At 38.3% G+C, this 62,626-nt stretch overlaps 4 protein-coding genes across 4 annotated transcripts; 2 read left to right on the top strand and 2 right to left on the bottom strand.

Annotated features, from left to right (window-relative positions):
- Positions 1-15,093: 15,093 nt before the first annotated feature.
- Positions 15,094-16,165, bottom strand: LOC122482642 (olfactory receptor 688-like). Its single transcript, XM_043578959.1, has one exon. It carries the CDS (start codon positions 16,163-16,165, stop codon positions 15,200-15,202), a length of 966 nt encoding a protein of 321 aa, XP_043434894.1. The 3' UTR covers positions 15,094-15,199.
- Positions 16,166-29,877: 13,712 nt separating this feature from the next.
- LOC122482641 (olfactory receptor 56B4-like) lies at positions 29,878-30,842 on the bottom strand. The gene is given in 2 exon segments (XM_043578958.1): positions 29,878-30,122; positions 30,125-30,842. Coding segments are annotated over 2 exon segments (963 nt in total).
- Positions 30,843-52,486: 21,644 nt separating this feature from the next.
- LOC122482640 (olfactory receptor 52K1-like) lies at positions 52,487-53,497 on the top strand. The gene has a single exon (XM_043578956.1). It carries the CDS (start codon positions 52,535-52,537, stop codon positions 53,495-53,497), a length of 963 nt encoding a protein of 320 aa, XP_043434891.1. The 5' UTR covers positions 52,487-52,534.
- A 6,781-nt stretch (positions 53,498-60,278) lies between these two features.
- On the top strand, positions 60,279-61,468 carry LOC122482639 (olfactory receptor 52L1). Its single transcript, XM_043578955.1, has one exon. The coding sequence runs from the start codon at positions 60,417-60,419 to the stop codon at positions 61,410-61,412; it is 996 nt and encodes a 331-aa protein (XP_043434890.1). The 5' UTR covers positions 60,279-60,416; the 3' UTR covers positions 61,413-61,468.
- Positions 61,469-62,626: the final 1,158 nt, after the last annotated feature.

Below are 62,626 nucleotides of genomic sequence, written 5' to 3'. Positions count from 1 at the left end.
GAGCTGCTCCAAGGTTTCCTGGCACTGCACTGCCTAAGAGACTCCAGCAGCTCTATGAGGCTGGCCCCAGTCTTCTCTTCTTTGCTGCTACCATTGCCCTTGAAATGGGTGTCTTGGATTTAATTTAAAGGTCTAAGATTAACTCATTCTTTTTCATTGTGCTATTATAACATGTCTCTTGTTTCTGGAAAATGTTCAGAAAAGAGCAACTGAGATGGCCATAATAAGTCCAGAAAGGAAGATTACAGAAGAAGCAAAGAAAGTCAGAGGGGAATTAGTTCATGGCTTCATGTCAGTTGTATTTTTTTACATGGAGCAAGAAGATGTGGACAAAGGAGATGTAAACATGAATATTCTGATTTTTCAGGAGGTAAACATTAAGGACAAAATAGATACAGCCCTTCTTGGAGGTCTTTCAAGGAAGAACAAGAATTCAAAACAAGAATTATCATAATGGTATTCTTTTGGAAATGGTTTAGATATTTTCACAAAAACACATTTGAAAGGTATTTTTCAAGTTTGAGCAAATTGAGGTTCACAGAAAAAAAATGATTTATTTGAGGTCAGAGTTTTAAATAATAAACGAGCTGGAGCTAAAATCTTAGTATTTGGTATTTAGCTGTTATGCATGTTTTGTTAAACTATTGTTGATAGCTTAATAAAAACGGTTCTTTCATGGTATAACCTTCTTTTCCTTTTTAATTGCAAAAGTTAAATTGAAAACATATTAAAACCTATACTTTTCAATTTATTCATTTTTAATACTGAGATATGTAAGATGATTAAGTTAGCAATAATTTCCTACCACTTCCAGATTTTAGTAGGACTTTTCCAAGAACATTATTTATTATTTATTTATTTAATTTTAAATACTCAATATTTTTATTAAATAGGATTATTTGTCCCATGTAGTCATTTAGATTTTAACTGACAAAACTGATGGATACCATAGAAATGTTAAATGAGAAAAATAATGAAGTTTTGCCAAAGTTCCCCCTTTTGTAACTTTTTAAAAAAATTTAAATCCAAGTTACTTAACATATAGTGTAATAATGATTTCAGGAATATAATTTAGTGACCAAGAGCATTATTTTAAACATATGTAATACCATATATATCCTTAAATGAATTTTAACATGTACTAGATTTAATTACCAGAATTGCCATAGATAGTTACATTTAAATATTTAGATATTTGTACTTAAGTGAAATCATTGTTCACCATATATCTTTTTGTAACAGTACCTCCCCATTTGTGGGGTCTTTATTTCAGTTCAAATCTCGCATGGCTATAGAACATTTTCAAGTTATTTTATCAGCAAGGGAAAATAGGCAATATACCTTGAATGAATTAGAAAATCATCTTTAATTCAGAATTTTGATTGCTATTCTCATTGCTTTTTTTCTTTTTTTTCCTTTTTATTTATTGGTTCATTACAAAAGATGTAAGTCATTTATCTTGAATAGATATAGTCTATAGTGGGAGGAATATATTTGTATTGTTTTATTTTTCTCCAAATAGTAAAACAATGGTTTTATTTTTTTTATTAATTTTTTTTTACATTTATTTATTTTTGAGAGACAGAGAGAGCACAAGTGGGTAGGGGCAGAGAGAGAAGGAGACAGAATCCAAAGCAAGCTCCAGGCTCTGAGCTGTCAGCACAGAGCCTGACACAGGGCTCGAATTCACAAACTGTGAGATCATGACCTGAGCCAAAGTCGACGCTTAACTGACTGAGCCACCCAGGCACCCTGTAAAATAATGTTTTTAATTTCTTTTCCCATTAACTACTGATACCTCCTTTTATGTACAGCAAGTTCTTATGTACACTGGGTCTCCTTATTCTGTTCTATTTTTTCTACCTGTGCATTGTGATGAGATTACCATAGTGAACAGAACTTCTCTGGATTTATAAGAGATTTGACATACAATAGCTCTCTTTTCCACTAATATTTTACATTTAAAAATTTTAAACTCTTATATTTAGACTGCCAGCAACACCTAAATTCTTTTGTTGATTTCCAAAGTATCCAAATTTAATTGGATTCCTACAAGATATGAAAATTAATTTATAAAAATTAACACAGTCCATATCTTGGCTATTGTAAATAAAGCTGAAATAAACATGGGGATATGTCTATGTTTTGAATTAGTATTTTCATTTTCTTGGATAAATACCCAAAGTGGACTTGGTGGTTCATATGGTAGTTCTATTTTTTCAAGTTTATTTATTTATTTTGAGAGAGACAGAGAGAGAGAGAGAGAGCAGGGGAGGAGCAGAGAGAGAGGTAGAGAGAGAGAATCCCAAGCAGGCTCCACACTGCCCTCTCAAAGCTCAAACACACAAACCATGAGATCATGACCTGAGCCAAAATCAAGAGTCAGACACTTAACCGACTGAGCCACCCAGGTGCCCCAGTAGTTCTATTTTTAGTTAAAAAACGTTTTCCTTTTTCTTCAGCAGTTTGATTTGTCGCTTACTTTACTTAAATTTTCCTTTACATGTGTCACTAAAGGACATTAATTTATATGTCTCAACATTTCACATTTTTAAAAAACAACTCTATTTGATGTTTTTTTAATGGAATATTTTTCTAGAGTTTATTTTCTACTTAACTGTTGCTAGTACAGAGGAAACTTGCTGATTTCTGTTATTTTGCTTTGGGTTAGCTTCATTATTTTAGTGTCCACTATAAATAGTTTTCAGTTCACTCTTTTTGATTTTTCAGTAAAACATCATTAGTATTATAAAAATGATAACTTGGGCTTTCTTTTCCAAATATACCTCTCATTTATGGTTTTCTGTTTTGTTTTAATCAGAACGACTTTAAACAATAGTAGCAGCCAATCTCATTTTCCCCCATTGATTGATTTAATACAATCTTTTATATTTTATATCAAGAATGGTGTTCATTTTTGTGTTTTACAAATAAAACCAATGAAAAATGTATCTTAGGGTGTCTCAGTTGGTTAAGTGTCTGGCTCTTAGTTTTGGCTCAGGTTATTATCTCATGGTTTGTGAGACTGAGCCCTGCATTGGGCTCTGTGCTGACAGAGAGGGGCTTGCTTGGGATTCTCTCTCTTCCTCTCTCTCTGCCCCTCCCCTGCTCACACACCTGCATTCTTTCTCTCAAAATAAATAAATAAACTTAAAAAAGAATATATTTTATATACTGCCAAAGTTCCAAATCATGAAAGAATTGAGACTCATGATTCATAAAACCCTCTTATTTTGGGACTCTGTGTGTCATAAGGTATTATTCAAGACTCACTTAGCTTGGTCATTTACTTACCAAATTTTTACTGAGAGCCTCCTGCATGCCTGACACTGTGACAGCCAGAGTTTGTTTGTTTGTTTGTTTGCACATTCCCCTGGCTGGAGAGCCCCACTGTCTGCAACATGGCCATGTCAGAGCTCAACCCCAACTCTTTGCCCTCATTCCCAGATATAGCTCTTAACCCTTTGCCCAGGTGGAGAGACCAATGGAAGGTAATGAAAGGCAAATTGAGAAATTCAACAGTGAGCCAGATTCATAGACTGGGACAGAACCCTGGGGAGGTGGACTGCCTCCATTGATCCCCTCCCAGAGTCCTTGACAGTGGCTGGTTTACTTACTACTGCAGGAGGGGCCATGAAGATGTCCCCAGGCTGGTTCTTCCTTCTGGGCTCCTTCCCCTCTCCTGGCTGTCGCTGCCTGTGCTGGGCCTTTTGTTACTGAGAGCAGATCTGTCCCTCTCTTACCACTCCTGGGTTTGGGATATAAATCATAGCCATGAAATCACCTGGTCTCAGTCTGACTCCCCTGGGCCCACCCCATGGCACTCCTCAGTGTCACCCAACTGCCTCTGGGGCAGGTCATCTCACTCCAGCAGGAGGAGCCTGCAGTGACTTTGGAGGCCTCTCTTGGCCACTCTGGGAACAAACCTAGTCCTAGGACATGGGGCCCACAGGTGGACAGCTCTGCCATGTTGGATTGTTGGAATAAAGGGTGTCCTTGTCTCAGCTTGGTTTCCTCTCCACTCAGTCTACCAAGTAGTCAGTTCTGTTGTAACAGGACACAGAAGTTCTTAAGTATCACCATGCTATGCCAAACCTCACACAAAGAAACCACAGGATTTATGGAAAATGGAGTTAGGAGCATAGTACTCAAAAACATTGTCAGTGACACATAAAAAGATAGAAAACCAGGTAAACCATAGCAGAGTTTGACACATGTTAAGAGGTTGAGAGAAATACAAATGCTACAATGAACACAACACTTTACGTTGAGAAGGCCATGAAGTTTGCTTGTGGGTATGGACAGAAGAAGGGCTGCATTTTGTGAGTTATGGTGAAGTGATAAGAGGAGCTTTGTCTGAAATCAGATAGAAAGTTGTGAAGTGTGGGAAGGTAGTTGATGGGTGTTAGCAGTGTGTGTGTGTGTGTGTGTGTGTGTGTGTTGTGTATCCTGTAATGCTCACTCTCAGCTTGATACAGTTTCTGTGTTTGGATTGCACAAAGCCAAGTGTGAAACTCAGTTATCCTCAAATTGTTTCATAATGTATTGCTGGTGTTGGCACATGTTTGTACATTTAAACCAAGTGACATAGCAGAACTGACTGTATCTCCCTTTTCCTGTGTCAACAGTCTTCTACTTTCCTGAATCTTCCATCTCAATATTTGAAGATTTTAAGGACCAAGAACTTAAAATAACAATCTGCACTGCACACACTTGTGCATGTATCTTTCCATGGCACTTCCCAGTTGCACCCCTGTATCTTCAGGATCTGCCTTTCACTGACTCAGCCTCTGTAAGAGTCATCTTTGTATATTGCCCTCACTTCCTCACCTTTTTAATCTATAACTATAAAAATCTGTCCTATGGCTACATTGAAACTACTTTTGCTAATGACTTCCATATTGCCTAATTGAATGCGCACTGTAGTAGATAGAGAACTAATAGGAAACAGATGGCCCACTCAAATTAAAAATTTTTTTTGAATTAAAAAAAATTTTAATTGAGGTATAATTGACAAGGAACATTACATTAGCTTCAGGTGTACAGCATAATGATTCAACATTTGTATATATTGGGAAATGATAACCAAAATAAATCCAGTTACCATCATCCATCACTATACATAATTACATTTTTTTTCATGTGATGAGTACTTTCAAGAGTTACTCTCTTAGCAACTTTCAAATATACAGTACAATATTATTAATTATAGTCACCATGCTGTACATCACATTCCCATGGGTTACTAATTTTATAACTGGAAGTTTTTAACTTTTGACTCCCTTTTCCATTTTGCCATCCCACCCCTGCCTCTGCAACCATGAATCTGTTCCCTGTATCAGTGAGCTTTTTTTTTAAATTCTACATATGAGTGAGACCATACAGTATTTATCTTTCTCTGTCTGACTTAATTCCACTCAGCATAATGCCCTCAAAGTCCATCATGTTGTAAATTGCAAGATTTTATTTTTTTATGGCTGAATAGTATTTCTGTGTGTGTGTGTGTGTGTGTGTGTGTGTGTGTGTGTATGTATCTCACATATTTATCCATTCATCCACTAATGGACATTTAAGTTGTTTTCATATCTTGGCTATTGCAAACAATGCTGAAATGAACATGGTGGTATGTATGTTTTTGAATTTGTGTTTTCATTTTTTTTGTAAATACCAAGAAATTAAATTGATGAAATATATAGTAGTTCTATTTTTTTTTTTGAGGAACCTCCATACTGTTTTCCATAGTGGCTGTACCAATTTACATTCCTACCAACAGTGCACGAGTGTTCCCTTTTCTTTACATTCTTGCCAACAGTAATTATTTCTCAAATTAGAATAAATAGAAAATTTCCAGTTAATTTAATTAAAATAATTTAAGAAGGCTTTACTTACAAAAGGACTGTTATAAGGATGCCATTAGTAATATCCTAAGTGATAGTGTAGTTACCTAGGGCTAGTGACAGCACTTATCACCACCTCTATTGTGAAGGCATGGGTCCCTGGAATCCTGAAGTAGAGAGTTGACACAGAGAAGTTTACCTTGAGAGTAGCTTTTTTGGTTGATGATGTTGCATTTATCTTATCTCTTTAGGTGTGAGTTTTGCTTATTGATTTTAATGTCACTTTTTCATGTTGATTTTGCTCAAATATCAGGTTGTATCTGGTGTTAAATAAAATTGTACTGGGCAAGAAGAGCAAGCAGAGGGGCGCCTGGGTGGCGCAGTCGGTTAGGCGTCCGACTTCAGCCAGGTCACGATCGCGCGGTCCGTGAGTTCGAGCCCCGCATCAGGCTCTGGGCTGACCGCTTGGAGCCTGGAGCCTGTTTCCGATTCTGTGTCTCCCTCTCTCTCTGCCCCTCCCCCGTTCATGCACTGTCTCTCTCTGTCCCAAAAATAAATAAACGTTAAAACAAAAACAAAAACAACAAAAAAAAAGAAGAGCAAGCAGAAGTTGATTTTTTTTTTCTTCTGCTATTGCCAGCAGTGGGGAAGAGAACACAGATCAAGTCTGGATACCCAGTTCCACTAACACAAAAAGCAGGGTTGAGCTTGGGTAAAGTGTCAGGTTGAATAGATTTAAGCCCTGGGGTGAGAGTGGAAAAGTATTGGAGGATTTCAGGGGGAAGTTAATCAATGGGATATGTCAAGCACATTGAATTATTCCTGAGGACTGCCAATGTTTTTGTCTGTGATTAGGCCATCTGTGATTGCTAATTGGCACTCTTAGAAGTTAGGCTGGTGCCCTCTACAGGGACAGGGAGATGGGGTGCTGTCTCTTTCAATGTTTACATTTCAGGAGATAGTTCCCAGGTCATTGAGAAAGAGATTTCCAAGGTTGCAAAACTGGCAAGAGGTTAGGAGAAGACTTACATCCACTTCAAAGGGTCAAAGAGTTTACAATAACAAAATATTTTTAAGTTTTATTTATTTTGAGAGAAAGAGCATGAGCAAGGGAAAGGCAGGGAGAGAGAGGGAGAGAGAGAATTCCAAGCAGGCTCTGCACTATCATTGCAGGGGCTTGGACCCACAAACTACAAGATCATGACCTGGGCTGAAACCAAGAGTCCGATGCTTAACTGAGTCACCCAGGTGCCCCTATAATGACTAGTTTTCTGAAGCAAATACCTGACGTAAAGGGAGACCAGGGGCTTATAGTCATGAATAAACCTGTGTACAGTTTAGACCAAGCCATTTCCATCTTTGGTTGGTTGTTTTTTCTAGTAGACAATCTTGGGATGTTGCTGTATTTGTTTGGTGGAACCTGTTTTAAGAGAGATATGAGGTATACTAATAGCTTGATTTATGCTTCAGCTTATTTCCTATGCTTCATGGGGCATAGTTGCTTATAGCCATGTGGGTCATTGTCATGTTTTATGACCCAATCTCTAATGTTCTGGAACACTCACCACTGTTTCTTGACTTTTGGCCTATTTCTTGGTTCAGGAGTGCATGTGCAGCAGGAGAGACCTGCCTGGTCTTACTCTTACTGGTGTAAGAGTGCCTGCCTGGTAGCACTCTTACTGTGCTACCCATTCATCACTAGGTTGGTTTGCTCTTGGGTCTCAGACATTTCTCTGTCTGAATCTATTACCATGCACCTTTTAGGCTTTCATTTTTCCATAATTCCTCCACAGTTGCTTTTCATCTTTGGAGTTTTCCCGTATTTTTTGTGTTTCATCAGTGGCTCTCCATTTGTTTTGTGTTATTAGTTGATGTTATTAATTTATTTATTATAACATATGTTCTTAGTGATTGCTAGGTTTTGGAGTGGGAGTAGGAAGCTTTAGTAAGTGTTGAGATTGTCATATTGATCCAGAAATCCTTGGAACTTATTTACTCTTTGGAATTTTTGAGACTTTCTTCATTACCCAATATTTTATTAATTTTTGAAAATATTGCATGAAAAGAATATGATGTGTATTATGTTATTACTGGGAATTAGTTTATTCAGCACTCATTCAAACCCACCTTTGCATAACTTTCCACTATCATAGAGGCTGGGAATCTAAAAGTTTTGTCTTTTGAGTCTTTCTTGCAACTTGAGATGAGCAGCAGACTCATTTTTGACCAATCATATGTGAGTAAAATCTGTTGAGCTTTCTTTTTAAATTTCTTCTTCTCTGGAATATGGAATTATATATGGAGTACAGTAGCATAGTTTAGAATGGCACTGCAGAAAGTACAAAGACACTGTACTGATGGCACTGTAGAGCTGCCTTAATCTCTCTGAACTGCCAGATTGCATGTGTGTGTGTGTGTGTGTGTGTGCGTGTGCATGCATATATCATGAGATAAATAAACACCCAATTTGGCTAACCACTATATTCTGTTGTGTCTTATATACAGCTAAACACAATCCTAATTGACAGCTTTTTTTTACTAACACTAAGGAAGCATATGTTTTCCCTTTTTGATGTTTTGTGCCTTTGTGCTGGCCAGTCCATTGTCATAACTCCTGGTTTCTGTTTACTTTTTACTCGCTCTCTGGAGTAGGGGAGTGTTTTAATCTGAGAAGTTAATGTGAAAAAGAAAAAAAAAAGGTCTACCAAGAAATTGTTAACATTTAGTTAATTGACAGAGCATACTGAGGAAGAGGGTATAAAAATCTATTACTTGGGCACCCAAAGTACATGTTTTGGTGGTTAATTTTTTTTCCCTTTTCCTACTGATAGCCAATACAGGCTTTTGGAAGGAAGTCACTATACATTTACGAAGTGAGGAATTACGGGGGCGCCTGCGTGGCTCAGTCGATTGGGCAGCTGACTTTGGCTCAGACTCCACACCTCCTCACTGCTCAAAGGCTCGTAAGTTTGAGCCCCACGTCAGGCTCTGTGCTGATAGCTCAGAGCCTGGAGCCTACTTTGGATTCTGTGTCTCCCTCTCTCTCTGCCCCTCCCCTGCTCTAACTCTGTCTCTGTCTCTCAAAGATAAATAAACATTAAAAAAAAAAAGAAGTGAGGAATCATGCTTCACCTACTTGAGGGTGGTATAGTTACATAAATTATTTGGAAATTTTCTGCATGAGAGGTTTGTTTATTCTCCCCTATGTACTTATTTATTGTATCACTTATTTATATCAGCATGGACTCATGGATACTTATTTTATATTTTAGTTATAATCTAATATGAGAACTTCTGACACATGAAGAGCTTTGAATCATCACTCCTGTCCTTACACCAAAAAAGCTGAAGAAAAGGAAATTCAATGACTTTTCATAGAACCATCAAAGAAGTGACATTGCAGGGCAACTGCCACCCTGAAATTTGGAGAGACAGGTGAATACAGAGAATCTGGCTAGTTGGAGAGGGTACTGGAGGCATAGACTGGTAGGTACTTCCAGGGTAATTTTTACAAATCCTGGAGTACAAGTGTAGTTTAGCATGAGATAGAAGTATTTGGAGGCTGCATTCTTTGGGAGGCTCTATACCTTATATCCAGCAATCCCAGCAGATTCTCACAATAAAGATGCAAGAGGGGTCCCCTGGAAAGTTAACATTGTGAAATAATCCCAGAGCATTTTCCTCATCTCCAGAGGAAGAAACATTATTGGAGCAAAATACAGGCTAGCAGATCCCACCCCCCATCCCTCCAGGTAGAATATGTGTGATATTCCTCAGACACTCCTGGCTATCCAAGAACAAAGGAAAGGGGTTTAAGTGCTTGCCATGGTAATGTGGGAAACTAAGGCAAATAAAAATTAAATTCCCTTAATACCTACAGCCCATTGACAAGTCAGTCCTTGAAACCGGCAGAGTGACCTCCCTCTAGGAGCTCAGTGGCCTTGATGATGACACTTTGCTTGGGGCAAAAGAGAACCTTAGCTTAATTTTATCCCAATCTCTAGGATCCTTTAAGTCTACTTCTTTTTATCTCAACTGCCCCAAGATATATGCTGGCAATCATACTCCAAGTTTATGCCCTGCCCCCCCATATGCATCTGAAGGGTCTCATGACTGAGGTTTTATTTAATGATAATAAATAGCTAGCAACAGCTAGCCCCTCAAGGTCCTGGAAACCTTGCTTCCAAAATTCCTTAGAGACTTACTCTATCCCTGACCCCCTGTCAACCTGAGGGTATATAATGAGTTACCTGACACGACCCCAGTGTAGCTCTTCCTGCCCATGGGTCCTGTCCCCATGCTTTAATAAAATCACTTTCTTGCACCAAATAACATCTTCAATAATTCTCTCTTGGCTGTCAGTCCCAGACCACCCCCACCATCACCCAAAACTTCATCAGAGCCATTTCCCACCTAGAGGAAGGGTATTCCTCTGACTCCAGGAAGTGAGTTAACCCTGTCAACCTCAGTTTTCTTTTTTTCAACGTTTATTTTATTTTTGGGATAGAGAGAGACAGAGCATGAACGGGGGAGAGGCAGAGAGAGAGGGAGACACAGAATCGGAAACAGGCTCCAGGCTCCGAGCCGTCAGCCCAGAGCCCGATGCGGGGCTCGAACTCACGGACCGCGAGATCGTGACCTGGCTGAAGTCGGACGCTTAACCGACTGCGCCACCCAGGTGCCCCTCAACCTCAGTTTTCTGATGGATCCAGGAAAAGTGGTTGGTTTTCCAGCTTTAATGTTGCTGCAACTCTGCAAGTTGGAGCTAAAAGGAAGTTTTCTGAGTCTCACAATTTTTTTTAATTTGTTAGTTTTCTAGTCTCTCTATACCCATTTTAAAAAAAAATTTTTTTTTCAACATTTATTTATTTTTGGGACAGAGAGATACAGAGCATGAACGGGGGAGGGGCAGAGAGAGAGGAAGACACAGAATCGGAAACAGGCTCCAGGCTCCGAGCCATCAGCCCAGAGCCTGACGCGGGGCTCGAACTCACGGACCGCGAGATCATGACCTGGCTGAAGTCGGACGCTTAACCGACTGTGCCACCCAGGCGCCCCTCTCTATACCCATTTAAAGATGTTTGTCCATCATTTCTACTTGTTCTCACTGGGAGGCTTTGTCTGAGTTATCCTGTCAGCCATTAGTGGAAGTGGAAATCCAATCCCTTGGATGGCCAGAATAGAAGAAATTCTAGTATCTTTCTTTTGAGACTTATTTTTTCTCCCTGAAATGTCAAAAGGATCTCAAGTTCTTAATCCAAACACTGTGTTGAAAGAGTAACAGGCAATTTGACCCGTCCATTAGTGCACTACTATTTATCAACAGTTAATGCTTCTGTTCTTGGTGTGTGGGATTGTTGTGGGGTTGTTGAGTGCAAGGGTCAAGAGAGAATTCTTGAGACTTTGTAAGGTGCAATTTAGTAAGTTTATTTGAGTAGCAGGGGACAGGACCTGTGGGCAGAAAGAGCTGCACTTTTTGCTATGTGAACCTGGTGGTTATATGGTTAGTGCTTAAGGGAGAGGGGATGTACAGGGAGTATTAGATCATAAATGTCTTCCTCAAATTTCTACTTGTAAAAACTACTTCCACAAGATTTCTTAGGTGCTTATTGATGTGGAAAATATTGGGGTTTGGGACCGATGGCCAAGAAACAACACTTGAGTGTAAAAAAGTGGGCAGAAAGAGCTGCAGTGGGGTTGTGACTGGTAACTGATTATATACTTTCAAGTTGGGAGGGGGTTAGGGATAGCCTAAGTCGCTAAGGAATTTTGGAAGTAAGGTTTGGCAGACCTTGTGGGGGGCTAGCTAGTGTTATGCAAATGTCATTTATTATTGTTTAGTAGAAACTCAGTCATGAGACCCTTCAGATATATATCAGTGGGCCATATGCTTGGAGTATGATTGCCAATATATATCTTGGGGGGACAGAGATAAAGGAAGCTTCTAAAGGAATTTTTATATGTTACAGTAGACTTGTAGGATCCTAGGGGACGGGCTCGTTTGCCCGTAGCAAAGTGTCAACATGGAGGCAACTGAGCTCCTAGAAGAATGTCTGCTTGTTTCAAGGACTTGTCAATGAGCTGTAGGCAGTAAGGAAATTTAACTTTTCATTTGCCTTTGTTTCCCACTTCACTTATCATTCAGTTTGATATTAACTGTCTGTAAGATATGTTGGCACTCATGAGACCCTTTAAGGATGTAGCAACTAGCACATATTTAATCCTTATCAGAACTATGCAGGCTAGGGGCGCCTGGGTGGCGCAGTTGGTTAAGCGTCCGACTTCAGCCAGGTCACGATCTCGCGGTCCGTGAGTTCGAGCCCCGCGTCGGGCTCTGGGCTGACCGCTCGGAGCCTGGAGCCTGTTTCCGATTCTGTGTCTCCCTCTCTCTCTGCCCCTCCCCCATTCATGCTCTGTCTCTCTCTGTCCCAAAAATAAATAAACGTTGAAAAAAAAAAAAAAGAACTATGCAGGCTATAGGTCAGCCTTTTGGGCTACAGGTGAACATTTTTATGCTTCTATCCCTCATCAAGTTCACTGTTAAATCAGGTAAAAGCTCATGGTCCAATTCTGCCTTGTCTATAGATATAATAAAGACCTTCCTATCCAACTCAAAAGAAAGATGAGTCAGTTCTTTGAGTTTATTAAAACTAAGTTTCTCAGTCTTGGGCTTTGTGATTTTGTGATTTGTAAGGAATATATGTTTGGTTATTCAGATGACCAAAACATATTTTTCCTTTGTATTTGGTCTTATCCATGGTTCCTGTATCACAGCTTCTAAAATCCTTGGAGTTTCCTGTGATAAGAGAGATAAAGATGTCTTCTGTTATGTTAATCAGGTGACTTTTGGAAAGCCCTTAAGTAATCTAAAGATGGGAGCTGTTTGCCTGGAGAACCAACCATGTGATTAGAGAGTTGGAACTTTCAGTCTCACCCCTATTTCCCAAACTCTGGGGAGGGGGGAGGAACTGTGTGATCCCCATAAAAAAGGACTGGGTTCAGATCTCTACCCAGCTGGTGAACACATGGAGACACCTGGAGTGGGCATGGAAGCTCTATGCCCTTAACACATACCTTGCCCTCTGCATCTTGTCTGTCTAGTTATTTCTTACTTATATCTTTTTATAATAAAGTGGTGGTCTACTAAGTAAAATATTTCTCTGAGTTCTGTGAACTGCTGTAGCAAATTAATGGAACTTAGGGAAGAGGTCCTGGAAGCCTCTGATGTAGAGCCAGTCTGTCAGAAGTACAGGTAACATCTTGGACTTGTGACTGGTGTCTGAAACTCAAATAGGGGTCTTTAGAAACTCCAGTCTGTATTGTTGGTCAGGAATTGCAACTGGGCATCTGAAGCAGGGTGGGGAGGGTACTTTGATGCTATTCCCCAGTAGATAGTGTTAGAATTGAGTTGAATTCTCACACACACTATAGTGTGTTGCTAGGTGGTGTGTGTGTGTGTGTGTGTGTGTGTGAGAGAGAGAGAGAGAGAGAGAGAGAGAGAAACCCCTCCCCTCCAGCTCTATGTTGGAATTGGGTCTGGGAACTCTAGAAGAGACTTATAAGTTTATTGGCACAAGTTAGGTTTTTCTTTCCAAAGTCTGTCACGATGGCCATATGATTAGGTCAGGGGACTTTCTCAAACTTATTCACATGTTAGTTTGGAGCCAAAATTTCACCCTTGTTGGTCTATATTCTGGCATTAAAATAAATAAAAAATAATTTTACCAACTTTCTTCTCTCTCTGTCCACAAACTCATATCATTTCTCTTATGGGGACAGTTCTACTTTAGAGAACTTTGCTGACCTGTATATGCCAATGAACTGCAGCACCTCGCTGGGATTTTCTTAGTTCGTTAGGGAAGTTCAAGTAATGTTGAATGTTGAAAAAGAAACTCTTAGTTTTTAATGCAGATTTACTCAAGAGTTGTTAAAGAATTAGTTGTTAAAGAGTTGTTAAAGACTGGCACCACCCACGTGCCCCAGTCGGTTGAGCATCTGACCCTTGATTTTGGCTCAGGTCATGATCTCATGGTTCATGGGTTTGAGCCCTGTGTCCACCTGTGTTGAGAGCACAGAACCTGCTAGGGATTCTCTGTCTCTCTCTGCCCCTCCCCCACTCACACACTCACTCTTTCTCTCCTCTCTCTCTCTCAAAATAAATAAACTTAAACAAACAAACAAAAAAGAGTTGTCAAAGAGTTTGTAAAGTGACAAAATAATTCCTGTCAAATACTTGACTTAGATAACTAACAGAGTCCTTTAGAGTGACACTTTCTAGAGTGACTCTTTCTAGAACATTTAAAATATGCTGTATTTTCCATTAGACAGGAAAATTGCTGCCAATTTTATATATTTTTCAAATGTTTATTTCTGAGAGAGAGAGAGAGAGAGAGAGAGAGCAGGGGAGGGGTAGAGAGAAAGGGAAACAGAATCTGAAGCAGCCTCCAGTCTCTGAGCTGTCAGCACAGAGCCCAACGTGGGGCTCAAACCCACAAACCGCGAGATCATGACCTGAGCTGAAGTTGGATGCTTAACCGACTGAGCCACCCAGGCACCCCTGCTGCCAACTTTTTTTTTTTAATGTTTATTCATCTTTGAGAGAGAGACAGCACAAGCAGGGGAGGGAATAGAGAGAGGGAGACACAGAATCTGAAGCAGGCGCCAGACTCTGAGCTGTCAGCACAGAGCCAGACATGGGCTTGAGTTCACAGACCACAAGATCATGACCTGAGCTGAAGTCAGACACTTAACCGACTGAGCCACCCAAGTGTCCCAACTTGACCTACATTCTTATAACTGATAGGGATCCTATAGAGTGACTATAGAGGATTTAAAATGTGCTGTGTTTACTATTGGACAGGAAAATTGCTGCCACCTTTTAAACAGAATATTCTTTTATTAAAAGACAAGAGACTTATAATTTCACTTGGAGATCATTCCTTTTTATTGTCATCTTAATTTATGTTTTTAAAAGTTAGTAGCAAGGTTGAATAGAGAGAAAAGGGTAAGGGTTAAGAACAGAGACTCTGGAGCCTGAATGCTTGGGTTCTAACCTCACTCTGCAACGTCCTTCCCATTTGACCTTGGCCAAGTGTCTCAACTTTCTTGCCTCACCTGCAGAATGTGTAAAGGACAGTTGTACGTGTTTCATAGGGTTGTTGTGCAATTATATGAGTTAATATTTGAGAAATTCTTAGAACAGTGCCTGGCACATAGTATACACTTTACAAAACAGGTGAGTTAATTTGAATCGATATTGCTAGCAACTGGGAGACATGGAATTTTAACCCAGGGCTGTTGTGCTCCAAAGCCTGTGCTCTTTCTGCAATACCAGTTGTAAAATTCTGCCATCAAAAGTTGGCTCACTTCCTGGACACATTCTCACCCAAACCAAGCACCCTCTGGAAGCCCACTCTCAGCTCCTGGGTCCGGAGGGCATACACCATGGGGTTAAAGGCTGGGGGCATAACATTATGCAGCACGTTGAAGAGAACAGGGATGAAGGGGACCTTTCTTCCTGCCAGGTGGGTGACAGACAGCACAATAACGGCTGTATAGAAGAAGACAATGAGGATGAGATGGGAGCTGCAGGTACTCAGGGCCTTCGATGTTGCTTCAGCGGAGTTCAGCCTCAGCACGGAGCGAACAATCAAAGCATAGGAAGCAAAGACCAGACCCATGTCACCCCCAAGTGTAACCCATGCCAAGGCCAACTGGTATACTCTGTTAATAGTGACGTCATCACAGGCCAGACTAGTGACCCCCAAATTAGAGCACAGACAGTGGTCAATTTCATTTCTGGAGCAGTAGTGTCGCTGGGCAGCCAGTACAGGCAGTGGGATGGTCAACAGGCCATTCCTGAGCACCATGGACAGGGTGGCTTTGATCACAGAAGCTTCATTGACTATGGAGGAGTACTGAAGGGGGTAGCAAATGGCTACATATCTATCCACAGCCATGCAGAGGAAGATGCCTGACTCCATTCCCATGAAAGTATGGATAGCATAGATCTGAGCAAAGCACTCAGGGAGGCTGATGGCCTTGGCATCAAACCAGAGAATGGCCAGGATCTTGGGCATGATGGTGGTAGCCAGGCCAATGTCCACGATAGCCAAGATGCCAAGGAGCTGATACATGGGCTGGTGCAGGGAAGGCTCATGTTGGATGGTGATCAAGATGAGGATGTTGGCAATGAGAGCTAAGATGTAGAGCAGAGCCAGGGGCAGGGAGAGCCAGTGCTGCCACTCATGAATGCCTGGGAGCCCCACCAGGATGAACTCAGACACTTGAAGCCTTGAGCTATTGGTTATACTCAGGGTGGTATCCATATCATGGGATGTCTTCTTCTCAGCATCTGCCTATGGATTAAGAGAAAATAAGAATAGGCAGTAGTTAGTAATATTTTGAATAATATTCAAAAATAAATATTATATATATATATAGTGACACCCAAATTGTATAGATAGACATATAGATAGATAGATATAGATAGATAGAACAGCGGAAGAGCCAAAATAGATTCTAAGAAAATGATTTTAGCAGAATAAAAGTGAAGATTTACTGGCTTTGTTTTCTGGAAATTCTGGATAGATTTTTTCATGCGTCAGGGAATACAGACACAAACCAGAAGACTAGTACATTATAAAGATCCCAAAGTTAGAGGGCAGAGGTGTTTTCTCCATTGTTGGGGATTTTCAGGAGGAGACCAGGCAGCCACAGGGAGAATGCTGACCATGTTTTTATTTTAAACAGTGCCTGTAGTTGACAAAGAAGTTTTGACAAAAATCGTGTCATTTGATCTTCCCCAGACAGGGGTTGTTATTTACATATAGGGATATAGAGGTTGAATGATTTCACTAGGTAAGAGTCCTATATATTGAAAACACTAATAAGTGAGAAAATTTCAGCAAAATTTTAATCTCTGGCATGAAATCATAGCTAAAAGGTCAGTACTATGTAGGAATATCACTTGTTTCCTCCTCTGATTATGAAAGTGATGTTAAAGACATATATAAAGCTATATTTTAAAATCATCAATTTTATTAATAGAAGATCTAAGGAGACAAAATTACCACCATACTTCCCACCACTTCCAGATTTTTGTATGGTATAGGTTTAAAGCAGCAGGCATTTATGACACAGTTTAGACTGTTTGATTTGGGTAAGTTCACAGCTCATTTTTGATACTCAGTCCACCTCATTCTCTCATTCTCAATTTTGTCCACTCTTGAATCGTGTGGACTATCTCTCAGAGTTTGTATGAAAATGTGTACAGGCATTATGGTTTCAGAAGCCTTCAATACCTGACAATACCTGAAAATTCTTTTTCTTTTTTTTACCTTTATTTATGAATAATACCTTGCCTTGTTAAATATTTAGGTGTCAATATTTCCCTTCCAAATCTGTATCTGTGCTGTGTTTGATGGCATTAAGTATAAGATCAAGGTTCCATCCCTAACCACCTGTGTGAAGAATGAATGGCTGTGCCATTTATAATTATAATAAACATATAGTACCATGAAATTGATAAAGACAAATAAGAAAAAATAAAGCCATAAAACTTTTAGAAAACAAAAAAAAAGTTGAGAAAAATAATCATAAATCAAAATCCCAACAAACAAAGGTAATGGTTTTTAACATTTTAGAATATTTAATTTTCAGCATTTTTCTTTATTGAAAGAAAATCTTTTAAAAAAGTTTTTAATTTATTTTAGAGAGAAAAAGAGAGCATGAGTAGGGGAAAGGAGCAGAGGGAGAGAGAGAATATTAAGCAGACTCCATGCTGAGCATGGAGCCCAATGTGGGGCTGGATCCCACGATCCCAGGAGTCAGACACTCAACAGACTGAGCCACCCAGGTTCCCCTCAACTCTTGATTTCAGCTAGGTCATGACCCTAGGGTCATGGAATCCAGCCCTGCTGCAGGCTCCGTGCTGAGTGTAGAGCCTGCATAAGATTCTCCCTCTTTTAATAAGAATTTATGGGTGGTCTCCATAGGAATCTGTGAATTTTTTAAATTTATGTGGAAAAAACTTTTACATTATTCTGAGGAGATGTTTGGCTTTTATCAAATTCTCAAAACATTCAATTATTCAATCAAAACACAGTTACAGAAAACCATTCTTTACTCAAAATTTTGACCAAGATTCACTTCCCTATGATTTTTAATTTTTAATGCTTGACCTTCTGGTTTTTTTTTTGTTTACATTTATTTATTTTTGAGAGACAGAGAGAGACAGAGCACAAGTGGGGGAGGGGCAGAGATGGAAGGAGACACAGAATCCGAAGCAGGCTCCAGGCTCCACAGACTCCAGGCTCCGAGCTGTCAGCACAGAGAGCCCGATGTGGGATTCAAACTCACGAGCTGTGAGATCACGACCTCAGCCAAAGTCTGACGCTTAACCGACTGAGCCACCCAGGCACCCCCCTTCTAGTTTTGTGATGCAACTTATTTACATGGAATTAGTTTTGCTGTTAATGAGAGGTATGTAAATAAAGTGATTTTGCATAATTAAACAATGGCTTCTACATCTCTTGACAAGTGATTATTATGCCTCTTTTGTTGCATAGAAAGTTTTGTATGTATAAATTGTATCTGGGCACTCAAATGTTTTTATTTTTTTCTGATTAATTTTGTGCCAATATCAAACTGAGTTAAAAATTTTAGTTTTATAATAAATTTAATACAGAAGAGAAATATATTCCCTTATTATTTATTCTCTTAAAATTTAAAGGCCTTTTTATGTGTTTATTTTCCAGATTAAACTTAGAATTCCTGCATTGGTTTCTAAAATAACAATTTTGGTTGGGATCATGTTAAATTTGTGGCTTAATTTTGAAAAGCCAAAAGTTGACATACTATCAAGTTCTTACATTCAGCAAATGTGGATTCTTTCTGCCTTTGTTTATCTTTCAAATCTTTCACTCTTTAAAACATGGTTATTAAAATTTTTTATTTCTGCACTGTTCTTATGATTATTAGTATTTTGAGATATTCTGGACAAATATTTATCTTTCTTAGTGTTATTATATTGATCTTTGTTATTTCCTTTTGCATTCATTCAGTTTGCTAAACTTGTACTAGTTTTACACATTTTGTGAGTTTTTTTTTCTTCTATTACCTCAACAAATTAATGGCTGCTGGTAAACTAAACATTTTAGGTTTATTATTTTATAAATTGCAATTTTATTTGTTTTGTCATTTCTGTCTTGTGTATCATCATTTGCTAAACTATTATACATTTTTAAATTTTACCACTGATTCTCTTTTTCTGATTTTCTAAGTAGAACAAAAAGTTGCTTGCAGGGGTGTCTGCAACTTTGGTGGTAAAGCATGCAACTCTTGGTATCGGGTTTGTAAATTCAAGCCACATATTGAGTGTAGAGATTATGTAAAAATAAAATCTTGAAGGGGTGCCTGGGTGGCTCAGTCAGTTAAACATCCACTTCTTGATTTCAGCTCAGGTCATGATCTCATGGTTGTGAGTTTGAGTCCCATACTGGGCTCTGTATTGACAGTGCTGAGCCTGCTTGGGATTCTCTCCCTCTCTCTCTGCCCTTCTCTGCTCATGCTGTGTCTCTCTATCTCTCAAAATAAATAAATCAACTTTAAAAAATCTTAAATAAAAAAGAAGCACAACAAATAACTTAAAAATTACTTGCAAACAATGCTATTTTCTCTCTTTACAAATATAAATATATATTAATCTGTTTCATATCTCAGTGAAATGGTTGGAAATTCATGATCAATGTAAATTAAGTATGATTAGTTAAGTAAATTAAGTATGATTAAGTAAATAAAGTATGATTAAATTAAGTAAATTAAGTATGATTGTTTAGTGTTTTGTTCTAGGAATCTTAGATATAGAATTTATTATTCTAGACTCCTTGGTTTATCATTGACTTACTAACAGTCTTGGAACTCAGCCTCATTTCTCTGCTGTTTCCTAATCACAGAACTTGGTTTCTACAAAAGTGAGAAGACTGAGAGAAGGGAGGTAGTAGAGGTGAAGAATCAAATATGGAAAGCCATAGAAGGCAAGGATAAGGTATATATTTATTAATCAAATTCAGAGAGGAGGATAGAACTGCAGGAAGTTGGAAAACATCTATCCCCTCACCTCTCAGGATGCAGGTCATTGACTGGTTTATGTACTACTTCAGGAAGGTCTTTGAAGAGGCTCTCAGGCTGTAATGCCTTCTATGGATGCTTCTGCTCTCTGAGCTTCAGCTGTCTGTGCTCAGCCTTTTGTTGTTCAGAACAAATTCTTGTCGTTGCTTGCCACTCCTGGAGTCTGTGGTTTTTGTATAAATTAGATCGGTGAGATGCCTGATCCTGGTGTGGTACTCTTTAGTCCCTCCCTACTTTATAGCAAGCATCCTCCAGGGTCTTTTTTTTTTTTTTTTTTTTTTTTTTTTTTTTGCATTGCAATGGGAATACAACCCAAGTACTCTTAGTGGTTAGTCACATAATGTTGGGTCCATTCAACTCTAGTCCCAGGGCAGCCCACCAGATGGACGGCTTTTCACTCCAGGATCCTCACAGAGTAATTCAGTTTTGTCTGATGAATAGTGCTTCTCATTGTGGGAAGGTTTTGAAATCTCCCTATCTCAAAATATGTCTTTACTCCATATCTTTTCCAGAGATTGCCTCTATCTATTCCTGCATCACAAATATTGGAAGTAACCTCTTTTATGTTGCTTTCTTATCCTTGCCTCTTATAGATTTCTTGTCTCACTGCAATTTAACCTTTGTTTCAACATCAAATAGACGTTGCTCTTTCTAATGATCTCAATTGCCAAAAATATTGGATTTTTTTTAGAAGTAATCTTACCTGGGGGGTGCCTGACTGGCTCAGTTGGTTAAGCATCTGACTCTTGATTTTGGCTCAGGTCATGATCTCATGGTTTATGGGATTGAGCTCTGTGTTGGGCTCTGCACTGACAGTGTGGAGGCTGCTTCAGATTCTCCCCGCCCCCCCCCCCCCCCCCCGCTCATGCTCTCTCTCTCTTTCTCCTTCAAAAATAAATAAACTTTAAAAATATATATTTAAAAAAAGATGTAATCTTACCTGAACACTTCCTGGTATTTGTCTGTGTTGATCAGTTCCTTTTCCTAAGACCACTTGCCTCTCTTGTCTTTCATGACATCAAAATTTTAGTGTTAATTAAGTTGGATAAAAGAATGCTATTGAATTTGTATTCAGATCAAATGTTCCTTAATGAGAGATGCATTCTCTGATCATCTTACCTAAAATAGCAGTCCCTGGCCCTATAATTCTCTATTTTATCGATCTGTATGCCCGATGTTACATGTCATATTATGACGTCATTTGTTTTTCTTTTCTTTTTCACATTAAAATGTAAGCTCCCCCAAAGCATGCTTTTTATAATTTTTGTTCATTGCTCTATCCCCAGCACCTAGACCAATTCCTGGCACATAGTAGGTATTTTATGAATATTTGTCAAATAAATGAATGAATATTGAGAAGAGTGAATAAAGAAGCAGTCTAGAGGAATTTCAAAGTGTGATGCTTTTGTTCATATGCAGTGACATTTTACTCTTTTCTGTATTCTGTCTACATATACTATCATTGAATAAAACTTTAATTTTATCTTAATTTTCTTAAATTAGCTTTAGAAACACCCATTTACTTCTTTGTTACTTAAAGACTGTCAGATTCTAATAGTCAAAAATTACTAGAGGGGCGCCTGGGTGGCGCAGTCGGTTAGGCGTCCGACTTCAGCCAGGTCACGATCTCGCGGTCCGTGAGTTCGAGCCCCGCGTCGGGCTCTGGGTTGATGGCTCAGAGCCTGGAGCCTGTTTCCGATTCTGTGTCTCCCTCTCTCTCTGCCCCTCCCCCGTTCATGCTCTGTCTCTCTCTGTCCCAAAAATAAATAAACGTTGAAAAAAAAAATTAAAAAAAAATTACTAGAAACACAGTAAAATTGCAATGGAATGGAATCAATATATATTTTTTAGATTTTTATTTTAATTCCAGTTAGTTAACATACAGTGTTATATTAATTTCAGGTGTACAATATAGTCATTCAACACTTCCATACATTGCCTTGTGTTCATTAAGATAAGTACACTCCTTAATCTCCATTACCTATTTAACCCATCCCCAGCACAACCCCCCCTGCCCCCCACTCTGGTAGTTATCAGTTTATTCTCAGTAATTAAGAGTCTGTTTCTTGAATTCTATCTCTCCCACCCTCCTTCCCTCTCTTATTTTTCCCCTTTGTTGTTTCTTTTGTTTCTTAAATTCCACATGAGTGAAATTCTATGGTATTTATCTTTCTCAGCTGACTTACTTTGCTTAGCATTCTACTCTCTAGCTCTATCCATGTCATTGCAAATGGCAAGATTTCATTTTTTATGGCTGAATAATATTCCATATTATATATATATATACACCACATCTTCTATATCAGTTCATCAGTCTGTGGACATTTGGGTTCTTTCCATAATTTGGCTATTGTTGATAGTGCTGCTATAAGCATAGTATGTATACCTTTGAATTAGTGTTCTTATATTCTTTGGATAAATAGCTAGTAGTGAAATTGATAGATTGTATGGTAGTTCTATTTTTAACTTTTTGAGGAACCTCCATACTATTTTCCAAAGTGGCTGCATCAGTTTTCACTTCTACCAACAGTTGAAGAGGGTTCCCCTGTCTCTGAATCCTCACCAACACCTGTTGTTTCTTGTGTTTTGATTTTAGCCATTCTAGCCAAAGTGAGGTGATATTTCATTGTAGTTTTGATTTGTATTTCCCTGATGATGACTGATGTTGAGGATCTTTTCATGTGTCTGTTGGCCATCTGTATGTCTTTGGAGAAATGTCTGTTCATGCCATCTGCCCTTTTTAAAATTGGATTTTTTTTGGGGGGGTGTGTTGAGTTTTGTAAGTTTTTTTTTAAATATATTTCGGCTACTAATCCTTTATTGAATATTTCATTTGAAAATATCTTCTTCCATTCTGTTGGTTGCCTTTTAGTTTTGTCGGTAGTTTCCTTTGCTGTGCAGAAAGCATCTTTTGAGTAGTCTCAAAAGTTTATTTTTGCTTTTGTTTATTCTCCTTGCCTCAGGAGATCTATCTAGAAAGAAGTTGCTATGACCTATGTCAAAGAAGTTAGTGCTTGTGTTCTTTTATAGGACTTTTATGGTTTCAGGTCTCAAATTTAGGTTTTTAAACCATTTGAATTTATTTTTGTGTATGGTGTAAAAAGGTGGTCCAGATTCATTCTTTTGCATGTTGCTGTCCAATTTTGGAATAGAATCAATATTTTGATCAATGTGTGAAATTAATTTTTTTTTTGCTACAACCAAAGATACCTAATATTTCTGCAATTTTGTTTAATAGAATATTATTGTGTTTGGGTTTTGTAATATGTTGCAAAGTGAGGTTTAGCTTGCTAATAAGATATACTGAGTCATAAATTATTATTGTCAAGCTGTAGCCAAAGAAAGTCACAGATTTATCAGAACATTAGGGAAATTTGCTTCTTTGCTTCTTGATTGTAAATAAGCAAGAGAAGTAACAGTTCTGGTAGAACAGCAATTATTTATGTTCGTAACTTTGCTAACAATTCATTTATATACTGATAAAAAATTTGATGTCACAACCAAGAAGGACTTGGGAATAACAATGTGTTGTTCAGGACCTTGTGGGAAATGCTATGGCGAGAAATGGTGTAGATTTTCAAAGGAACAACATTGATAAACATTTCACAGCATTAAATCTCTATACTGAAATCACAAGGTATTTCAGAAAATCTACAAATATCTAAAATAACCTTCACCAATAGAATATCGGTTGCTCTGGGAAAGATTGTTATCTGGTAATTTTCACCAATGAACTTGCCCAAAGGAAGGTAAGTCTGCTCAGTGGGTTTCTTCACAGTATCAGAGAAACTAAATAATAATGACAGTATAATGGGATGGAATTATTCTTATTTTCCATCATAGACAATGAATTGGCAATGTGGCCTGAATGGATCTTTGATGGCAGAATAATAAGAGGAATCTCAGTATGGCATCCAAAATTATGAAACACTATGAACGTAGAAAAAGAGAATGCAAAGGGGGCATATTAAGACTCATTAGCAAAACCCTTTTGTGAACTTAGAATTGGCCTAGCATCCAACAAGGAGGTGAGTTTTTAAATTTTTTATTTTTTTTATTTTAGAGAGCTAAAGAGAGAGAGAGAAAGAGAGAGAGCAAGTGGGGGAGAAAGGCAGAGAGAGAGAGAGAATCTTTAATTAATTAATTAATTATTTTAACATCCAAGTTAGCATATAGTGCAACAATGATTTCAGGAATAGATTCAGATTCCTTAATTCCCCTTACCCATTTAGCCTATCCCCCTGCCACAACCCCTCCAGTAACCCTGTTTGTTTTCCATATTTAAGAATCTCTTGTGTTTTGCCCCCCTCCCTGTTTTTATTGTATTTTTGCTTCCCTTCCCTTGTGTTTATCTGTTCTGTGTCTTAAAGTCCTCATATGAATGAAGTCATATGATATTTGTCTTTCTCTGACTAATTTTGCTTACTGTAACAACCTCTAGTTCCATCCATGTAGTTGCAAATGGCAAAATTTCATTCTTTTTGTTTGCTGAGTAATACTCCATTGTATATATATACCACATCTTCTTTATTCATTCATCCATTGATGGACACTTGGGCTCTTTCCATACTTTGGCTATTGTCGATAGTGCTGCTATAAACGTTGGGGTGCATGTGCCGCTTCGAAACAGCACACCTGTATCCCTTGGATAAATATCTAGTAGTGCAATTGCTGGGTCGTAGGGTAGTTCTATTTTTAGTTTTTTGAGGAGTCTCCATACTGTTTCCCAGAGTGACTGTACCAGTTTGCATTCCCACCAGCAGCGCAAAAGAGATCCTCTTTCTTTGCATCCTCACCAACATCTGTTGTTGCCTGAGTTGTTAATGTTAACCATTCAATTGACAGGTGTGAGGTGGTATCTCATTGTGGTTTTGATTTGTATTTCCCTGATGAGGAGTGATGTTGAACATTTTTTCATGTGTCTGTCAGCCATCTGATGTCTTTGGAAAGTGTCTATTCATGTCTCTTGGCCATTTCTTCACTGGATTAGTTGTTTTTGGGTGTTGAGTTTGATAAGTTCTTTATAGATTTTGGATACTAACCCTATATCTGTTATGTCATTTGTAAATATCTTCTCCCATTCTGTCAGTTGCCTTTTAGTTTTGCTGATTGTTTCCTTTGCTGTGCAGAAGATTTTTATTTTGATGAGGTCGCAATTGTCCATTTTTGCTTTTGTTTCCTTTGCCTCTGGAGACGTGTTGAGTAAGAAGTTTCTGTGGCTGAGGCTACAACTGTTGCTGTGAACAGTTATAGTAATTAGAACTGTAGTAACTTTAAATATTTTCTGTTTGCTTTTCATATGCAAACTTTTATTTTTGCATGTGAACCCTTCTCTTTTTTATGTACAAGTTATTGGAAGTTAACTTTACAGTTTAGTGTTTAGGTAACAGAATATTTGATTGGACTCTGACTGAATTTGAAGAATATGGTATTGTATCCAGCAGTGTATACAATGACTCTTGGGATTGTGCATCTTGTTATTTTGGGGAAAAGGTGAGAACTTCTTTATATGTGGAATAGTTGTATCTTTTAAAATAGAAGTATTAAATTGTTTTCTTGTTGTATGGGAGTTCAAACGTGTGTAAAATGGTGCATGTGGAAGATGAGTAGTCAAAGGTATGAACTATGCTGTTAATCAGTTTATTGTGACTAAGTTACAAACCATTCTCTTTGGCCAGCTCTGTGAAAATGGATCAGTGTTCTTTAAATAATATGCCTTTGTCCACTGTAATGATGCCAAACTTTGGCAGTAGAGGGCACTGGAGAGACATCGTAAGAAGAAAGGTTTTTTTGTTTGTCTTTAGGTGAGGTGAAATTCAAATTAAGATTCAGTATTTAAACCAGTTTAAAGTATATAATTCAGTGGCTTCCAGTACACTCACAATACTTTTGTATTGCAATTACTACTTCTAATTACAGAAATTTTCACCATTCTCAAAAGAAACCCTTTTGTAAACAGTTGTTTCCAATTTTCCTGTTCCTTTAGTCCATGGTAATCACTTATCTGCTTTCTGTCTATAGATTTGCCTATTTTAGATATTTATTACAAATGGAATCATATAATATGTGTCTTTTTCTGTCTGACTTTTTTTCATCTAGCCTAATGTTTTCAAGGTTCACCCATGTTGTAGCATATACCAGTACTTCTTTTCTTTTTCTGGCTGGATAATTTTCCATTCTATGGGTACACCACATTTTCTTTTCTTTTTTTTTTTTTTACTGCATTCATCAGTTCATGTACCTTTATGTTATTTTTGTTTTTTGGCAATTATGACTAATGTTGCTATAAACGTTCAGGTACAAATTTTTGTACCTGTTTTCAGTTCTGTTGGGTATTTACCTAAGAGGAGAATTGCTGGGTAATGTGGTACAATCACTCAAAGAGCTGCCAGACTGTTTTCTAAAATGGCTGCACCAGCTTGTATCCCCACCAGCAGTATTTTTCTCCATAACTTCACCGACACTTACCATCTGTATTTTTAATTATAACATCCTAGTGGGTGTGAAGTGATATCTCATTGTGGTTTTGATTTGTACAATAATGAAGACACAGCTAATGTTGTTTTGAAAAGACAGATCCAAATTAAATTATAAACCAGATGTGAAAATAAATGTGCTAGAAAAGACAATAGGCAATTGAAAATAAAATAGTGTGATGGTATTAAAATCATATAAGGCAAAGCAAATGAGTAAATATAACACACATGGCAAAGAGGAAGAATTTATAAAGATAAAACAGAAAGCACATCCCTTTTTATACTCATGGCACATAGAGTGGAGAGAATAATTAACTGCTCTTATCTTTCTGTTGTGTCAGAGTTTTTGCTGAAACTCCAGGTTGGATGTTAGATGTTTACATATTTTCAAAAGGACTGAGAGACACATCCCCACAGAGCTGTTGAGAGTGGTCTACACTTTGGGCTCCTCCACATAGACTCATGCTGTGTGTTTTGAATGAATGAATAAATTAAAATATACGTGAATGAAAGTTTAGAGCTAGATTTTAGGATGGCTAATATTGCTATTTACCAGCTGATGAACTTGTATAATCATTCAACCTGAGCAACTATTTCTTTGTGAAAAAGTACTAATGCAGTACTAAAGCAGTAATGCTTCCTAACTAAGAAGGCTGCTATGAAGACTGCATGAAATTAGTTGATTAGTTGGGAAAGTGTTCTGCAAACTGTACAAAACTCTTGAAGGTTAGATGTTGTTATTATCCTGCTCCTTTGGACTAGAAACAATGGATGTTGGGTTAAGTTCAAGCCCTATTCTATAACTGTCTCTCCCATACCTTTTCTTATTGGAGGATTGCCTCAATCTAAATCAGTGGTCATTGTCCATCAAGGGTGAAGTAATAGCTGCTTTTGGAGAAAGTTTATAGTCCCCGTTCTTGGGTGAGTTTCCGAGCATTACTCTTAGGATGGTCCCACATTATGGATTAACTTCCTGCAGGTCTGCTCTGCTGCCCAGCAGTCACTTCCCTGGTGGGATGAGCTCATGGTATTGCTTCAGTCCTGGGCTGTCTTCTGAGAGCTTGTTCTCCAAAGTGGACTCATGAAAACTTTCTGAAGTCATTCTTTGTACCATGGTCTGGTATATTTGATACATAGTTTGGCAGACCATGTTATACTACTGATCAATCACATACATCATGAATCAAGTATTAAGTGTACACTGTGTGCAAAGTTCTGTACTAGGCTTGGAGAAGGTAAAAAATGAACATGGATCAACATTCTTGTACTCAAAAGTATGCGTATTTGTTAGATGTGCAATCGGTAAAATTTCATTTCGATTTAATTAATTGGTTATTTGGAGCTACTTTTCTAAGGTATTTTCTTTTTTTTTATTTAAAAAAAATTTTTCTTTTCAACGTTTATTTATTTTTGGGACAGAGAGAGACAGAGCATGAACGGGCGAGGGGCAGAGAGAGAGGGAGACACAGAATCGGAAACAGGCTCCAGGCTCTGAGCCATCAACCCAGAGCCCGACGCGGGGCTCGAACTCACGGACCACGAGATCGTGACCTGGCTGAAGTCAGACGCTTAACTGAATGCGCCACCCAGGCGCCCCTCTAAGGTATTTTCTAGGACAATTTTCTTTCTTTCTTTCTTTCTTTCTTTCTTTCTTTCTTTCTTTCTTTCTTTCTTTCTTTCTTTCTTTCTTTCTAGAAGAAGGTTTTACCACATAATTAGATCAGTTTTTACATGTGCATATCACATCTCAAAGCCTGTTTTCTTTATTATCTCTTTTGCTTCGCATGGTATGCTGTGACTTAGTTCAGCAAAATGCTCTGATTGTCACTACTTTTAACTTGAAGAATTGAAGCAGAGGGAGATTTCATAAGTTGCTCAAAGTCATATAGAAATTCTGAAACAGAACAAGAGTAAGAGGGAGAAGACTGCAAAAGTTGTGCGATCACACTTGCAAGGAGTAGAATCCCAGCTCCCCCACTTGAAAATTGTGCTGATGGGGCATGCTCTGTAACCTCCAGGGCCCTAGATCCCTTAGCTATACGTTAGGAATAATACTGTATGCACCTCACAGGGTTATTGTGAGTATTAAATCAGATTGTGTGTGTGTTTTCTGGCTTATGAGAAGTACTTAGCACGTTAACCATTAATTAATTTATTATTATTATTGAAATTCTCTGCTACAAAAATGAAACTTTTCTCTTTTTATTTTATTTTTTTTATTAAAAAAATTTTTTTAACGTTTATTTATTTTTGAGACAGAGAGAGATAGAGCATGAACGGGGGAGGGCAGAGAGAGAGGGAGACACAGAATCAGAAGCAGGCTCCAGGCTCCGAGCCATCAGCCCAGAGCCCGTCAGGGGGCTCGAACTCACAGACTGCGAGATCGTGACCTGAGCTGAAGTCAGACACTTAACCGACTAAGCCACCCAGGCGCCCCTTCTCTGTCTTTTTAGAATAAACATTTATTTTCTTTTTCTTATTATGAAAATGACATGAAAAACAAATATGTACAAGTTAGAGTAAATTCGCATAAACAATTTTTTTTTTCAACGTTTTTTATTTATTTTTGAGACAGAGAGAGACAGAGCATGAACGGGGGAGGGGCAGAGAGAGAGGGAGACACAGAATCGGAAACAGGCTCCAGGCTCTGAGCCATCAGCCCAGAGCCTGACGCGGGGCTCGAACTCATGGACCGCGAGATCGTGACCTGGCTGAAGTCGGACGCTTAACCGACTGCGCCACCCAGGCGCCCCGCATAAACAGTTTTAAAGTCTTCATTTTTTACTACTATTAACATTAACTTTTTTATGAATACATTTTTGCTTACATTTAGACTATTTTTTAATTTATTTTAGATAAAGAGACAGAGTGAGAGAGCATGAGATGGGGAGAGGGGCAGAGGGAGAGAGAGAAGGAATCTCAAGCAGGCTCCATGCGCAGTGCAGAGCCTGATGCAAGGCTCGATTCAATGACCCTGGGATCATGACCTGAGGCGAAATCAACAGTTGGATGCTCAACTGACTGAGCAACCCAGGTGCCCCAATTTAGAATATTCCTTTTAGATATTTTTCTAAAAATAGAATTACTAGATGAAAGAATATTAACATTTACAAACACTCCAGTAAATTTTGTCAAATTGCTTTTTGGTACATTTGGGCCAATTTACAGTCCTACCAGCTGTGTATGAGTATCAATCTCAGAATTGCATCAGTGGTCAGCAACATTTCACTTTTCTGTTCTTACTTATTTTATAGTAAAAGGAAATTTCATTGTGATTTTCATATGTATATTTTGATCTGTGAGACTGACAGTTTTCATGATTTTATTGGCTACTTTTTTCCTAGTGAGAGATAAAGGCACATCACAACCCAGGTCTATCAACAGCTTAAACCTCTATCCTTTCTTCACACCTTAGTGGCCTTCTAAAGCTGGAGTTACTTAGTGGACATATCTTCACTCAGTCCAAGCAGTCTCTGGAAGCCCAGTCTGAGCTCTTCCATCCTGAGTGCATAAACCATGGGATTGAGTGCAGGGGGGATGACATTGTGCAGTACATTAAGGAGCACAGGGATTAGGGGCATATTTTTCTCTGCACGGTATGTGACAGACAGCACAGTGATACCTGTATAGAAGAAGAGGATGAGAATGAGGTGGGAGCTACAGGTCCCCAGAGCTTTGATATTGCTTCTGGTGAGTTCAACCTCAGCACAGAGTGAAGGATTAACATGTAGGAAGAAAAAACCAGAGCCCTATCACTCCCAATCAGGATCCATGCTAAGATCAGTTGGTAAAATTTGTTCACAGTGATGTCATTACAGGCTAGACTGGTGACCCCCAAATTAGAGCACAGGCAGTGGTCAATTTCATTCTTGGAGCAATAGTGTCTCTGGGCAGACAGTATTGGAACTGGGATAGTAAACAGTCCATTCCTGAGCACCATGAATCCTGTGGCTTTGACCACAAAAGTGTCAGTGAGTATAGACAGGTATCGAAGGGGGTGACAGATGGCTATATATCTGTCCAATGCCATGCAGAGGAAGATACCAGATTCCACGAAGAAGAAACAGTGGATGGCATAGATCTGAGCAAAACACTCAGGGAGGCTGATGGCCTTGGCATCAAACCAGAAGGTAGCCAGGATCTTGGGCATGATGGTGGTGGCCAGGCCCATGTCCACAACAACCAGTATGCCCAGAAAATGGTACATAGGCACATGCAGCGTGGCCTCATGTTGGATGGTGATCATGATGAGGAGATTAGCACAAAGAGCTAAGAAGTAGAGCAGAGCCATGGGCAGGGAGAGCCAGTGCTGCCACCCATGAATGCCTGGGAGCCCCATCAAGGTGAAGTGGGAAATCTGGAGGCTGGAACTGTTGGTAACACTGGTGGGAGTATCCATAGCACAGGTGCCCCATTTGCAGTGTCTGTCCATAAAACTGAAATGGCAGGAAGATTGCATTTGAGAATTTAGCTCAGGGTCCTGATAATAGAGACTCCCCCCAAATGACCCAGTTTCTTTTATGTGTGCATAACCCTCCACCTTTTTTGGCTCCTGGAAATATTACACAGAGGAGCACTAAAACAAGTCAAAATTTATTCTAAAGGTAAAGTTGGAATTAGCCATTTATTATTACCACTCGTGTTTCTAATAAGTATGTTCAAATACATATGTATCAAGAATAATCTTATTGCTAACAGATAACAAATACTAATATTTGATTTATTTCCATTATTTCCATTTTATAATTATATTTGTATTTCCAGTTTACATAATTATATGGAAATAATGTTGTATCCTGCCTTTGTGTTTCAGTAGTGTGTTCTAGGACATAAAATAGGAACTCAGTAACAAATTATGACATGGATAAATAAATAAACCAAAACTTTCCAGATCATTAAAAGCAATATGGAATCTTATATTTCTGTATTTGGCTGTTCCATAATTTACTCACCACTATTTTACTTTTCAGATTGTTTCCTTTGAGTAGGATTTTTTAAATGATACAAAAGTGATACATACAAAGAACATCTTAAAATACTCTTTTTAGTAATATTTTGATTTTAACTGTCATACATGTAGATTGTTCAAATTCAAATAAAATTAAAAAAATATAAACAATGGTTACTAAGACTTCTGTGCTTAGGACTCCCAAATTTCTTCCTTTTCACCAGAGGCAGCCAGTAACCCAGTTGCTTAGGAATCCTTCCAGAGATAGTTTTTGCATGAACAAGAATATATGTATATGTTTTCTCATAAAAGACAAAAGCAAATGTTAGCATACTAATCATATCCTTTATCCTTTGTTTCCTTTCCTTTTCTTTCTTAACTTAATTATCTTCGAGACTGTTCCCTATCACAAACTAGATATGCCACATTGCTAAGTGAATGATATTCTACCACATGGATATCTGATAATTTAATAAGAACTTCTGATTCAATTTGTTTCTAGTATTTTGCTACTGTAAAAAACATGTACTAAGTGTACTTGTTCATATATCTTTATGCATAAGTTTATAGGATAATTTCTAAGAATGAATTGCAGAGTGAAATGGAAAAAGATAAGAGATTGATTAAAATGCCAAATTGTCTTTCTTTTTTTTTGTTTTAACTTTATTTTTTAAAATTTACATCCAAATTAGTATATAACGAAGCAATGATTTCAGGAGTAGATTTCTTAATTCCCCTTACCCATTTAGCCCATACCTCCTCTCCCACAACCCCTCCAGCAACCCTGTTTGTTCTCCATATTTATGAGTCTCTTCTGTTTTGTTCCCCTCCCTGTTTTTGTATTATTTTTGTTTCCCTTCCCTTATGTTCATCTGTTTTGTCTCTTAAAGTCCTCATATGAGTGAAGTCATATGATTTTTGTCTTTCTCTGACTAATTTCACTTAGCATAATACCCTCCAGTTCCATCCACGTAGTTGCCAATGGCAAGATTTCATTCTTTTTGATTGCCGAGTAATACTCCATTGTGTATATATACCACATCTTCTTTATCAATTCATCCATCGATGGACATTTGGGCTCTTTCCATACTTTGGCTATTGTTGATAGTGCTGCTATAAACATGGGGGTGCATGTGTCCCTTCGAAACAGCACACCTGTATCCTGTGGATAAATATCTAGTAGTGCAATTGCTGGGTCGTAGGGTAGTTCTATTTTTAGTTTTTTGAGGAACCTACATACTGTTTTCCAGAGTGGCTGCACCAGCTTGAATTCCCACCAACAGTGCAAAAGAGATCCTCTTTCTCTGCATCCTCGCCAACATCTGTTGTTGCCTGAGTTGTTAGTGTTAGCCATTCTGACAGGTGTAAGGTGGTATCTCATTGTGGTTTTGATTTGTATTTCCCTGATAATGAGTGATGTGGAGCATTTTTTCATGTGTCGGTTGGCTATCTGGATGGCTTCTTTGGAGAAGTGTCTGTTCATGTCTTTTGCCCATTTCTTCACTGGATTATTTATTTTTTGGGTGTTGAGTTTGGTAAGTTCTTTATAGATTTTGGATACTAACCCTTTACCTGATATATCATTAGCAAATATCTTCTCCCATTCTGTCAGTTGCCTGACAGGCTGTGCAGAAGCTTTTTATTTTGATGAGTTCCCAGTAGTTCATTTTTGCTTTGGTTTCCCTTGCCTCCAGAGACATGTTGAGTAAGAAATTGCTGCAGCCAAGTTCAAAGAGGTTTTTGCCTGCTTTCTCCTCAAGGATTTTGATGGCTTCCTGTCTTACATTGAGGTCTTTCATCCATTTTGAGTTCATTTTTGTGTATGATGTAAGAAAGTGGTCCAGGTTCATTCTTCTGCATGTCGCTGTCCAGTTTTCCCAGCACCACTTGCTGAAGACACTGTTTTTATTCCATTGGATATTCCTTCCTGCTTTGTCAAAGATTAGTTGGCCATACGTTTGTGGGTCCATTTCTGGGTTCTCTATTCTGTTCCATTGATCTGAGTGTCTGTTCTTGTGCCAGTACCATACTGTATTGATGATTACAGCTTTGTAGTATAGCTTGAAGTCTGGGATTGTGATGCCTCCTGTTTGGTTTTCTTTTTCAAGATTACTTTGGCTATTCAGGGTCTTTTCTGGTTCCATAAAAATCTTAGGATTATTTGTTCTAGCTCTGTGAAGAATGCTGGTGTTACTTTGATAGGTATTGCATTGAATATGAAAATTGCTTTCGGTAGTATTGACATTTTCACAATATTTATTCTTCCTATGCAGGAGCATGGAATCTTTTTCCATTTTTTTGTGTCTTCTTCATTGTCTTTCATAAGCTTTCTGTAGTTTTCCGTGTATAGATTTTTCACCTCTTTGGTTAGATTTATTCCTAGGTATTTTATGGTTTTTGGTGCAACTGTAAATGGGATTGATTCCTTGATTCTCTTTCTGTCGCTTCATTTTGGTGAATAGGAATGCAACCGATTTCTGTGCATTAATTTTATATCCTGCAACTTTGCTGAATTCATGAATCAATTCTAGCAGTTTTTTGGTGGAATCTTTTGGGTTTTCCATACAGAGTACCATGCCATCTGCGAAGAGTGAAAGTTTGACCTCCTTGTGGCCAATTTGGATGTCTTTTATTTCTTTGTGTTGTCTGATTGCAGAGGCTAAGACTTCCAATACTATGTTGAATAACAGTGGCAAGAGTGGACGTCCCTGTCTTGTTCCTGACCTTAGGGGGAAAGCTGTCCGTTTTTCCCCATTGAGGATGATGTTAGCATTGGGTCGCTTTATATGGCTTTATTCTCGAGGTATGATCCTTTTATCCCTACTTTCTTGAGGGTTTTTATCAAGAAAGGATGCTGTATTTTGTCAAATGCTTTCTCTGCATCTATTGAAAGGATCATATGGTTCTTGTCCTTTCTTTTTTTTTTTGTTTTAATTTTTTTTCAACGTTTATTTGTTTTTGGGACAGAGAGAGACAGAGCATGAACGGGGGAGAGGCAGAGAGAGAGGGAGACACAGAATCAGAAACAGGCTCCAGGCTCTGAGCCATCAGCCCAGAGCCTGACGTGGGGCTCGAACTCCCGGACCGCGAGATCGTGACCTGGCTGAAGTCAGACGCTTAACCGACTGTGCCACCCAGGTGGCCCTCTTGTCCTTTCTTTTACTGATGTGATGAATCACGTTATTTGTTTTGTGGATATTGAACCAGCCCTGCATCCCAGGTATAAATCCCACTTGGACGTGGTGAATAATTTTTTTAATGTATTGTTGGATCTGGTTGGCTAATATCTTATTGAGGATTTTTGCAACCATGTTCATCAGGGAAATTGATCTATATTTCTCCTTTTTAGTGGGGTCTCTGGTTTTGGAATCAAGGTAATGCTGGCTTCCCAGGAAGAGTTTGGAAGTTTTCCTTCCATTTCTATTTTTTGGAACAGTGTCAAGAGAATAGGTGTTAACTCTTCCTTAAATGTTTGGTAGAATTCCCCTGGAAAGCCTTTTTGCCCTGGACTCTTCTTTTTTGGCAGAATTTTGATTATTATTTCGATTTCCTTACTGGTATGGGTCTGTTCAAATTTTCTATTTCTTTCTGTTTCAGTTTTGTTAGTGTATATGTTTCTAGGAATTTGTCCATTTCTTCCAGATTACCCATGTTATGGGCATATAATTGCTCATAATATTCTCTTATTATTGTTTTTATTTCTGTAGTGTTGGTTGTGATCTCTCCTCTTTCATTCTTGATTTTATTCATTTAGGTCCTTTCCTTTTTCTTCTTGATCAAAGCGGTTAGTGATTTATCAATTTTGTTAATTCTTTCAAAGAACCAGCTTCTGGTTTCATTGATCTGTTCTGTTTCTTTGGTTTCGATAGGATTGATTTCTGCTCTAATCTTTATTGTTTCCTGTCTTCTGCTGGTTTGGGGTTTTATTTGCTGATCTTTTTCCAGCTCCTTAAGGTGTAAGGTTCGGTTGTGTATCTGAGACCTTTCTTCCTTCTTTAGGAAGGCCTGCAATGCTATATACTGTCCTCTTATGCCTGCCTTTGCTGCGTCCCAGAGGTTTTGGTTGTGGTGTTATCATTTTCATTGGCTGCCATATACTCTTGAATTTCCTCTTTAACTTCTTGGTAAGCCCATTTGTTCTTTAGTAGGATGTTCTTAAGTCTCCAAGTATTTGTTACCTTTCCAAATTTTTTCTTGTGGTTGATTTCGAGTTTCATAGTGTTGTGGTCTGAGAATATGCACGGTATGATCTCGATCTTTTTGTACTTACTTAGGGATGATTTGTGTCCCAGTATATGGTCTATTCTGGAGAACTTTCCATGTGCACTTGAGAAGAATGTATATTCTGTTGCTTTAGGATGAAATGTTCTGAATATATCTGTTAAGTCCATCTGGTCCAATGTGTCATTGAAAGCCATTGTTTCCTTGTTGATTTTTTTTTTAATGTTTATTTATTTTGGGGACAGAGAGAGACAGAGCATAATGGGGGAGGGGCAGAGAGAGAGGGAGACACAGAATTGGAAGCAGGCTCCAGGCTCTGAGCCATCAGCCCAGAGCCTGACGCGGGGCTCGAACTCACGGACCGCAAGATCGTGACCTGAGCTGAAGTCGGACACTTAACCGACTGAGCCACCCAGGTGCGCCACCTTGTTGATTTTTTGATTAGATTATGTGTCCATTGCTGTGAGTGGGGTGTTGAAGTCTCTTACTTTTATGGTATTACTATCAATTAGTTTCTTTATGTTTGTGATTAATTGATTAATATATTTGGGTGCTGCCACCTTTGGTGCATAAATGTTTACAAGTGTTAGGTCTTCTTGGTGGATAGACCCCTTGATTATGATATAATGCCCTTCTGCATCTCTTGGTACAGTCTTTATTTTAAAGCCTAGATCGTCTGATATAAGTATGGCTACTCTGGCTTTCTTTTGTTCACCATTAGCATGATAGATGGTTCTCCATCCCCTTATTTTAAATCTGAAGGTGTCTTTAGGTCTAAAGTGGGTCTCTTGTAAACAGAATATAGATGGATCTTGTTTTCTTATACATTCTGTTATGTATTTTGATTGGAGCATCGAGTCCATTGACATTTAGAGTGAGTACTGTAAGATATGAATTTATTGCCATTATGATGCTTGTAGAATTGGAATTTCTGGTGGTGTTTCTGGTCCTTTCTAATATTGTTGCTTTTGGTGTATATATATATATATATATATATATATATATATATATATATCTTTTGTCCCCTCAGAGAGTCCCCCTTAAAATTTCTTGCAGGGCTGGTTTACTGGTCACAAACTCACTTACTTTTTGTTTGTCTGGGAAACTTTTTATCTCTCCTATTTTTAATGACAGCCCTGCTGGATAAAGAATTCTTGGCTGCATATTTTTCTGATTCAGCACACTGAATATATCCTGCCACTCCTTTCTGGCCTGCCAGGTTTCTGTGGATAGGTATGCTGCAAACCTGATCTTTTTTCCCTTGTAGGTTAGGGACTTTTCTTCCTTTACTGCTTTCATGATTCTCTCCTTGCCTGAGTATTTTGTGAATTTGACTATGATATGCTTTGTTGATGGTCGGTTTTTGTGGAATCTAATGGGTGTCCTCTGTGCTTCCTGGAGTTTGATGTCTGTGTCTTTCCCCAGGTTAGGAAAGTTTTCCGCTATGATTTGCTCACATAACCCTTATACCCTTATTTCTCTGTCTTCCCTATGATTGTGGTGTTGTTCCTTTTTAATGACTCACTGATTTCTCTAATTCTTTTTTTTTTAATGTTTTTATTTATTTTTGAAGGAGAGAGAGAGAGACAGAGCATGAGTAGGGGAGGAGCAGAGAGAGAGAGACACACACAGAATCTGAAGCAGCTCCAGGCTCTGAGCTGTCTGCACAGAGCCTGACATGGGGCTCGAACTCACGAACCTGAGATCATGACCTGAGCCGAAGTCGGACACTTAACCTACTGAGCCACCCAGGCACCCCATGATTTCTCTAATTCTTAAATCGTGCTCTTTTGTATTAATCTCCCTCTTTTTTTCTGATTCGTTATTCTGTATAAGTTCATCCTCTATATTGCTGATTCTCTGTTCTGCCTCATCCATCCTTGCCGCCACTGCATCCATCCATGATTACAGTTCAGTTATAGCATTTTTAATTTTATTTTGGCTATTTTTCACTTCTTTTATATCTGCAGAAAGGGATTCTAATCTATTTTCAACGCCAGCGAGTATTCTTATCATCGTGATTCTAAATTCTGGTTCAGACATCTTGCTTGTGTCTGTGTTGGTTAAATCCCTGGCTGTCGTTTCTTCATGCTCTTTCTTTTGGAATGAATTCCTTCGTTTTTTTTCATTTTGAAGGGAGAAAGGGAATTAATGAGGTAGAAAAATTGAAATTAAAAAAAAATTTAAAAAATATTAAAATTAAAAACACAGACACACAAAAATCGAATAGATGATGCTAGATCCTAGGTGTGTTTTGGTGTGGGTGTTGAAAGTGGTTTGACAGATTAGAGAAACAAACAAATAAACAAAAAAAAAAAAGAAGGAGGGGAGAAGAAAAAAAAGGAAATCGTTTGAGAATTTGATAAAGTGAATACACTAAAGTGGACTAAAATACACAAAAGTAGAGAATATAGTACAAAAAAAGTATAGAAAAATGTTTTTAATAAAAATTAAAAAGAAAGATGAACTTTTTCATTTTCTGTATTTAAGAAAAAAGAAAAGAAAGACAGAAAAAAGATAAAAAATAGAAAAAATAAAAGTAAAGACAAAAAAATCGTTTCAAAATTTGAAAAAGTGAATACACTGTAGTAAACTGAAATAAAATGATGGGAGTAAGATAGAATTTGAAAAAATTTACATAAGAGCAAAAAATATAGTAATAAAAATTAAATAAAAATATTTAAAAGAAATTGAAAGTAAAAATGAAGTTTTTCTGTTTCTGCATTCAAGAAAAAGAAAAGAAAGGAAAAAGAGAAGAAAAGAAAGAAAAAAAGGAAATTGTTTGAAAATTTGAAAAGGTGAGTACACTGAAGTAGACTAAAATAAAAGGATGAAGTAAAGTTTCAAAGTGAAAATTTACACAAAAGCAAAAAATATAGTAATAAAAATTAAAGAGATATTTAAAAAAAATTTTTTTTTCAACGTTTATTTATTTTTGGGACAGAGAGAGACAGAGCATGAACGGGGGAGGGGCAGAGAGAGAGGGAGACACAGAATCAGAAACAGGCTCTAGGCTCTGAGCCATCAGCCCAGAGCCTGACGCGGGGCTCGAACTCGCAGACCTCGAGATCGTGACCTGGCTGAAGTCGGACGCTTAACCGACTGCGCCACCCAGGCGCCCCTAAAGAGATATTTTTAATAAAAATTAAAAATAAAAATGAGTTTTTCTCTTTATTCAAGAAAAAGAAAAGAATTGTAAAAGAGAAAAAGGAAAAAGGGAAAAAAAATTGAATAGATGAACCTTCTAACAGATTGAAGTAGGACTGAAATTGCGTTGTTTTCCCCTAGAGGTCGGTCAGTCTATGTAGCTCTTTGTAGTACATAAATTAAGCCGGGGGTGAGGTTTGTGTTCTTGAAGAGTGAAGTCGGCCCAGTTAGGCAGGGCCCGGTGTAACAGCTCCGCTCTCCACTAGATGGCGCTGCTAGCCTACTGGGGTGGCTTGTTGCGGTGCTTGTTGGTACACACGCATATGCATATACGCGAGTGGTGAAAAACGGCGCCACCCAGCCACCCAGTCTGTTCTCCCTGATCAGCAATTGCGCACCGGTCCTCTGTCTTCAGCTCTCATCGACTCTCCGCTTTTCCACTCTCCGTGACTAGTCCCCAGGCAGTACCTCTCTCCTGAGTTTTGTCTCAGGTGTGGCTATTTTCCCCAGGCCCTTACTTCCGAAGGGCTGCGGCTTTGACCCACCCCGCCCATCTGGTCTGCGGGAGGGTCTCACCGAGCAATGGCTGAATGAGTAATGGCCGAATGTCGGCTGCACCCAGGAATGCCCACTGGACCCTGCTGTTGCTGGTGCCCTGAGACTATGGCCAGGTGCCAGCCCACCCCTAAAAAAGATCATGAGACAGTGTAGCAGCAGCATTTCAGGGACCATGGAAAATTGCAACACACATCTGGCACTGGGCTTCACCTTCAACAACCTTGCCCCAGCACCAGCGAATGTGGCTGCCTTCCGGGGTCTGCTGGGGCCAGGTGGCTTCAACAGCCTCTACCAAATGTCCTTCCAGCAGTGGAACCACTTTTCCCCGTGCGGCCTGAGAACCTCCTGGACCCCACTCTGTTCCTGGGGATTCACCTTTCCCACCAGAGCACCGCCAGGTATTGAACTGTGGAGTTGCAGCCTTTGCTCTCCCCTTGTTTACCGTCTTAATGGAATTTAAACCCTCTCCTTTCTCTTTTCTCCCTTTTTAGTTTAGTCCCTGTGGCTGTTTCCAATTTTCCACTTTCTCTCCAGCTGTTTTTGGGGAGGGGTGCTTTTACTGTATGCTCCCCCCTCCCCAGTCTCCGTCCTCTCTCCACCAGCAAAAGTGGCCCCCTTTCCACCACAGCTTCTCGCTCCCCAAGTTCACCTCTCTGTGCTGCATACCTCCTGATTTCTGTGGTTCAGGTTGTGCATATTGTTGTGTTAATCTTCTAATCAGTTTTCTAGGTGTGTAGGATGGTTAGTGTTGGTCTGGCTGTATTTCATGGATGCGAGCGAGACACACAAAAAGCTTCCATGCTGTTCTGCTATCTTGGCTCCTCCCCCAAATTGTCTTTCCAGAGGTTATTCTGCCCCTGTAGGAGAATATGGATATTTAATAATCTTGAAATATAGTGAAATGTTGCTTCATAGAGACATTGTAGTACTTTACACACCCAGAGTTTAAGATTGTGTTTATTTCATCATATCCATCCATTTCATCACATTCCAAATTAGGAAATTTAACTTAAAAGTCTTTATTAATAGAGTGAGTAAAAGTGATATTTCAATTTTGGTTCAGTTTTCACTTCACTGTTGAGTGAGCTCTGACATTTTCAAAGATTTATTTTCCATTTATGGGCTTCTTCATTAGTTTTCTCTTTTGTCTTTATGTGCAACTTACCTTGTATTAAGTGCAATAATGTTTTTCAAGTGCTCAGTTTGGAGTATACAGTCTTATTAATTTGTATGGATTTCATTATATCTTCTTTAAAAAATTTCATTGTATCTTAAGGGTATTACCTCTGTTGAATTTTCTGGAAGTATTTCCTCCAATTCATTTTCCATTAAATTCTGTCTTTTCTAAAAAATGATTTACTCACATGCATACACAAACTTTTATGTGGTCATAACAATTGTACTTTTTAATATTATTTCATGACTTTTAAACTTTTAATAATATAAAATCTAGTATTTCAGTAAGTATTTACTAGCATATTCTTTACAGAAGTTTATTTTAAATTTAATTTTTAAATGAATTTGAAATTTCACATGGAGTGAAAAAGTACATTAATTTCACCCCACTAATAGTTAAACCATTGTTCCAGCACCATTCAGTAAATAAGCCTTTTTCTCCCACTATCCTGAATGCACTTTTTTAGTCCTATATTAAATTCCAACATATATTCAAAGGTCACTGCCTCCCAGGACAATCTTTTCTGTTTTTAATGTCACTAAAAACATGTATTTACCACATGGTAGGGGAAATTCTTAGTAATAACTTCAAAAAATGTTTTAAATTAATGTTAATTAATTTAAATGTTACTTTCTTGGAATATTATATATATTTTTAAAGTTTATTTATTTATTTTGAGAGAGAGAGAGAGAGAGCAGGGGAGGGGCAGAGAGAGAGGGAGAAAGAGAATCCCAAGCAGGCTCTGCACAGTCATCGCAGAGCCTGATGAGGGTTTGAGATCCTGCAAACCATGAGATCACAAACCATGAGATCACGACCCGAGATGAAGTCAGACACTTAACCCACTGAGCCACCAAGGCGCCCCTGGAGTATTATATTTAAAAAAATACAAATTAGTTATGGGAGAACTGATGTCTTTACCCATTGATTCTTTCCATTGAGAAATCTGTGTTTTTCCTTTTTGTTATAGATATTTTTGGGATGTTTTCTATTATTATTACTTTTGTCTCTCTTTGTATTTCCTAATTGGCTTGTTACCTACGAAACCTTCTAATGACTATTGTTAAAATTTTAAGACATTTCTCAAAATACAGCTCTTTTACTTTCCAAGGCAAATTGCTTTTCAGTTATTTTTTTCCCCACATTTTTTTTGGTAGAAGAATGTATTTCCTATCATTAGATAAGATTGACGATTGTAAGTTTTTATTTTGCATCTTAAAACATTTATAAGTTTGTAAACAATATAAAGAAAGAGTGATAGTCAACATCTGTGTCTAGGTCTAGACTTGAAGTAGAATGTCTTTAGAACTTTCCCTTCAGTGTACTGCTGGCTAATACTTTTCTGACCAATGTTCTCTATTATTATGACAATTTGATTTCTATTTCTAGTTATTGATTTAAAAAAAATCAGATATGGGTAAATTCAATCGCTATCTCTTTTTAGGATCTTGGATCCATAATTTAAATGGGAGGATCTCCTGCTGGCACCGTTCTTTCAGCTTTGACAGCAAACCTCCCCTGTGTCAGGCTCTGTGAGGCAGACTTTGGTTGCTCGTTTGTAAGACAGGGATTTCTACTCCCTCTAACATGTCCAGAGGAGACCTGAGTCTCCTTTTTCTCACTGGTTTTCCAGATCTCAGGCTTTTGTCTCTGTAGGCAAGATCTTAGGAAAAAGAGGGCCAAAGTCAGAAGGATTAAATGAAGGAAGCAAGATGAGAAAGCCAAAGGAGTGGGAGAAAGAGAGGCAGAGCAACTGGAACCAAGACCTAGGAAAACAGAGCAAGAAAACAGCCCCCTGCCCTCCCCTCCCCTTGGCCCCTGGTTACTCCCTGCTAGGAGGTCCTGGAGAGATCCTCTCCAAATGGAACTGCCTTCTGTAACTGCTTCTATTCTCTTGGCTACACCTGTCTTTTATGCCTTTGTTGCTGAGAGTACAACTTCTCCTCTCCCCTGGGGCCTGGGATGTTGCACAAATTGGAGCCCAGAATTGCCCTAGACCTTCTTGTGTACTCCCTAGGTCCTCCATGAGGCTCTTTTTAAACTTTTTTCCTGTGTGTATCAAGGCTTGATGTCTTTTGCCATAGCCCCCAATGATCTTAGATGTATGTCAAGGCTTGGCTTAGGGAATAGAAGTACTCAGCCCCCAGTCCCATGGAAAGCACCAGTAGGTAGTCACTCAAGTCTTTTTAGGTTAACCATTTACTTTTTTTTTTTTAATTTAATTTTAGGTTTTTAAAAAAAATTCCAGTTAGTTAACATACAGTGTTATATATTAATTTCAGGTGTACAATATAGTAATTCAACACTTCCATATATCACCCTGTGCTCATCATGACAATTGCACTCCTTAATCCCTCTCATCTATTTAACCCATCCCCCCACTCCCTGCACTTCCCCCTCTGGTAGCCATCAGTTTGTTTTCTATAATTAAGTCTGTTTCTTGGTTTGTGTGTATGTCTCTCTTATTTTTTCCCTTTTGCTTGTCTCTTTTGTTTCTTAAATTCCACAGATTAGTGAAATCATATGGTGTTTGTCTTTCTCTGACTTATTTTGCTTGGCATAATACTCTCTAGCTCCATCCACGCTGTTGCAAATGGCAAGATTTCATTCTTTTTATGGCTGAATAATATGCCATTATATATACTTATATCTATACCTATCTGTATCTATAGATACAGATATCTATCTAATCTATCTATCTATCTATCTATCTATAGATCTCTCTATATAGATATATAGATATATACATACCACATCTTTATCCATTCATTAATCAAAGGACATTTAGGCTGCTTCAATATCTTCATTATTGTAAGTAATGCTGCTATAAACATAAGGGCACATGTATCCCCTTGAATTAGTATTTTTGTATTCTTTGGGTAAATACCCAGTAGTGTGATTGCTGGATTGTGTGGTAGCTCTATTTTTAAATTTTGAGAAACCTCCATACTATTTTCCACAGTGGCTGCACCAGTTTGCATTCCCACCAAAAGTGCACTAGTATTCCTTTTTCTCCACATCCTCACCAACACATGTTGTTTAATCGTATTGTTGATTTTAGCCATTCTGATAGGTGAGAGGTGATATCTCATTGTAGTTTTGATTTGCATTTCGCTGGTGATTAGTGATGCTGAGCATCTTTTCATGTGTCTCTTGGCCATCTGTATGTTTTCTTTAGAAAAATGTCTGTTCATGTCTTCTGCCTATTTTTAAATTGGATTATTTGTTTTCTGAGTGTTGAGTTTTGTAAGTTCTTTATTTATTTTGGATACTAACCCTTTATCAAATATGTCATTTGGAAATCCATTTTGAATTTATTTTTGTGATTGGTATAAGAAAGTCGTCCAGTTTCATTCTTTTGCATTCGGCTGTCCAGTTTTCCCAAGACCATTTGTTGAAAAGACTGTCTTCATCCAATTCATTCATTGGATATTCTTTCCTGCTTTGTTGAAGATTAGTTGACCATATAATTGTGAGTTTATTTCTGTATTTTTCATTCTGTTCTATTGATCTATATATATCTACTTCTGTGTTATTACCATTTGTCTTGATCACTACAGCTTTGCAAAATAACTTGAAGTCCAGAATTGTGATGCCTCCAGCTTTGCTTTTCTTTTCAAGGTTGCTTTGGCTATTCAGGATCTTCTGTGGTTTCATACAAATTTTAGGATTGTTTGTTCTAGTTCTGTAAAAAATCCTGTTTGTGTTTTGATAGGGATTGTGTTAAGTGTGCGGACTGCTTTGGATAGTATGGACATTTTAATAATATTTGTTCTCCCAATCCGTGAGTATGGAATATCTTTCCATTTCTTTTGTGTCCTCTTCAATTTCTTTCATCAGTGTTGTATAGTTTTTAGAGTATAGGTCTTTCACATCTTTGGTTAGGTTTTTTTCCTGGATATCTTATTATTTTGGGTGTAGTTTTAAATGGTATTGTTTTATTAATTTCTCTTTCTCCTGCTTCATTATTGGTGTATGGAAATGTAACTGATTTCTGTACATTGGTTTTGTATCCTAAGACTTTACTGAATTTGTTGATCAGCTCTAGCAGTTTTTTTGGTGGAGTTTTTTGGGTTTTCTATGTGTGGATCATGTTATCTGCAAATAGTGTAAGTTTTACTACTTCCTTACCAGTTTGGCTGCTTTTTATTTATTTGTTGTTGTCTGATTGCTGATGTTAGGACTTTCTAGTACTATGTTGAATGAAAGTGGTAAGAGTGGACATCCTTGTTTTTTTCCTGACTTTAGAGGAAAAACTCTGTTTTTCCCCAGTAAGGATGATGTTAGCTGTGGGTTTTTTATAGATGTCCTTTATTATGTTGAGGTATGTTCCCTTTTTCTGTTGAAGGTTTTTATCATGAATAGATGTTGTACTTTGTGAAATGCTTTTTCTGAATCTAGTGAAATGTCATATGGTTCTTATTCTTTCTTTTATTGATGTGATGTACCACAATAAATGATTCGTGAGTATTGGATCACCCTTGCAACCCAGGAATAAATCCCACTTGATTATGGTGAATGATTTTTTTAAAGTGTATTTTGAATTTGGTTTGTTAGCATTTTGTTGACAAACTTTTGCATCTATGTTCAGCAGGGATATTGGCCTGTAGTTCCTCTTTTTTAAAATTTATTTATTTTGGGAGATAGAGAACGGGAGAGGGGCAGAGGGAGAGGGAGAGAGAGAATCCCAAGCAGGCTCCACGCTGCTGGAACAGAGCCCCATGTGAGGCTCGATCCCGTGAACTGTGAGATCATGACCTAAGCTGAAACCAAGAGTCAGATGCCCAGCCGATTGAGCCACCCAGGTGCCCCTATAGTTCTCTTTTGTAGTGGAGTCTTTATCTGGTTTTGGTATCAGGGTAATGCTGGCCTCATAGAATGAATTTGGAAGTTTTCATTTCTTTTCTATTTTTTGGAATAGTTTGAGAAAAATAAGTATTAACTCTTTTTTAAATGTTTGGTAGAATTCCCCTGTGAAGACATCTGGTTCTAGACGTTTGTTTATTGGGAGTTTTAAAATTACTTCCTCAATTTCTTTGCTGGTTATTGGTTTGTTCAAATTTTCTATATATTTTTTTCTGTTTCAGTTTTGGTAGTTCATATGTTTCTAAAAATTTATCCATTTCTTCAAAGTTGTCCAATTTGTTGGCATATAGTTTTTCATAATATTCTCTTGCAATTGTTTGTATTTCTGTGGTGTTGGTTGTTCTTTTCCTTTCTCATTCATGATTTTATATATTTGAGTCCTTTCCATTTTTTCTTGGTAAGTCTGGCTAATGGTTTAGCAATTGTATTGATGTTTTTTTCAAAGAATTATCTCCTGGTTTCATTGATATGCTCTATTGTTTTTAGTTTCTATATCATTTATTTCTGCTCTAACCTTTATTATTTTCTTTCTTCAGCTGGTTTTGGGTTTTGTTTATTCTTTATCTAGCTCCTTTTGGTGTAATTTAGGTTGCTTATTTGAGATTTTTCTTGCTTCTTGAGGTAAGCCTGTATTGCTGTAAACTTCCCTCTTAGAACTGTTTTTGCTGCATCTGAGGTTTTGGACCATTGCGTTTTCATTTTCATTTGTTTTCATGTACTGTTTAATTTCTTCTTTGATTTCCTGCTTGACCCATTCATTGTTTAGTAGTATGTTATTTAGCCTCCATGTATTTATGGTCCTTCTGGTTTTTTTCTTGTTGATTTGTAGTTTCATAGCATTGTGCTCAGAAAATATTCATGGATTTTGATCTTCTTGTATTTGTTGAGGCTTGTTTTGTGGGCTAATATGTGATCCATTCTGGAGAATGTTCTGTATGTACTTGAGAATAATTTGTATTCTGTTGTTTTAGGATGGCATATTCTGAATATATCTGTCAAACCTATTTGTTCCAGTGTGTCATTCAAAGCCATTATTTCCTTGTTGATTTTCTGTTTAGATGCTCTGTCTGTTGATGTAAGTAGGGCATTAAAGTCCTCTACTATTATTATATTATTATTGATTAGTTCCTTTATATTTGTTATTAACTATTTTATGTGTTTCGGTGCTTCTATGTTGGGTGCATAAATATTTACAGTGGTTATATCTTGTTGGATTGTCCTCTTTTGTTATATAGTGCCCTTCTTTGTTTCTTGTTATAGTCTTTATTTTAAAGTCTATTTTGTCCGGTATAAATATTGCTATTCCAGCTTTCTTTTGCCACCAATTTGCATGATATGTTCTGCCCACCCTTCTCACAGTTGGAGCAATTTTCAAGGGTACAAATTCATGAATATAGTATTTCTCTCCATTAAGTTAGATCTTTAATTTCTCTTAGTAGTGATTTAGGGACTCAGAAATATTTTACCAAGTTTATCCCTGAGTATTTGATATATTTTGATGCAATTGTACATAATAACTGTAAATTTAGTTTTCCAATTTTTTCATAGCTAGTTTGTAGAAATGCAGAAAATCAATTTTGTACTGACTTTGTATCATGTTATCTTGCTAAATTCAATTATTAGTACATATCTTAAGTTTCCTACATACATCCATGTTGTTTGCAAGTGATTACATTTTACTTCTTATTTTCCAATCCCTAAGATTTTATTTTTTGTCTTATTTCAGTGGTTAACACCTGTAGTGCAATCATGAATATTCATTGATAATCCTGATTTTAGGGAGAAAGTCCTCAACTTTTTACTATTATGTATGATATTGAAGGTTTACATTAATGCCTTTTTTTCCCATGTTTGGGAAATTCCTTATTATTTCCCATATGCTGAGCATTTTTTCTATTATTATTATGAGTAAATGTTGTTTTCATATGATTTTATTTTTGTCTCTATTAAGATGATGATATGATATGTATACTTTTCACTATTTTGTTAATATGACAATTTACTTTTGAATGATAAACTACTGTGCATTCTTGGGGAAGCTCCACCTACTCATGATATAATAATCTTTTTATATATTGTTGGATAGTATTTGCTAATCATTTGTTAAGGATTTTTATATCTCTGCTCATGAAGGACTTTGGTTTGGATTTTCCTATCTTGTACTGTCTATATGATTTCGTCATCAGATTAATACTGGCTTTGTAAGATGGATTGGAAAGTGTTCCTTTTTCCTCTGTTTTCTAAAAGTTTGCATTATTATTTCTATTGTAAGGATTGTCATTGTTTCTTTCTTAAATATTTGATAGAATTTTCCAGTAAAGACTTGATCTAATGCTTACTTCACTCTATTATCACATCATCTTCCTATGCCCAGAACACTATGAAAGAAATCTATTAAAGCACTAATCTATCCGTGTCACTGCTGTGCTTAAACAAGTTCCTTGACCTCTTATTAACATGTAGTGCCATCTAGAAGAGCACTTAAGACCTGCCACAGTCTGGGGCCAACCTTCCTCTCAAATCTCATCCCTCTGCACTGCTTCATTAATACTGATCTCTTTTTAGCTTTCCATCAAGAATTCTGTACTTTATGAGTTTGGAGTTCCTTTTAGTACTAGTGAGTCATTCTGGAACATTCTGTTCCATTATTCAACTTTCCTCTCTCATGTTGCCTCATTTGTGAAGCCTTCTGTGATCCCCACAGGCATAATCAGATGCTCTCTCTCCATGGTTTTCCCATCCCTCCGTGGTGTGGCTACAGATCCTTGCATATGCCTCTGCTTTGCCTTTGGTCATGCTTTGCCTTAGTTTGATGTGTATCTTCCAACTGACCCTGTTTAAAAGGGGTTTAAAGTTTAAGAGGAACCCAGGAAATATATTTTTTGATCCAAATTATTGATTCCAATCCCTTGACTATTTTTGGATCTTTGGACAATTCCAGTCTCTTGATGTTTTTTGCAAGGTGAGGGTTCAGAGTTTCAGTCAGGCAGTCCATATTCACACTAATCTAGATTTCTAGTTCTGAGACTTTTGTTTATTTCCTGGACTGAAGTTCCTGTGTTTGTTACCAGTGCCTCTTAGACTGAACTTTGTACTGCTCTTGCTACTTGTCCTGCCTACTCCCTCCTCCTCCACTAGGGTTCTGTGCTGATATTTTCTACTTCATAATACATCTCTCTACAGTTTCAGAGACATCATAGCATCATCTATTGTAAGCTCACTGTTACGCAGCTTGATTTCTCTGTTAGAAAACTGAATGCTTCATGTTAGGGTTCATAATCCTGGCTGTACCTGAAATGACACCTGCTATGTCTTCTTTTCTCCTCCGGAACTGGATAGTACCCTTAGAGCATGGCTGTCAGAAATGGATGACCTGATTTTGCATACTGACTCTTCCTGTAAACCTTGTGCTGTTCCTTTCCAATATACCCTGTGTATACCTCTGTCTTTCTGATAAGGTTTATCATTCTGAAGACACAAAGGTCTTGCTGAGTTCTGAACCATAAATTTGAATGAGTTTGTTCTTGTTTTTTTCCTTTGGCTTCATAAAACAAATAATTTTCTCTCATAGGGAGTTTCTTCCTGGATTTGAAGAACCCATTAAAAACCATGCATGCCATCACAAGTGTTCTCTTGTGTAAGCTGTACACACTCAATTTTTCAAAACTCTCTCAATCCAAGGCAATGTCCAGATCCTTCATACTATTGAACATCCTCCACAGATTAATCTGGCACCATTTTCAGGAGTGATTTTGGTGGCTGAGATGAGAGTCAAATGTAGAGAGATTGGTTAAGAATGGAGAGAATTGTAGGTAGTTTCACTTCAGGTGACATAATGTATGGATGGAAATACCTACAAGACTTGGTCTACCTTTGTACCTACTGTTTTGAGTTCAGGCACTTGACATTTTCTTCACTCTTATTCCTGGGCCAGGTTCTCTTTTCTCATAAAAGCTTATACCTTTAATCCATTCTTTCTCTCATGGTTCCACCTATGTCATGGAGGGGTCATCTAGGTAATGTTGTATGTTGGTCCTGGTGTTGCCCACCGCCCCCCACACACCTACAATCTCCCTGCCTTCTTCCTCATTCTCCCTAGATCAGATCTTGCTTGTTCATCAAACCAAGTGGTCCCCTTCCCTATGGGAGGAAGCCACACCTTGCTTCTGGCTGCAGGGCCTTGGCCCTCTCTTGACATGACACCCTGGAGTATGCGGTTCAAAATATTCCCTGCTGGGCCTGTTCCCTGGGGTCCCAATAAGAGAAAGAGGCCTTGTTAAATCTTTGTTTGAAGAAGAGGCAGAAGTGCTAATTGGTGTCTGGTTGGTGGGAACTTCATTTTGGATCCCTACAGGCAATGCCTGAAAAGGTGCCCATTAAATACCCTGTTCTTGGGATTTGACTGGTAACTTAACTTTTTCTCATCCTTTTGTAGGTTAAACAGTACAGATCTTTGGTGAGTAATGGCCAGGGGTAGGCCCAAGGAAAAGAGATACATACAGACTTCGTCCACAAATTAGCTTTCCCCCAACATTTCCAGATCTGCATAATCTGATAGGCTGTCTGGGGTGGAAATGCATGGTCTTGGTACCACTGAAGAAAATTGGAAATATCACCAATGTTGATGATGTGTACATCATCAGAAGTCTATCTGGGCCTTTTGTATTATATGGATATAAGCAAGAGAGGGATCAGGTATATTAGGATTACTTTCTTCCAAGTAGGCAAACATCTTTCCAATCCTGGCTCAATAATAAGCTATTTATAAATATGTTCCTCTTTGAGTGAGTCATAAGGAAACATTATGGAGGCACCTCAGTATGTGTCCTGGATTCTTCTGGTTCCAGGACCCCTTACCTCCCTTAACCCTCTTTCCTGATGGAAGTAAAGGAGCTGAGCTTACTGGGTTAGACTTTTCCTTGAGGCACAAGGTTATAATGAGGGACATTTGCTGGGTCCTCAGGAGACAGTTGGGAGATCAGAGGTAATTATTTCTTAAACTGTTCTGAAGATACTGTTAGGTTCCACAAGGTGGGCTGAGGCTTAAGGATGGGCAATTTTGAGAATTATTTGAAGCAGATGCTCAGGAGGTCAGAACCACATTTCTTGACACCAGCCAATCCCTTCCTCCCCCACTACCAACACACACAGCATCATTCCCTGAGGGTGCTGAGGGGAATAGCCTGTGGTTAGGAGGGAAGAAAGGAGCCGTGTTGGGGAGGATATGGTATTTTTGACTATGTGTCTCTGGATTACTACTACACAACATCCACCCATGGGATGAACATACCATTCTTTGTCAAATCAAATGCATTGTCTCTGAATCACTGAAGTTTCTGTTGCTCTTAACCAGATTCCTCCAAATGAATTGTTTATTTCTTACAATTCAGTGAAAATAATGTTACTATTTTCAGATTTTGACAAAAGATTTTCACATATAATATCTCATTGAATTTTCACAATGATCCTGTGAGGTAGGTTTTAATTTATTCATTTCACATGTAAGGAAACTAAGGCTTGAAAATGGTTAGCTTTGCTTAAGGTCACAAAGCTGACATATGGCAGAAATAGTACCTCAGATCACGAACTTGACTTCTGGTCCAGAGTTTATTACATGGCACTAAAACTATAGGTGTACTGTAATCTCCCATCTTCCCAGCCCTCATGCCTTCTCCTGAGGTTACATAGTTTCCTCAGTGGCTGTGGTAAAGGTATGGGCAATAATCATGTGGTTTCTCTTGGATAAAAAAGCAAATTTTCTTGGCCATTTTAATCTGTGCTGTTTCTTCTTTCTTGGATTATGCTCCTGTGCTGACTTCTGCTCCTTTCCCTCATGCTTATAGACCACTTGCTGCTGTCACTGAAACTGTGAGATCAATCCAGCTGCATCTTTTCTGTCTGGAACGTGAATCACTTATCTTATGCTCCAAAGCCCTCTCTGACCCCAGACCCAGGCCTCTGTGTGTCCTTGTGTTTTTTCTTTCACATGAGAGAATTGTGGCACTGGAGGTATTAAGGGGTGTTAGAGAGACACGTACTCCCTAAATAATTCCTTATCTGCCCTGATATTTGATTGCTCTACTGCTCACCCGTGGCCACCCAGCCCTGGATGTTCTTCCTTGGGCCTGGAGAAGTCACTGCTAACACAGAGACAGGGTGATGACCTTCTAGCTCAGGGATCAGGGATTGGTGGATGTGAGGCCTTGCCTGATTCTGTCACTAAATAGATCTGTGACCCTTGGCCATTTGCTTCTTTCTAGACCGCAGTTTTCTAACCTAAAAAACAATAGTATTTGGCACAGGATATATTGCAGATCTGAATAATTTTGTACACTTTTTATAGTTATGTGATAAATAGAACTGGAGGGGATGCCCGTTTTTTCTTCCGTTCTCAATAATTTGGCGCAATTTAGAATTCTTTGGCTTTCACATGACAGTTATTACCAAGAGCTTCTGTTTTTTTCCAGGTCACTACAGCTCTGAACTTTGTGTCTACCTCTGTACACCACCACTTAAAGGAGAGGGAGCTACAGGACGAGATACTGAGGAGAAAAACAAAACATTCATTTGTGAAATGGTTGGGGAATAATCCAAGGAAGAACCTAATCAATGTTGGAGTCATCAGGGACCATTTATTCTGTAACCTGGGAGTCAAGTGAAGTTTGGAGGAGTGAGGGATCTCCAAATTAAGAAAGTTTCCAGGTGTTAGGATTTTTGGCAGTTTCAGATGAAGGTTAGTGGTATAAGACTTAAGGAATGTGTAAGGTAAGCCCTGATTAAATCCAGTGCCAATATTCAGAACTTGGGAATGTGAGCTTGATGGGAAGGGTTTTTATTTAACATTAATTCCTGGGCATCTGCTTAAACCTGGTTATGTCATTTGCTCCAGGTCATAGATATACTAGGATATCAAATTCTGGAAAATGGTTTTTGAACTTCTTGTCCAACACATTTCCCACTGGACCAAACTAATTTGCCTCCTCTGTTTTTGAGGTTCTTGCAGAAATATCAGTTAAGCTGAAAATCATTTTTGACTGTTTACTGAGACCAATGGGGGAAGAGTGATGGTGCTGGTGCTGTTAGTGAGACCATAGATCTTGAGCTCCCAATCTCCACATCACTGACTTTAACCTGCTTCCTTTCTTTCTAGTAGCCCTTCACGCTTCTAAGTGAGATGATCACCATAATTCTTTCCAATAATTCTCATCACTTCCCACATACCTTCTTCTTGGCTGGCATCCCAGGACTGACTGCTGCCCACATTTGGATCTCACTTCCCTTTTGCTTTATGTTCTTCCTGGCAGTGACTGGGAATGGTGTCCTGCTTTTTCTCATCTGGACAGAGCACAGCCTTCACCAGCCCATGTTTTTCTTTCTTGCCATGCTCTCCTTTGTTGACCTGGTTCTCTCCCTCTCTACTCTGCCCAAGATGCTGGCCATCTTCTGGTTTGGTGCTACAGCTATCAGCTCCCACTCCTGTCTTTCCCAGATGTTCTTCATCCATGCATTCTCTGCTATGGAGTCAGGAGTGCTGGTGGCCATGGCCGTGGACCGCTTCGTGGCCATCTGTAACCCACTACATTATGCAACCATTCTTACCCCGGTTGTTGTTGCCAAGATTGGAGGCCTGGTAGTGCTGCGAGGTGTGGGATTGACCATCTCCTTTCCAAGCTTGGCCCGTCGGCTGTCCTACTGTGGCTCTCACACGATTGCCTATACCTACTGTGAGCATATGGCAGTAGTGAAGCTGGCCTGTGGGGCCACCACTGTGGATAACCTCTATGCCTTTGCTGTGGCAATCTTTCTTGGTGTGGGGGATGTGGCCTTTATTGCCTACTCTTATGGGCAGATTGTGAGGACCGTGATTCATTTTCCTTCACCTGAGGCACGTGCTAAAGCTGGCAGCACATGTACGGCTCATGTCTGTGTCATCCTCTTCTTCTATGGACCAGGCTTTCTTTCTGTAGTCATGCAGCGCTTTGGCCCACCCACAGCCTCTGCTGCTAAGGTCATCCTTGCCAATCTCTACTTGCTCTTTCCCCCTGCACTGGACCCCATTGTCTATGGGGTCAAGACCAAGCAGATCCGGGAGCAGCTGCTTAAAATGCTGAGGCCCAAGCAGATTGATCCCACCTGAGTGCAGTTCTCATGAACTGGACATCAGGGGCAACGGTGGTCTTCCCCTTTGGAGTGGGAGCCCCACAGCCTAGTTCATTTACTTGGTGGGGACATTCAAGAGAAAAATGAAGTTTTCTTGAGTGTTTGAAAGTTGGGAAATCTCTTCTGAAGTCTATATAGTGTTTAGATATTGGGATGGAAGACAGGGGTATCTCAAGAAAGTAATTTTTTGGATATGTCTTTATTCTAAGAGTTTGTGATTTACTTGTGTTGAGAAGATAAATGAATCAAGGAATTAAGAAATAATTAAGATATCTATGGACCTGGAACAAGTAATTTAGGAGATTAGGGAGAGATGAACTGGAAGCCTATTTGTACATATGAGAACATGGGCCACTTCCCACCATGACACTGACACAGGCAGTCTGTGGGAGTGGATAGGCCTTGGGTAAAATTTTGGCATCACGGAAATAAAGGTGACAAACTATGGAGATTCTTTAGAGTTTCAGGTTAATGAGAGAAACTTTTTAAAAAATGTTCATTTTTCCATCTGATTCTAGAAGTGCTTTAGTTCACGTGCTTTGATTCTGTTTTTGAGATGGATGGCCCTCTATGACTCCTGTAGTATGTATTTTTAAGCTCTGAGAATAATGATAATTGTTCTTTTATTTCTTAATTTTTAGTCTTAGGTGCAGAGCCTTGAGTTAAAGGTTATTTCACACAATAATTATTGTTCTAATTCTTTATTTTCTGTCTTGATTCCTAATTCTTTGGGCCATTCTCTTCCAGTTCCTACTATTGGCACTCACTTTAATGTGTTTGTTGTATGTTCCTAAGTATTTATGTATCCTTGCAACATATGTAGTGTTTGTGGTATGTTATGTAATATACATAAGTCTCCTTTAGTTCCCCAAGTGTCCATGCTTCCTCCAGCCATGGGTAGTCTGGGCTCTTGCTATTGGGAGTGCACCTCCCTGTCTTTATCCTTGTTATTCCTACTCATTTTGAGCTTCAGTCTAAACTTCACCTCTTTGAAGAAGGTTTTATAAGATAGATCAGGTCACTTTATGAACTCAGAGCTCCATGTATCTTTCTTTAATTATCCATCATAATTAAATATATGTATATTTAATTAAATATATACATATTAATTATATTAATATATACATAAATAAATATAAAATATATATATACATATTATAAATATAAATATAATATAAATATAATATATATACATATTATAAATATAAATATATTTAAATATATATTTAAAAAAATAAATATAAAATAAATATATACATATTAATTATATATTAATTAAACATATCTTAATTAAATATATATTAAATAAATATATAATAATTGGTTTAATGATCTTTGTCCCCCATCTCTACTAAATGGTGAATTGCATTGTATCCTTAACATAGTACTCATATGATAGGCACTCAATAAATGTTTTCGCAATAAATGAATTTTATTATTTTAATGAATTATATCATTACTAGAATGTTTCTTCATTAGTCGTATTGACATATGTGTATTTTGGATTAAATGAGTACATTAATCTCAAAGTGTGGCACAGTAGGCACTCAGTAACTTTTTACTGAAGAAATGAAATAAGTTGTCACAAAACTAGCATTGAAATCATAATTGCTTTTTTTTGCAGTCATAATCACTCTTAACACTAATGTCTTTATTGCTATCACTATGATGAACACTACCTTAAGTTTCAAATGTTATTTCATTTTTTAAAAATTTCAACTTGTGATATTTTGGACACTGTGCAGGTGCACTGGAGAATGTGATTATTCTTAATAAGGCAAACTCACTGCTGTGTATAAACACAGAACAAGCAGAAAAATAGAATTTGTTTTCCTCCTTATCTTTATTTCTTCATTATTCTCTTCTTTTCTTCATTATTGTCTTCCTCATGCTGAGTATTTACCAGGCTCTTGGTGTGATGATGAAATAAACTTGAAAATATAGGAAGTATGATAAAATGTGACAGTGCTGCGGTGGATGTTGGTTCCAAGTCACAGATTAGTTCTCAATGGGAAGTGAGGGGCAAGAAAGGGACATTAGTTCTCAATGGGAAGTGAGGGGCAAGAAAGGGACATAGGTTGGGTCAGGTTAGAGATGCTATGAATGACCAGGGTTTAGAAGAGTATGGGCCTGAGTTGTCGAGTGGGTAGATGGAGGGTTAGGGCTAAACTTATGGTCTCTAAAGGGAGTCTGCTTCAGTCTTTCCTAAGTGGCTTCTGCTCTATGCCATACTCAATGGTCCCATGTTTCCTCAGTCAAATATTAATCTTCAATATTATTACTAAGAAGATAGCACAGAAGCATTGTTCACAGTAGCTTAAAGGTGAAAACAACCTATGTGTTTATTGGCTAATGAATGGATTAACAAAAATGTAGTATACACACATCAGTGTTCAGTCTTAAAAGGAACAAATTTCTAACACATGCTTACAACATGGATGAACCTTAAACGTTATGCTAAGTGAAATAAGCGAAACACAAAATAACAAATATTGTATGATTCCTCTTATATTAAGTACCTAGAATAGGCAAATTCATAGAGATATAAGTAGCATAGAGGTTGCCAAAGGCTTAGAGGAGAGAGGGATGGAGATTGTTTAACAGATACAGAGCTTCTGTTTGGGATGATGGAAAAATTCTGGAAATAGATATTGGTGATGGCTATACAGTATTGTGAATGTACCTAATGGCACTGAATTTGTAACTAAAAATAGTTAAAATGATAAATGTTATGTTAAATATATTTTACCACAATAAAAAATGACTTTGCTTCATGGGTAGGAGTGGAAGAAAGGGCTGCTGGAGATGCACAGTAGCTATAGGATTGCAGAGGAAGAGGATGAATGACATTTATTACCAATGGGTATAGAGTTTCTATGTGCTTTGACTAAACACATTTTAAACAATATTCATATGAATATGTTGTATTAGTATAAAATCTTGATGATATGAGCAGGTACTGTTGTTCAGCTCTTACTTCATGGTACCTTGAACCATTGAGAAAAAATCTTTGCACATAAAGTCTCTCATTTAATTTTTACAAAATGTATATGAAGCTGGTTCTCTCATTATATCCATTTTTTTCTGACAAAAATTTTATACTTCTACTAAGTGAGGACATTACATTTTCTCACACTTGTCATACTCTGGTTTGGTAGTATGTTCACTGTTCTTGTTCCCCAAAGCAATTTTTAGGATTTTCCCCCTGGAAAAACAGACTAGCAAACAAGCATGGACTGGTGCTTTTGTTGTTCATGTCATTCATACAGATCATTCTCTACCACTCTTGGGTACTGGTGTCTCTTCTTGTTGCTCTTCTTCATTAAATGATGACTAAGTTAATGTCTTCCCTATTTTTGGCCTCCCATTACCCTGGTGTGAGACTTCAGGAATCATGCGAATGACCCATTGAACACTCTGTTTTCATATTCTTGATTTCTTTCTTCCAAATATCCCTACCTCATTTGCCCATTTTCACAACATATCCTTGAACCTCTCTGGAGATCACTGTGTCTCTAACACATCTCCTAGCATCTGTGCTTTACCTCTTCCTATATGTATTCCTAGCATGATACTGAGATTCTGATCGTGTCTCAAACTTGTGCTTGAAATCTTCAGTATCTCCACTTTCCACTGTTCTTTAACATGACCTAAAAATACTACTATGGTTTCTGCTTATGAACCAGGCTCAGTTCCTGAGTACTACATCCCAAATTTCATGATTCTTTCAAGTCTTTGGCAAAACCAAGCTCCCTTCCTTCTCGCCTCAGAAATTCTGTATCCTCAGCATACTCCCATACTTCCCTTCACTTTTAACCCATTCTTCTGGTCACTAACTTGAGTTAGGGGGGGCTTTTATGCACTCCCTAGAATTAGTTCATATAATAAGAGTATTATATGATTGTCATACTGTAGTTTTAATTTATAACCCTTGTAACTGTTACTAGGTTTCTGTGATCACATATATAATGTATACTCTGTCATGAGCCATGATGACAAGAGTTATCATATTATTTGTTTTGTTTCACATCTAGTAGTGTATATGGATTTGGTAGATATTTAATACATATTGAATGACTTAATGAATAAATGAGGCTTTGCACTAGCTATGAATTAAATCCATGTTGGCTGGATGAATGGAAAGACTGCAATTGAAGCATTATTCCAAAGGAGAATGTGGCCACTGAGGTGGACCATAAGTGCTGTATCAGAGGTGGACCAAGGGAAGGGTCTGCTTGATATTGGGGAGATATTATAAAGGAGGTCTTAGCCATCTCATTAGGAACTCTGAGAATCAGTATTTTCCCCATACTTGCCATGATATTGGGGTTGATATTCATGGGCCTGTCACAGTCTCTCAGAAGAGAGGCAGAAAGCTTAAGTCACCTGAGACAGGTGGTATTTAACTTAGGTTGGATCCTCTAGAAACAGACATTGAGGCAGAGATTTGCATGCAGGAAACTTATTGTGAAGTATACTTTGGAGTGACATCTGTCAGGGAGTGAGGGAAACAGGACAGAAAATACAAAAAAGTTAAACTGATCCTGTAACCCCAGCTGCCTGAGCTGATTCCATGGGGCTGCTCTTGGGCTGAGATGGTCCTTCAGTATTGCTTCAAAAGAGAGAGGTTCAGTTCTTTGTATTTGTACTTAGAGTGGGTATTGGGTAAGAGCTGCACTCAGAAAGGAAAAGTAATCTTGAATGAGTCAGCTCTTTGTCCAAGGGAGAGCGATTCAATTGTGAGCTTTTAGCAGCCAACACTCTCAGCAGATGGGAGGAATGAACATGTTTAGCCTTTAAAGAATTTATTGCTCTGAGTGTGACCTGTGTGAATGAGAAACCTGAGCTTAAAGTGAAATGTGGGCTTTCCTAGCTCACTGAGAATGAAGCTGCCTATGGCAGACATCAAGGTGGACAGGCTTAGGGGTGATGACCAACACTGGACAGATGGGCCACCTGGTCAGGTGCATGTGCCACTCCCTGCTCTGCCTCTCTGCCCAACCAGCTATCCCTGGGGTAGTTGACTTAGCTCTGTGTGTCCCCAGCCAATCTGGATGCTAATTTTGGCTCTGTCTGGAGGTGTCTGTGTGTCCTCTAGGACCTGACAATTGATAATAACATCTTGCCTGCCCAATGCGTTATTCACAGTCACCGGCCCTACCTTGGGGAAGTAGCAAGAATGGATATGTCTTTCATGGTACAACTACAGAACTAGGTATAAGTTTGTGCATTATTTATAGAATAATCTATATACCAGAACTTTATACATATCATTTAATTAATATTTATAATAAACAAGTGTGATTTATGTTATTTGCTCTACAATCAGATGAGGAAATCTATACTCAGATAGTTTAAGTATCCTGCCATGGTTTCATTTGTAGAATATGAAAAGGGGAGAATTTAACCTTTGTTGTCTGCCTACAAAGCTTGTGTTTATCCCACTGTACTGTGAAGCCTCTGCCAGCCAGCATATAATTATCAAGTTTAATAAGAAATTGTACTTTTCTTAAGACAAACCATTAAGACACTGAAAAGATTTCTGTAATTATGTAAAACAGAAAACTGTGGATGAAGATAAAAAGATCACAAAATAAAGTGCTTCTGACATGACTAGTATGTTCCTAATACAGCAAATGAGTCCTTCTAAAAGACAGTAGCCAAGAGCCTATGAATTTTGAAGGATGAAAAAGACCAATTCAGATAAAGGAGGAAGAAAGAATACATTAAAGTTACATGTAAAATAAATTGGTGTGCTCGTATAATTCCAACATTGGAATCGTTCAAGCAAAACATATGTGTGGAAAAGTGCTAAGTATAAGTCAAATTAATACAAAAGATAGACTTTGAAAACTTTGCTTGCCAGTCAGTTATGATATTAGTCCATGGATTAAATGGACAAAAGGATTTTAATCTCAGAAGTGATATGATGACTTTTGAATTTCAGATATATTTTATAATCCTCTGCCTTAAGAATGCAGTGTGGAAGAAAGGGTTAATGACAAGGCCAGAGGATCTAAGGAAATAATCCAGGTGATAAATGTTAGGATTATGCACTAGGCAGTGACCCTAGGGGTTGAGAAGAATGAGTGGATCAAAAGGGGTTGAAATTCAGTCAACAGGAATGGTGACAAAGTAAAAGGAGATATAAAAATGAATAAGAATGATATCAGGTTTCTACATTGGGTTAGATAGGTAGATATAGTGATTATATAGAGAGAAGATAAAGGAGGTAGAGTGTATTTAGGGAGAATAAACAATTTGATTCAGTCTTGAATATGTTGAGTGTGTGCTATAGACATTGATGTATAGATAAGTGGAAAATGGATTTGTATTTCAGAAAGGTATTTGAATTAGAAACCTAGATTTGGAAGATATTAGACTATATAAGTGGTTTAAATATTGTAAATGGATGAACTCAATCAGAGAAAATGTACAGAACTGGGAAGGGAGTAGAAGATGAAGCCCTGGAATCAATAACATATAGTGAACAGATAGATGGAGAAGGTGTTGGGATGGAGGACATAGGAGGAACACAGTAGAGTGCTGTGTCATGGAAACTGAGGGAAAATACTTAAAAAAAATAACTGATTTATTGTATCCAGTAATGGCAAGAGGTGATACAGAAGATCCATTCAAGTGGATATTCCAAATTAGAAGTCAATGAATGGTAGTTTACACATCTCTAAGCAGCATGTTTACTCTTACCTGTAAATGAAAGTAGACCTATCTTAATTCAGGCATGTGGATGTCTCACCTTAAAGACATTATCTCAAGAACAGGGGATTCTCTGTATCTCACTTTATTCTTTTGTGTTTCACTTTCAGGTTCTGTCTTCTCATGAAGGTGGTAGCCAGAGGTAGACACTGTGATAACGCCCCAGCAATGGAGAAATCATGATTTTTGTTTCTTTTCTCTCTTCCTTCTCTAAGCCATTGATGATGGCCCTTAGTAATTCCAGCTGGAGGCTACTGCAGCCTTCTTTTTTCCTGATGGGCATCCCCGGTTTAGAGGAAAGCCAGCACTGGATAGCAATGCCGCTGAGTGTCCTTTATCTCTTTGCTGTAATGGGCAATGTCACCATCATTTTTATCATCTGGACTGACCCATCCTTGCACCAACCTATGTACCTCTTTCTGGCCATGCTCTCTGGCATTGACCTGGTGCTGGCGTCCTCCACTGCACCCAAAACCCTTGCAGTGCTCCTGGTTCATGCCCATGAGATTGGGTACACTGTCTGCCTGACCCAAATGTTCTTCATCCATGCGTTCTCTTCCATGGAGTCAGGTGTGCTTGTGGCCATGGCTCTGGATCGCTATGTAGCCATTTGTCACCCTCTGCACCATTCCACCATCTTGCATCCGGGGATCATAGGGCGCATTGGAATGGCAGTGCTGGTACGGGGGTTACTCCTCCTCCTCCCCTTCCCTATCCTGTTGCGGAGACTTATCTTCTGCCAGGCCACCGTCATAGGCCATGCCTATTGTGAACATATGGCTGTGGTGAAACTTGCCTGCTCAGAAACCACAGTGAACCGAGCTTATGGGTTGGCAGTGGCCCTGCTTGTGGTTGGGCTAGATGTCGTGGCCATTGGTATTTCCTATGCCTTCATCCTCCAGACAGTGCTGAAAGTACCAGGGGGTGAGGCCCGACTTAAGGCCTTTAGCACATGTGGGTCTCACATTTGTGTCATCCTGATCTTCTATGTTCCTGGAATATTCTCCTTCCTCACTCACCGCTTTGGCCACCATGTACCCCATCATGTCCATGTTCTTCTGGCCACACTCTACCTCCTCGTGCCACCTGCACTCAATCCTCTTGTCTATGGGGTGAAGACTCAGCAGATCCGCCAGCGAGTACTCAGGGTATTCTCCCTAAAAGGATGGATCTGAACACATCCCAGTTATTATTTTCTGAGGCTCCTGTCAAAGGTACTGCCTGGAGTCCATGGCTGATCTAAGCTATGTGGGTAGAGACCATTGCACAGTGAGGGGTCCTTCTAGTCCTGCTATCTCATGGCAAAGAACACCCCTGGGCACTTGGCTCCATCACTTATTGGATTACTTGGATAGCAGGATTTGTGATTATTTTCCCCATCCTTTTTTTTACTCTTGATACCAATATTTATATACTCCTTGTGGTGAGGGACTGGGAGATAAAGTCAATAAATAATAGCTCTGGATATGCCATTTTTTCTGCCTTCACCCAATGATTGTGGAACATTGTCTAGTAAGGGAATGGGAAGTCCCAACCTTTGTCTGGTTTTAGTTTTAAAGTGTCTTGAACTTTCAAAAAGCTGGAGCTCTAGGGCACTGGTTTTCTTTGTAGTAAGAGAATGTCTCTCATAGCATTTGAGATGTCCACTATGTGAGAAAACACCTGTATTACAATATGTTTCTCATTTATTTAAACAGACCTAAGGGGGACAATACTGTATTAGGCTCTATAAATAATATGTTATGATCCCTATTTTTATTTTTTATTTTGCTTAAAATAAAAAAAATGTTTATTTATTTTTGAGAGAGAGAGATAGAGTGCTAGTGGGGGAAGGGCAGAGAGAGAGGGAGACAGAGAATCTGAAGCAGGCTCCAGGCTGTCAGCACAGAGCTAGACACGGGGCTGGAACTCAAAAACCGCAAGATCATGACCCATTCTGAAGTTGGTGCTTAACTGACTGAGCCACCCAGGTGCCCCTGATCCCTATTTTTAAAATATAAAGATATATGTATATATATATCTTTATATATAAAGATATATGTATATATATATACAGTGTAAAAAATATATATATATTACATAAAGATATATGTATATATATGTATACATACAGTGTAAAATATAAAAAAAATTTTTTTTTTCAACGTTTATTTATTTTTGGGACAGAGAGAGACAGAACATGAACGGGGGAGGGGCAGAGAGAGAGGGAGACACAGAATCGGAAACAGGCTCCAGGCTCTGAGCCATCAGCCCAGAGCCTGACGCGGGGCTCGAACTCACGGACCGTGAGATCGTGACCTGGCTGAAGTCGGACGCTTAACTGACTGCGCCACCCAGGCGCCCCTACAGTGTAAAATATAAAGATATATGTATATATATATATATATAC

Source organism: Prionailurus bengalensis, chromosome D1 (genome assembly GCF_016509475.1).
Source record: "Prionailurus bengalensis isolate Pbe53 chromosome D1, Fcat_Pben_1.1_paternal_pri, whole genome shotgun sequence".
In the NCBI taxonomy this organism is placed as follows: Eukaryota; Metazoa; Chordata; class Mammalia; order Carnivora; family Felidae; genus Prionailurus; species Prionailurus bengalensis.
Note: the sequence above shows the minus strand (reverse complement) of the source record. Positions and strands in the feature narration are given on the sequence as shown.

Bases quoted from the DNA above. Each gene is read 5' to 3' on its own strand.
- LOC122482640 (XM_043578956.1), top strand. From the start codon at position 52,535: ATGATCACCATAATTCTTTCCAATAATTCTCATCACTTCCCACATACC.
- LOC122482639 (XM_043578955.1), top strand. From the start codon at position 60,417: ATGATTTTTGTTTCTTTTCTCTCTTCCTTCTCTAAGCCATTGATGATG.
- LOC122482642 (XM_043578959.1), bottom strand. From the start codon at position 16,165: ATGGATACCACCCTGAGTATAACCAATAGCTCAAGGCTTCAAGTGTCT.